The sequence below is a fragment of the Symphalangus syndactylus genome, chromosome 6 (assembly GCF_028878055.3).
Source record: "Symphalangus syndactylus isolate Jambi chromosome 6, NHGRI_mSymSyn1-v2.1_pri, whole genome shotgun sequence".
NCBI lineage: Eukaryota > Metazoa > Chordata > Mammalia > Primates > Hylobatidae > Symphalangus > Symphalangus syndactylus.
In genome coordinates this window covers 151862385-151934473 of record NC_072428.2, presented here as the reverse complement: position 1 = coordinate 151934473, position 72089 = coordinate 151862385, and positions in this window count along the sequence as shown.

Sequence of the window (72089 nt, the reverse complement as noted above, 5' to 3'; positions counted from 1 at the left end):
CTCAATCAAAAGTATGGTTTAACTCTGTTAGCTGAATGCTCAGATTAGAAAGAAGTTTCACAGAATGCTTCTGTGTAGTTTATATTTGAATATATTCCTTTTTCCACTACTACTCTCTTAGCGCTCCAAATGTCCAGTTGCATTTTCTACAGAAAGATTGTTCAGATCTGCTGAATCAAAAGTATATTTTAACTCTGTTAGCTGAATGCACAGATCAGAAAGAAGTTTCACAGAATGATTCTGTGTAGTTTATATTTGGAGACATTCCTTTTTCCACTATTACCCTCTTAGCGCTCCGAATCTCCACTTGCATTTTCTACAGAAAGAGTGTTTCAGAACGGCTCAATCAAAACTAAGGTTCAACTTTTTAGGTGAACAAACAGAACAGAAAGAAGTTTCACACAACTCTTCTGTGTAGTTTTTATTTGTAGACATTCTTTCTCCCAATATAGGCCTCTTAGCGCTCAGAATGTCCAATTGCAGTTTCTACAGAAAGAGTGTTTCAGAACGGCTCAATCAAAAGTAAGGTTCAACTCTGTTAGTTGAATGCACAGAACAGAAAGAAATTTCATACAATGCTTCTGTGTAGTTTATATTTGAACATATTCTTTTTTCCACTATTACCCACTTAGCCCTACGAATGTCCAGTTGCATTTTCTACAGACAGAGTGTTTCAAAACTGCTCAATCAAAAGTATGGTTTAACTCTGTTAGCTGAATGCTCAGATCAGAAAGAAGTTTCACCGAATGATTCTGTGTAGTTTATATTTGAAGACATTCCTTTTTCCACTATTACCCTCTTAGCGCTCCGAATCTCCACTTGCATTTTCTACAAAAAGAGTGTTTCATAACTGCTCAATCAAAAATATGTTTTATCTCTGTTAACTGAATTTACAGATCAGAAATAAGTTTCACAGAATGCATCTGTGTAGTTTTTATTTGAAGATATTCTTTTTCCCAATGTAGGCCTCTTAGCGCTTAGCATGTCCAATTGCAGTTTCTACAGAAAGAGTGTTTCAGAACGGCTCAATCAAATGTAGGGTTCAACTCTGTTAGTTGAATGCACAGAACAGAAAGAATTTTCACAGAATGCTACTGTGTAGTTTATATTTGAATATATTCCTTTTTCCACTATTACCCTCTTAGCGCTCCGAATGTCCACTTGCATTTTCTACAGAAAGAGTGTTCAGAACTGCGCAATCCAAAGTATGGTTTAACTCTGTTAGCTTAATGAACATATCAGAAATAAGTTTCACACAATGCTTCTGTGTAGTTTTTATTTGAAGATATTATTTTTTCCCAATAGAGGCCTCTTAGCGCTCAGAATGTCCAATTGCAGTTTCTACAGAAAGAGTGTTACAGAAAGGCTCAATCAAAAGTAAGGTTCAACTCTGTTAGTTGAATGCACAGAACAGAAAGAAGTTTCATACAATGCTTCTGTGTAGTTTATATTTGAACATATTCTTTTTTCCACTATTACCCACTTAGCGCTACGAATGTCCAGTTGCATTTTCTACAGACAGAGTGTTTCAAAACTGCTCAATCAAAAGTATGGTTTAACTCTGTTAGCTGAATGCTCAGATCAGAAAGAAGTTTCACAGAATGCTTCTGTGTAGTTTATATTTGAATATATTCCTTTTTCCACTAATACTCTCTTAGCGCTCCAAATGTCCAGTTGCATTTTCTACAGAAAGAGTGTTCAGATCTGCTCAATCAAAAGTATGGTTTAACTCTGTTAGCTGAATGCACAGATCAGAAAGAAGTTTCACAGAATGATTCTGTGTTTTTTATATTTGAAGACATTCCTTTTTCCACTATTACCCTCTTAGCGCTCCGAATCTCCACTTGCATTTTCTACAGAAAGAGTGTTTCAGAACGGCTCAATCAAAACTAAGGTTCAACTCTTTTAGTTGAACAAACAGAACATTAAGAAGTTTCACACAATTCTTCTGTGTAGTTTGTATTTGTAGACATTCTTTTCCCCAATATAGTCCTCTTAGCGCTCAGAATGTCCAATTGCAGTTTCTACAGAAAGAGTGTTTCAGAAAGGCTCAATCAAAAGTAAGGTTCAACTCTGTTAGTTGAATGCACAGAACAGAAAGAAGTTTCATACAGTGCTTCTGTGTAGTTCATATTTGAACATATTCTTTTTTCCACTATTACCCACTTAGCGCTACGAATGTCCAGTTGCATTTTCTACAGACAGAGTGTTTCAAAACTGCTCAATCAAAAGTATGGTTTAACTCTGTTAGCTGAATGCTCAGATCAGAAAGAAGATTCACAGAATGCTTCTGTGTAGTTTATATTTGAATATATTACTTTTTCCACTACTACACTCTTAGCGCTCCAAATGTCCAGTTGCATTTTCTACAGAAAGAGTGTTCAGATCTGCTGAATCAAAAGTATATTTTAAATCTGTTAGCTGAATGCACAGATCAGAAAGAAGTTTCACAGAATGATTTTGTGTAGTTTATATTTGGAGACATTCCTTTTTCCACTATTACCCTCTTAGCGCTCTGAATCTCCTCTTGCATTTTCTACAGAAAGAATGTTTCAGAACGGCTCAATCAAAACTAAGGTTCAACTCTTTTAGTTGAACAAACAGAACAGAAAGAAGTTTCACACAATTCTTCTGTGTAGTTTTTATTTGTAGACATTCTTTCTCCCAATATAGGCCTCTTAGCGCTCAGAATGTCCAATTGCAGTTTCTACAGAAAGAGTGTTTCAGAACGGCTCAATCAAAAGTAAGGTTCAACTCTGTTAGTTGAATGCACAGAACAGAAAGAAGTTTCATACAATGCTTCTGTGTTGTTTATATTTGAACATATTCTTTTTTCCACTATTACCCACTTAGCGCTACGAATGTCCAGGTGCATTTTCTACAGACAGAGTGTTTCAAAACTGCTCAATCAAAAGTATGGTTTAACTCTGTTAGCTGAATGCTCAGATCAGAAAGAAGTTTCACAGAATGCTTCTGTGTAGTTTATATTTGAATATATTCCTTTTTCCACTACTACGCTCTTAGCGCTCCAAATGTCCAGTTGCATTTTCTACAGAAAGAGTGTTCAGATCTGCTCAATCAAAAGTATGGTTTAACTCTGTTAGCTGAATGCACAGATCAGAAAGACGTTTCACCGAATGATTCTGTGTGGTTTATATTTGAAGACATTCCTTTTTCCACTATTACCCTCTTAGCGCTCCGAATCTCCACTTGCATTTTCTACAAAAAGAGTGTTTCATAACTGCTCAATCAAAAATATGTTTTATCTCTGTTAACTGAATTTAAGGATCAGAAATAAGTTTCACAGAATGCATCTGTGTAGTTTTTATTTGAAGATATTCTTTTTCCCAATGTAGGCCTCTTAGCGCTTAGCATGTACAATTGCAGTTCCTACAGAAAGAGTGTTTGAGAACGGCTCAATCAAAAGTAAGGTTCAACTCTGTTAGTTGAATGCACAGAACAGAAAGAATTTTCACAGAATGCTACTGTGTAGTTTATATTTGAATATATTCCTTTTTCCACTATTACCCTCTTAGCGCTCCGAATGTCCACTTGCATTTTCTACAGAAAGAGTGTTCAGAACTGCGCAATCCAAAGTATGGTTTAACTCTGTTAGCTTAATGAACATATCAGAAATAAGTTTCACACAATGCTTCTGTGTAGTTTTTATTTGAAGATATTATTTTTCCCAATAGAGGCCTCTTAGCGCTCAGAATGTCCAATTGCAGTTTCTACAGAAAGAGTGTTTCAGAAAGGCTCAATCAAAAGTAAGGTTCAACTCTGTTAGTTGAATGCACAGAACAGAAAGAAGTTTCATACAATGCTTCTGTGTTGTTTATATTTGAACATATTCTTTTTTCCACTATTACCCACTTAGCGCTACGAATGTCCAGTTGCATTTTCTACAGACAGAGTGTTTCAAAACTGCTCAATCAAAAGTATGGTTTAACTCTGTTAGCTGAATGCTCAGATCAGAAAGAAGTTTCACAGAATGCTTCTGTGTAGTTTATATTTGAATATATTCCTTTTTCCACTACTACTCTCTTAGCGCTCCTAATGTCCAGTTGCATTTTCTACAGAAAGAGTGTTCAGATCTGCTCAATCAAAAGTACGGTTTAACTCTGTTAGCTGAATGTACAGATCAGAAAGAAGTTTCACAGAATGATTCTGTGTTTTTTATATTTGAAGACATTCCTTTTTCTACTATTACCCTCTTAGCGCTCCGAATCTCCACTTGCATTTTCTACAGAAAGAATGTTTCAGAACGGCTCAATCAAAACTAAGGTTCAACTCTTTTAGTTGAACAAACAGAACAGAAAGAAGTTTCACACAATTCTTCTGTGTAGTTTTTATTTGTAGACATTCTTTCTCCCAATATAGGCCTCTTAGCGCTCAGAATGTCCAATTGCAGTTTCTTCAGAAAGAGTGTTTCAGAACGGCTCAATCAAAAGTAAGGTTCAACTCTGTTAGTTGAATGCACAGAACAGAAAGAAGTTTCATACAATGCTTCTGTGTAGTTTATATTTGAACATATTCTTTTTTCCACTATTACCCACTTAGCGCTACGAATGTCCAGTTGCATTTTCTACAGACAGAGTGTTTCAAAACTGCTCAATCAAAAGTATGGTTTAACTCTGTTAGCTGTATGCTCAGATCAGAAAGAAGTTTCACAGAATGCTTCTGTGTAGTTTATATTTGAATATATTCCTTTTTCCACTACTACGCTCTTAGCGCTCCAAATGTCCAGTTGCATTTTCTACAGAAAGAGTGTTCAGATCTGCTCAATCAAAAGTATGGTTTAACTCTGTTAGCTGAATGTACAGATCAGAAAGAAGTTTCACCGAATGATTCTGTGTAGTTTATATTTGAAGACATTCCTTTTTCCACTATTACCCTCTTAGCGCTCCGAATCTCCACTTGCATTTTCTACAGAAAGAGTGTTTCAGAACGGCTCAATCAAAACTAAGGTTCAACTCTTTTAGTTGAACAAACAGAACAGAAAGAAGTTTCACACAATTCTTCTGTGTAGTTTTTATTTGTAGACATTCTTTTTCCCAATATAGGCCTCTTAGCGCTCAGAATGCCCAATTGCAGTTTCTACAGAAAGAGTGTTTCAGAACGGCTCAATCAAATGTAAGGTTCAACTCTGTTAGTTGAATGCACAGAACAGAAAGAAGTTTCATACAGTGCTTCTGTGTAGTTCATATTTGAACATATTCTTTTTTCCACTATTACCCACTTAGCGCTACGAATGTCCAGTTGCATTTTCTACAGACAGAGTGTTTCAAAACTGCTCAATCAAAAGCATGGTTTAACTCTTTTAGCTGAATGCTCAGATCAGAAAGAAGTTTCACAGAATGCTTCTGTGTAGTTTATATTTGAATATATTCCTTTTTCCACAACTAATCTCTTAGCGCTCCAAATGTCCAGTTGCATTTTCTACAGAAAGAGTGTTCAGATCTGCTGAATCAAAAGTATGGTTTAACTCTGTTAGCTGAATGCACAGATCAGAAAGAAGTTTCACAGAATGATTCTGTGTAGTTTATATTTGGAGACATTCCTTTTTCCACTATTACCCTCTTAGCGCTCCGAATCTCCACTTGCATTTTCTACAGAAAGAATGTTTCAGAACGGCTCAATCAAAACTAAGGTTCAACTCTTTTAGTTGAACAAACAGAACAGAAAGAAGTTTCACACAATTCTTCTGTGTAGTTTTTATTTGTAGACATTCTTTTTCCCAATATAGGCCTCTTAGCGCTCAGAATATCCAATTGCAGTTTCTACAGAAAGAGTGTTTCAGAACGGCTCAATCAAAAGTAAGGTTCAACTCTGTTAGTTGAATGCACAGAACAGAAAGAAATTTCATACAATGCTTCTGTGTAGTTTATATTTGAACATATTCTTTTTTCCACTATTACCCACTTAGCCCTACGAATGTCCAGTTGCATTTTATACAGACAGAGTGTTTCAAACTGCTCAATCAAAAGTATGGTTTAACTCTGTTAGCTGAATGCTCAGATCAGAAAGAAGTTTCACAGAATGCTTCTGTGTAGTTTATATTTGAATATATTCCTTTTTCCACTACTACGCTCTTAGCGCTCCAAATGTCCAGTTGCATTTTCTACAGAAAGAGTGTTCAGATCTGCTCAATCAAAAGTATGGTTTAACTCTGTTAGCTGAATGCACAGATCAGAAAGAAGATTCACCGAATGAATCTGTGTAGTTTATATTTGAAGACATTCCTTTTTCCACTATTACCCTCTTAGCGCTCCGAATCTCCACTTGCATTTTCTACAAAAAGATTGTTTCATAACTGCTCAATCAAAAATATGTTTTATCTCTGTTAACTGAATTTACAGATCAGAAATAAGTTTCACAGAATGCATCTGTGTAGTTTTTATTTGAAGATATTCTTTTTCCCAATGTAGGCCTCTTAGCGCTTAGCATGTGCAATTGCAGTTTCTACAGAAAGAGTGTTTCAGAACGGCTCAATCAAAAGTAGGGTTCAACTCTGTTAGTTGAATGCACAGAACAGAAAGAATTTTCACAGAATGCTACTGTGTAGTTTATATTTGAATATATTCTTTTTGCACTATTACCCTCTTAGCGCTCCGAATGTCCACTTGCATTTTCTACAGAAAGAGTGTTCAGAACTGCGCAATCCAAAGTATGGTTTAACTCTGTTAGCTTAATGAACATATCAGAAATATGTTTCACACAATGCTTCTGTGTAGTTTTTATTTGAAGATATTTTTTTTCCCAATAGAGGCCTCTTAGCGCTCAGAATGTCCAATTGCAGTTTCTACAGAAAGAGTGTTACAGAAAGGCTCAATCAAATGTAAGGTTCAACTCTGTTAGTTGAATGCACAGAACAGAAAGAAGTTTCATACAATGCTTCTGTGTAGTTTATATTTGAACATATTCTTTTTTCCACTATTACCCACTTAGCGCTACGAATGTCCAGTTGCATTTTCTACAGACAGAGTGTTTCAAAACTGCTCAATCAAAAGTATGGTTTAATTCTGTTAGCTGAATGCTCAGATCAGAAAGAAGTTTCACAGAATGCTTCTGTGTAGTTTATATTTGAATATATTCCTTTTTCCACTACTACTGTCTTAGCGCTCCAAATGTCCAGTTGCATTTTCTACAGAAAGAGTGTTCAGATCTGCTCAATCAAAAGTATGGTTTAACTCTGTTAGCTGAATGCACAGATCAGAAAGAAGTTTCACAGAATGATTCTGTGTTTTTTATATTTGAAGACATTCCTTTTTCCACTATTACCCTCTTAGCGCTCCGAATCTCCACTTGCATTTTCTACAGAAAGAGTGTTTCAGAACGGCTCAATCAAAACTAAGGTTCAACTCTTTTAGTTGAACAAACAGAACAGAAAGAAGTTTCACACAATTCTTCTGTGTAGTTTTTATTTGTAGACATTCTTTTTCCCAATATAGTCCTCTTAGCGCTCAGAATGTCCAATTGCAGTTTCTACAGAAAGAGTGTTTCAGAAAGGCTCAATCAAAAGTAAGGTTCAACTCTGTTAGTTGAATGCACAGAACAGAAAGAAGTTTCATACAGTGCTTCTGTGTAGTTCATATTTGAACATATTCTTTTTTCCACTATTACCCACTTAGCGCTACGAATGTCCAGTTGCATTTTCTACAGACAGAGTGTTTCAAAACTGCTCAATCAAAAGTATGGTTTAACTCTGTTAGCTGAATGCTCAGATCAGAAAGAAGTTTCACAGAATGCTTCTGTGTAGTTTATATTTGAATATATTCCTTTTTCCACTACTACTCTCTTAGCGCTCCAAATGTCCAGTTGCATTTTCTACAGAAAGAGTGTTCAGATCTGCTGAATCAAAAGTATATTTTAAATCTGTTAGCTGAATGCACAGATCAGAAAGAAGTTTCACAGAATGATTCTGTGTAGTTTATATTTGGAGACATTCCTTTTTCCACTATTACCCTCTTAGCGCTCCGAATCTCCACTTGCATTTTCTACAGAAAGAGTGTTTCAGAACGGCTCAATCAAAACTAAGGTTCAACTCTTTTAGTTGAACAAACAGAACAGAAAGATGTTTCACACAATTCTTCTGTGTAGTTTTTATTTGTAGACATTCTTTCTCCCAATATAGGCCTCTTAGCGCTCAGAATGTCCAATTGCAGTTTTTACAGAAAGAGTGTTTCAGAACGGCTCAATCAAAAGTAAGGTTCAACTCTGTTAGTTGAATGCACAGAACAGAAAGAAGTTTCATACAATGCTTCTGTGTAGTTTATATTTGAACATATTCTTTTTTCCACTATTACCCACTTAGCGCTACGAATGTCCAGTTGCATTTTCTACAGACAGAGTGTTTCAAAACTGCTCAATCAAAAGTATGGTTTAACTCTGTTAGCTGAATGCTCAGATCAGAAAGAAGTTTCACAGAATGTTTCTGTGTAGTTTATATTTGAATATATTCCTTTTTCCACTACTACGCTCTTAGCGCTCCAAATGTCCAGTTGCATTTTCAACAGAAAGAGTGTTCAGATCTGCTCAATCAAAAGTATGGTTTAACCCTGTTAGCTGAATGCACAGTTCAGAAAGAAGTTTCACCGAATGATTCTGTGTAGTTTATATTTGAAGACATTCCTTTTTCCACTATTAACCACTTAGCGCTAAGAATCTCCACTTGCATTTTCTACAAAAAGAGTGTTTCATAACTGCTCAATCAAAAATATGTTTTATCTCTGTTAACTGAATTTACAGATCAGAAATAAGTTTCACAGAATGCATCTGTGTAGTTTTTATTTGAAGATATTCTTTTTCCCAATGTAGGCCTCTTAGCGCTTAGCATGTCCAATTGCAGTTTCTACAGAAAGAGTGTTTCAGAACGGCTCAATCAAAAGTAGGGTTCAACTCTGTTAGTTGAATGCACAGAACAGAAAGAATTTTCACAGAATGCTACTGTGTAGTTTATATTTGAATATATTCCTTTTTCCACTATTACCCTCTTAGCGCTCAGAATGTCCACTTGCATTTTCTACAGAAAGAGTGTTCAGAACTGCGCAATCAAAAGTATGTTTTAACTCTGTTAGCTTAATGAACATATCAGAAATAAGTTTCACACAATGCTTCTGTGTAGTTTTTATTTGAAGATATTATTTTTCCCAATAGAGGCCTCTTAGCGCTCAGAATGTCCAATTGCAGTTTCTACAGAAAGAGTGTTTCAGAAAGGCTCAATCAAAAGTAAGGTTCAACTCTGTTAGTTGAATGCACAGAACAGAAAGAAGTTTCATACAATGCTTCTGTGTAGCTTATATTTGAACATATTCTTTTTTCCACTATTACCCACTTAGCACTACGAATGTCCAGTTGCATTTTCTACAGACAGAGTGTTTCAAAACTGCTCAATCAAAGTATGGTTTAATTCTGTTAGCTGAATGCTCAGATCAGAAAGAAGTTTCACAGAATGCTTCTGTGTAGTTTATATTTGAATATATTCCTTTTTCCACTACTACTCTCTTAGCGCTCCAAATGTCCAGTTGCATTTTCTACAGAAAGAGTGTTCAGATCTGCTCAATCAAAAGTGTGGTTTAACACTGTTAGCTGAATGCACAGATCAGAAAGAAGTTTCACAGAATGATTCTGTGTAGTTTATATTTGGAGACATTCCATTTTCCACTATTACCCTCTTAGCGCTCCGAATCTCCACTTGCATTTTCTACAGAAAGAGTGTTTCAGAACGGCTCAATCAAAACTAAGGTTCAACTCTTTTAGTTGAACAAACAGAACAGAAAGAAGTTTCACACAATTCTTCTGTGTAGTTTTTATTTGTAGACATTCATTTTCCCAATATAGGCCTCTTAGCGCTCAGAATGTCCAATTGCAGTTTCTACAGAAAGAGTGTTTCAGAAGGGCTCAATCAAAAGTAAGGTTCAACTCTGTTAGTTGAATGCACAGAACAGCAAGAAGTTTCACAGAATGCTTCTGTGTAGTTTATATTTGAACATATTCTTTTTTCCACTATTACCCACTTAGCGCTACGAATGTCCAGTTGCATTTTCTACAGACAGAGTGTTTCAAAATTGCTCAATCAAAACTATGGTTTAACTCTGTTAGCTGAATGCTCAGATCAGAAAGAAGTTTCACAGAATGCTTCTGTGTAGTTTATATTTGAATATATTCCTTTTTCCACTACTACGCTCTTAGCGCTCCAAATGTCCAGTTGCATTTTCTACAGAAAGAGTGTTCAGATCTGCTCAATCAAAAGTATGGTTTAACTCTGTTAGCTGAATGTACAGATCAGAAAGAAGTTTCACCGAATGATTCTATGTAGTTTATATTTGAAGACATTCCTTTTTCCACTATTACCCTCTTAGCGCTCCGAATCTCCGCTTGCATTTTCTACAAAAAGAGTGTTTCATAACTGCTCAATCAAAAATATGTTTTATCTCTGTTAACTGAATTTACAGATCAGAAATAAGTTTCACAGAATGCATCTGTGTAGTTTTTATTTGAAGATATTCTTTTTCCCAATGTAGGCCTCTTAGCGCTTAGCATGTCCAATTGCAGTTTCTACAGAAAGAGTGTTTCAGAACATCTCAATCAAAAGTAAGGTTCAACACTGTTAGCTGAATGCACAGAACAGTAAGAGTTTTCACAGAATGCTACTGTGTAGTTTATATTTGAATATATTCCTTTTTCCACTATTACCCTCTTAGCGCTCCGAATGTCCACTTGCATTTTCTACAGAAAGAGTGTTCAGAACTGCGCAATCAAAAGTATGGTTTAACTCTGTTAGCTTAATGAACATATCAGAAATAAGTTTCACACAATGCTTCTGTGTAGTTTTTATTTGAAGATATTATTTTTCCCAATAGAGGCCTCTTAGCGCTCAGAATGTCCAATTGCAGTTTCTACAGAAAGAGTGTTTCAGAAAGGCTGAATCAAAAGTAAGGTTCAACTCTGTTAGTTGAATGCACAGAACAGAAAGAAGTTTCATACAATGCTTCTGTGTAGTTTATATTTGAACATATTCTTTTTTCCACTATTACCCACTTAGCGCTACGAATGTCCAGTTGCATTTTCTACAGACAGAGTGTTTCAAAACTGGTCAATCAAAAGTATGGTTTAACTCTATTAGCTGAATGCTCAGATCAGAAAGAAGTTTCACAGAATGCTTCTGTGTAGTTTTTATTTGAATATATTCCTTTTTCCACTACTACTCTCTTAGCGCTCCAAATGTCCAGTTACATTTTCTACATAAAGAGTGTTCAGATCTGCTCAATCAAAAGTATGGTTTAACTCTGTTACCTGAATGCACAGATCAGAAAGAAGTTTCACAGAATGATTCTGTGTAGTTTATATTTGGAGACATTCCTTTTTCCACTATTACCCTCTTAGCGCTCCGAATCTCCACTTGCATTTTCTACAGAAAGAGTGTTTCAGAACGGCTCAATCAAAACTAAGGTTCAACTCTTTTAGTTGAACAAACAGAACAGAAAGAAGTTTCACACAATTCTTCTGTGTAGTTTTTATTTGTAGACATTCTTTTTCCCAATATAGGCCTCTTAGCGCTCAGAATGTCCAATTGCAGTTTCTACAGAAAGAGTGTTTCAGAACGGCTCAATCAAAAGTAAGGTTCAACTCTGTTAGTTGAAAGCACTGAACAGCAAGAAGTTTCACAGAATGCTTCTGTGTTGTTTATATTTGAACATATTCTTTTTTCCACTATTACCCACTTAGCGCTACGAATGTCCAGGTGCATTTTCTACAGACAGAGTGTTTCAAAACTGCTCAATCAAAAGTATGGTTTAACTCTGTTAGCTGAATGCTCAGATCAGAAAGAAGTTTCACAGAATGCTTCTGTGTAGTTTATATTTGAATATATTCCTTTTTCCACTACTACGCTCTTAGCGCTCCAAATGTCCAGTTGCATTTTCTACAGAAAGAGTGTTCAGATCTGCTCAATCAAAAGTATGGTTTAACTCTGTTAGCTGAATGCACAGATCAGAAAGACGTTTCACCGAATGATTCTGTGTGGTTTATATTTGAAGACATTCCTTTTTCCACTATTACCCTCTTAGCGCTCCGAATCTCCACTTGCATTTTCTACAAAAAGAGTGTTTCATAACTGCTCAATCAAAAATATGTTTTATCTCTGTTAACTGAATTTAAGGATCAGAAATAAGTTTCACAGAATGCATCTGTGTAGTTTTTATTTGAAGATATTCTTTTTCCCAATGTAGGCCTCTTAGCGCTTAGCATGTACAATTGCAGTTCCTACAGAAAGAGTGTTTGAGAACGGCTCAATCAAAAGTAAGGTTCAACTCTGTTAGTTGAATGCACAGAACAGAAAGAATTTTCACAGAATGCTACTGTGTAGTTTATATTTGAATATATTCCTTTTTCCACTATTACCCTCTTAGCGCTCCGAATGTCCACTTGCATTTTCTACAGAAAGAGTGTTCAGAACTGCGCAATCCAAAGTATGGTTTAACTCTGTTAGCTTAATGAACATATCAGAAATAAGTTTCACACAATGCTTCTGTGTAGTTTTTATTTGAAGATATTATTTTTCCCAATAGAGGCCTCTTAGCGCTCAGAATGTCCAATTGCAGTTTCTACAGAAAGAGTGTTTCAGAAAGGCTCAATCAAAAGTAAGGTTCAACTCTGTTAGTTGAATGCACAGAACAGAAAGAAGTTTCATACAATGCTTCTGTGTTGTTTATATTTGAACATATTCTTTTTTCCACTATTACCCACTTAGCGCTACGAATGTCCAGTTGCATTTTCTACAGACAGAGTGTTTCAAAACTGCTCAATCAAAAGTATGGTTTAACTCTGTTAGCTGAATGCTCAGATCAGAAAGAAGTTTCACAGAATGCTTCTGTGTAGTTTATATTTGAATATATTCCTTTTTCCACTACTACTCTCTTAGCGCTCCAAATGTCCAGTTGCATTTTCTACAGAAAGAGTGTTCAGATCTGCTCAATCAAAAGTACGGTTTAACTCTGTTAGCTGAATGTACAGATCAGAAAGAAGTTTCACAGAATGATTCTGTGTTTTTTATATTTGAAGACATTCCTTTTTCTACTATTACCCTCTTAGCGCTCCGAATCTCCACTTGCATTTTCTACAGAAAGAATGTTTCAGAACAGCTCAATCAAAACTAAGGTTCAACTCTTTTAGTTGAACAAACAGAACAGAAAGAAGTTTCACACAATTCTTCTGTGTAGTTTTTATTTGTAGACATTCTTTCTCCCAATATAGGCCTCTTAGCGCTCAGAATGTCCAATTGCAGTTTCTTCAGAAAGAGTGTTTCAGAACGGCTCAATCAAAAGTAAGGTTCAACTCTGTTAGTTGAATGCACAGAACAGAAAGAAGTTTCATACAATGCTTCTGTGTAGTTTATATTTGAACATATTCTTTTTTCCACTATTACCCACTTAGCGCTACGAATGTCCAGTTGCATTTTCTACAGACAGAGTGTTTCAAAACTGCTCAATCAAAAGTATGGTTTAACTCTGTTAGCTGTATGCTCAGATCAGAAAGAAGTTTCACAGAATGCTTCTGTGTAGTTTATATTTGAATATATTCCTTTTTCCACTACTACGCTCTTAGCGCTCCAAATGTCCAGTTGCATTTTCTACAGAAAGAGTGTTCAGATCTGCTCAATCAAAAGTATGGTTTAACTCTGTTAGCTGAATGTACAGATCAGAAAGAAGTTTCACCGAATGATTCTGTGTAGTTTATATTTGAAGACATTCCTTTTTCCACTATTACCCTCTTAGCGCTCCGAATCTCCACTTGCATTTTCTACAGAAAGAGTGTTTCAGAACGGCTCAATCAAAACTAAGGTTCAACTCTTTTAGTTGAACAAACAGAACAGAAAGAAGTTTCACACAATTCTTCTGTGTAGTTTTTATTTGTAGACATTCTTTTTCCCAATATAGGCCTCTTAGCGCTCAGAATGCCCAATTGCAGTTTCTACAGAAAGAGTGTTTCAGAACGGCTCAATCAAATGTAAGGTTCAACTCTGTTAGTTGAATGCACAGAACAGAAAGAAGTTTCATACAGTGCTTCTGTGTAGTTCATATTTGAACATATTCTTTTTTCCACTATTACCCACTTAGCGCTACGAATGTCCAGTTGCATTTTCTACAGACAGAGTGTTTCAAAACTGCTCAATCAAAAGCATGGTTTAACTCTTTTAGCTGAATGCTCAGATCAGAAAGAAGTTTCACAGAATGCTTCTGTGTAGTTTATATTTGAATATATTCCTTTTTCCACAACTAATCTCTTAGCGCTCCAAATGTCCAGTTGCATTTTCTACAGAAAGAGTGTTCAGATCTGCTGAATCAAAAGTATGGTTTAACTCTGTTAGCTGAATGCACAGATCAGAAAGAAGTTTCACAGAATGATTCTGTGTAGTTTATATTTGGAGACATTCCTTTTTCCACTATTACCCTCTTAGCGCTCCGAATCTCCACTTGCATTTTCTACAGAAAGAATGTTTCAGAACGGCTCAATCAAAACTAAGGTTCAACTCTTTTAGTTGAACAAACAGAACAGAAAGAAGTTTCACACAATTCTTCTGTGTAGTTTTTATTTGTAGACATTCTTTTTCCCAATATAGGCCTCTTAGCGCTCAGAATATCCAATTGCAGTTTCTACAGAAAGAGTGTTTCAGAACGGCTCAATCAAAAGTAAGGTTCAACTCTGTTAGTTGAATGCACAGAACAGAAAGAAATTTCATACAATGCTTCTGTGTAGTTTATATTTGAACATATTCTTTTTTCCACTATTACCCACTTAGCCCTACGAATGTCCAGTTGCATTTTATACAGACAGAGTGTTTCAAAACTGCTCAATCAAAAGTATGGTTTAACTCTGTTAGCTGAATGCTCAGATCAGAAAGAAGTTTCACAGAATGCTTCTGTGTAGTTTATATTTGAATATATTACTTTTTCCACTACTACGCTCTTAGCGCTCCAAATGTCCAGTTGCATTTTCAACAGAAAGAGTGTTCAGATCTGCTCAATCAAAAGTATGGTTTAACTCTGTTAGCTGAATGCACAGATCAGAAAGAAGATTCACCGAATGATTCTGTGTAGTTTATATTTGAAGACATTCCTTTTTCCACTATTACCCTCTTAGCGCTCCGAATCTCCACTTGCATTTTCTACAAAAAGATTGTTTCATAACTGCTCAATCAAAAATATGTTTTATCTCTGTTAACTGAATTTACAGATCAGAAATAAGTTTCACAGAATGCATCTGTGTAGTTTTTATTTGAAGATATTCTTTTTCCCAATGTAGGCCTCTTAGCGCTTAGCATGTGCAATTGCAGTTTCTACAGAAAGAGTGTTTCAGAACGGCTCAATCAAAAGTAAGGTTCAACACTGTTAGTTGAATGCACAGAACAGTAAGAGTTTTCACACAATGCTACTGTGTAGTTTATATTTGAATATATTCCTTTTTCCACTATTACCCTCTTAGCGCTCCGAATGTCCACTTGCATTTTCTACAGAAAGAGTGTTCACAACTGCGCAATCAAAAGTATGGTTTAACTCTGTTAGCTTAATGAACATATCAGAAATAAGTTTCACACAATGCTTCTGTGTAGTTTTTATTTGAAGATATTATTTTTCCCAATAGAGGCCTCTTAGCGCTCAGAATGTCCAATTGCAGTTTCTACAGAAAGAGTGTTTCAGAAAGGCTCAATCAAAAGTAAGGTTCAACTCTGTTAGTTGAATGCACAGAACAGAAAGAAGTTTCATACAATGCTTCTGTGTAGTTTATATTTGAACATATTCTTTTCTCCACTATTACCCACTTAGCGCTACGAATGTCCAGTTGCATTTTCTACAGACAGAGTGTTTCAAAACTGCTCAATCAAAAGTATGGTTTAACTCTGTTAGCTGAATGCTCAGATCAGAAAGAAGTTTCACAGAATGCTTCTGTGTAGTTTATATTTGAATATATTCCTTTTTCCACTACTACTCTCTTAGCGCTCCAAATGTCCAGTTGCATTTTCTACAGAAAGAGTGTTCAGATCTGCTGAATCAAAAGTATGGTTTAACTCTGTTAGCTGAATGCACAGATCAGAAAGAAGTTTCACAGAATAATTCTGTGTAGTTTATATTTGGATACATTCCTTTTTCCACTATTACCCTCTTAGCGCTCCGAATCTCCACTTGCATTTTCTACATAAAGAGTGTTTAAGAACGGCTCAATCAAAACTAAGGTTCAACTCTTTTAGTTGAACAAACAGAACAGAAAGAAGTTTCACACAATTCTTCTGTGTAGTTTTTATTTGTAGACATTCTTTTTCCCAATATAGGCCTGTTAGCGCTCAGAATGTCCAATTGCAGTTTCTACAGAAAGAGTGTTTCAGAACGGCTCAATCAAAAGTAAGGTTCAACTCTGTTAGTTGAATGCACAGAACAGCAAGAAGTTTCACAGAATGCTTCTGTGTAGTTTATATTTGAACATATTCTTTTTTCCACTATTACCCACTTAGCGCTACGAATGTCCAGTTGCATTTTCTACAGACAGAGTGTTTCAAAATTGCTCAATCAAAAGTATGGTTTAACTCTGTTAGCTGAATGCTCAGACCAGAAAGAAGTTTCACAGAATGCTTCTGTGTAGTTTATATTTGAATATATTCCTTTTTCCACTACTACGCTCTTAGCGCTCCAAATGTCCAGTTGCATTTTCTACAGAAAGAGTGTTCAGATCTGCTCAATCAAAATTATGGTTTAACTCTGTTAGCTGAATGCACAGATCAGAAAGAAGTTTCACCGAATGATTCTATGTAGTTTATATTTGAAGACATTCCTTTTTCCACTATTACCCTCTTAGCGCTCCGAATCTCCACTTGCATTTTCTACAAAAAGAGTGTTTCATAACTGCTCAATCAAAAATATGTTTTATCTCTGTTAACTGAATTTACAGATCAGAAATAAGTTTCACAGAATGCATCTGTGTAGTTTTTATTTGAAGATATTCTTTTTCCCAATGTAGGCCTCTTAGCGCTTAGCATGTCCAATTGCAGTTTCTACAGAAAGAGTGTTTCAGAACGGCTCAATCAAAAGTAAGGTTCAACACTGTTAGCTGAATGCACAGAACAGTAAGAGTTTTCACAGAATGCTACTGTGTAGTTTATATTTGAATATATTCCTTTTTCCACTATTACCCTCTTAGCGCTCTGAATGTCCACTTGCATTTTCTACAGAAAGAGTGTTCAGAACTGCGCAATCAAAAGTATGGTTTAACTCTGTTAGCTTAATGAACATATCAGAAATAAGTTTCACACAATGCTTCTGTGTAGTTTTTATTTGAAGATATTATTTTTCCCAATAGAGGCCTCTTAGCGCTCAGAATGTCCAATTGCAGTTTCTACAGAAAGAGTGTTTCAGAAAGGCTCAATCAAAAGTAAGGTTCAACTCTGTTAGTTGAATGCACAGAACAGAAAGAAGTTTCATACAATGTTTCTGTGTAGTTTACATTTGAACATATTCTTTTCTCCACTATTACCCACTTAGCGCTACGAATGTCCAGTTGCATTTTCTACAGACAGAGTGTTTCAAAATTGCTCAATCAAAAGTATGGTTTAACTCTATTAGCTGAATGCTCAGATCAGAAAGAAGTTTCACAGAATGCTTCTGTGTAGTTTTTATTTGAATATATTCCTTTTTCCACTACTACTCTCTTAGCGCTCCAAATGTCCAGTTGCATTTTCTACAGAAAGAGTGTTCAGATCTGCTCAATCAAAAGTATGGTTTAACTCTGTTAGCTGAATGCACAGATCAGAAAGAAGTTTCACAGAATGATTCTGTGTAGTTTATATTTGGAGACATTCCTTTTTCCACTATTACCCTCTTAGCGCTCCGAATCTCCACTTGCATTTTCTACAGAAAGAGTGTTTCAGAACGGTTCAATCAAAACTAAGGTTCAACTCTTTTAGTTGAACAAACAGAACAGAAAGAAGTTTCACACAATTCTTCTGTGTAGTTTTTATTTGTAGACATTCTTTTTCCCAATATAGGCCTCTTAGCGCTCAGAATGTCCAATTGCAGTTTCTACAGAAAGAGTGTTTCAGAACGGCTCAATCAAAAGTAAGGTTCAACTCTGTTAGTTGAATGCACAGAACAGCAAGAAGTTTCACAGAATGCTTCTGTGTAGTTTATATTTGAACATATTCTTTTTTCCACTATTACCCACTTAGCGCTACGAATGTCCAGTTGCATTTTCTACAGACAGAGTGTTTCAAAACTGCTCAATCAAAAGTATGGTTTAACTCTGTTAGCTGAATGCTCAGATCAGAAAGAAGTTTCACAGAATGCTTCTGTGTAGTTTATATTTGAATATATTCCTTTTTCCAGTACTACGCTCTTAGTGCTCCAAATGTCCAGTTGCATTTTCTACAGAAAGAGTGTTCAGATCTGCTCAATCAAAAGTATGGTTTAACTCTGTTAGCTGAATGCACAGATCAGAAAGAAGTTTCACAGAATGATTCTGTGTAGTTTATATTTGGAGACATTCCTTTTTCCACTATTACCCTCTTAGCGCTCCGAATCTCCACTTGCATTTTCTACAAAAAGAGTGTTTCATAACTGCTCAATAAAAAATATGTTTTATCTCTGTTAACTGAATTTACAGATCAGAAATAAGTTTCACAGAATGCATCTGTGTAGTTTTTATTTGAAGATATTCTTTTTCCCAATGTAGGCCTCTTAGCGCTTAGCATGTCCATTTGCAGTTTCTACAGAAAGAGTGTTTCAGAACGGCTCAATCAAAAGTAAGGTTCAACACTGTTAGTTGAATGCACAGAACAGTAAGAGTTTTCACACAATGCTACTGTGTAGTTTATATTTGAATATATTCCTTTTTCCACTATTACCCTCTTAGCGCTCCGAATGTCCACTTGCATTTTCTACAGAAAGAGTGTTCAGAACTGCGCAATCAAAAGTATGGTTTAACTCTGTTAGCTTAATGAACATATCAGAAATAAGTTTCACACAATGCTTCTGTGTAGTTTTTATTTGAAGATATTATTTTTCCCAATAGAGGCCTCTTAGCGCTCAGAATGTCCAATTGCAGTTTCTACAGAAAGAGTGTTTCAGAAAGGCTCAATCAAAAGTAAGGTTCAACTCTGTTAGTTGAATGCACAGAACAGAAAGAAGTTTCATACAATGCTTCTGTGTAGTTTATATTTGAACATATTCTTTTCTCCACTATTACCCACTTAGCGCTACGAATGTCCAGTTGCATTTTCTACAGACAGAGTGTTTCAATACTGCTCAATCAAAAGTATGGTTTAACTCTGTTAGCTGAATGCTCAGATCAGAAAGAAGTTTCACAGAATGCTTCTGTGTAGTTTATATTTGAATATATTCCTTTTTCCACTACTACTCTCTTAGCGCTCCAAATGTCCAGTTGCATTTTCTACAGAAAGAGTGTTCAGATCTGCTGAATCAAAAGTATGGTTTAACTCTGTTAGCTGAATGCACAGATCAGAAAGAAGTTTCACAGAATGATTCTGTGTAGTTTATATTTGGATACATTCCTTTTTCCACTATTACCCTCTTAGCGCTCCGAATCTCCACTTGCATTTTCTACATAAAGAGTGTTTAAGAACGGCTCAATCAAAACTAAGGTTCAACTCTTTTAGTTGAACAAACAGAACAGAAAGAAGTTTCACACAATTCTTCTGTGTAGTTTTTATTTGTAGACATTCTTTTTCCCAATATAGGCCTCTTAGCGCTCAGAATGTCCAATTGCAGTTTCTACAGAAAGAGTGTTTCAGAACGGCTCAATCAAAAGTAAGGTTCAACTCTGTTAGTTGAATGCACAGAACAGCAAGAAGTTTCACAGAATGCTTCTGTGTAGTTTATATTTGAACATATTCTTTTTTCCACCATTACCCACTTAGCGCTACGAATGTCCAGTTGCATTTTCTACAGACAGAGTGTTTCAAAACTGCTCAATCAAAAGTATGGTTTAACTCTGTTAGCTGAATGCTCAGATCAGAAAGAAGTTTCACAGAATGCTTCTGTGTAGTTTATATTTGAATATATTCCTTTTTCCAGTACTACGCTCTTAGCGCTCCAAATGTCCAGTTGCATTTTCTACAGAAAGAGTGTTCAGATCTGCTCAATCAAAAGTATGGTTTAACTCTGTTAGCTGAATGCACAGATCAGAAAGAAGTTTCACAGAATGATTCTGTGTAGTTTATATTTGGAGACATTCCTTTTTCCACTATTACCCTCTTAGCGCTCCGAATCTCCACTTGCATTTTCTACAAAAAGAGTGTTTCATAACTGCTCAATAAAAAATATGTTTTATCTCTGTTAACTGAATTTACAGATCAGAAATATGTTTCACAGAATGCATCTGTGTAGTTTTTATTTGAAGATATTCTTTTTCCCAATGTAGGCCTCTTAGCGCTTAGCATGTCCATTTGCAGTTTCTACAGAAAGAGTGTTTCAGAACGGCTCAATCAAAAGTAGGTTCAACACTGTTAGTTGAATGCACAGAACAGTAAGAGTTTTCACACAATGCTACTGTGTAGTTTATATTTGAATATATTCCTTTTTCCACTATTACCCTCTTAGCGCTCCGAATGTCCACTTGCATTTTCTACAGAAAGAGTGTTCAGAACTGCGCAATCAAAAGTATGGTTTAACTCTGTTAGCTTAATGAACATATCAGAAATAAGTTTCACACAATGCTTCTGTGTAGTTTTTATTTGAAGATATTATTTTTCCCAATAGAGGCCTCTTAGCGCTCAGAATGTCCAATTGCAGTTTCTACAGAAAGAGTGTTTCAGAACGGCTCAATCAAAAGTAAGGTTCAACTCTGTTAGTTGAATGCACAGAACAGCAAGAAGTTTCACAGAATGCTTCTGTGTAGTTTATATTTGAACATATTCTTTTTTCCACTATTACCCACTTAGCGCTACGAATGTCCAGTTGCATTTTCTACAGACAGAGTGTTTCAAAATTGCTCAATCAAAAGTATGGTTTAACTCTGTTAGCTGAATGCTCAGATCAGAAAGAAGTTTCACAGAATGCTTCTGTGTAGTTTATATTTGAATATATTCCTTTTTCCACTACTACGCTCTTAGCGCTCCAAATGTCCAGTTGCATTTTCTACAGAAAGAGTGTTCAGATCTGCTCAATCAAAAGTATGGTTTAACTCTGTTAGCTGAATGCACAGATCAGAAAGAAGTTTCACCGAATGATTCTATGTAGTTTATATTTGAAGACATTCCTTTTTCCACTATTACCCTCTTAGCGCTCCGAATCTCCACTTGCATTTTCTACAAAAAGAGTGTTTCATAACTGCTCAATCAAAAATATGTTTTATCTCTGTTAACTGAATTTACAGATCAGAAATAAGTTTCACAGAATGCATCTGTGTAGTTTTTATTTGAAGATATTCTTTTTCCCAATGTAGGCCTCTTAGCGCTTAGCATGTCCAATTGCAGTTTCTACAGAAAGAGTGTTTCAGAACGGCTCAATCAAAAGTAAGGTTCAACACTGTTAGCTGAATGCACAGAACAGTAAGAGTTTTCACAGAATGCTACTGTGTAGTTTATATTTGAATATATTCCTTTTTCCACTATTACCCTCTTAGCGCTCTGAATGTCCACTTGCATTTTCTACAGAAAGAGTGTTCATAACTGCGCAATCAAAAGTATGGTTTAACTCTGTTAGCTTAATGAACATATCAGAAATAAGTTTCACACAATGCTTCTGTGTAGTTTTTATTTGAAGATATTATTTTTCCCAATAGACGCCTCTTAGCGCTCAGAATGTCCAATTGCAGTTTCTACAGAAAGAGTGTTTCAGAAAGGCTCAATCAAAAGTAAGGTTCAACTCTGTTAGTTGAATGCACAGAACAGAAAGAAGTTTCATACAATGCTTCTGTGTAGTTTATATTTGAACATATTCTTTTCTCCACTATTACCCACTTAGCGCTACGAATGTCCAGTTGCATTTTCTACAGACAGAGTGTTTCAAAACTGCTCAATCAAAAGTATGGTTTAACTCTATTAGCTGAATGCTCAGATCAGAAAGAAGTTTCACAGAATGCTTCTGTGTAGTTTTTATTTGAATATATTCCTTTTTCCACTACTACTCTCTTAGCGCTCCAAATGTCCAGTTGCATTTTCTACAGAAAGAGTGTTCAGATCTGCTCAATCAAAAGTATGGTTTAACTCTGTTAGCTGAATGCACAGATCAGAAAGAAGTTTCACAGAATGATTCTGTGTAGTTTATATTTGGAGACATTCCTTTTTCCACTATTACCCTCTTAGCGCTCCGAATCTCCACTTGCATTTTCTACAGAAAGAGTGTTTCAGAACGGTTCAATCAAAACTAAGGTTCAACTCTTTTAGTTGAACAAACAGAACAGAAAGAAGTTTCACACAATTCTTCTGTGTAGTTTTTATTTGTAGACATTCTTTTTCCCAATATAGGCCTCTTAGCGCTCAGAATGTCCAATTGCAGTTTCTACAGAAAGAGTGTTTCAGAACGGCTCAATCAAAAGTAAGGTTCAACTCTGTTAGTTGAATGCACAGAACAGCAAGAAGTTTCACAGAATGCTTCTGTGTAGTTTATATTTGAACATATTCTTTTTTCCACTATTACCCACTTAGCGCTACGAATGTCCAGTTGCATTTTCTACAGACAGAGTGTTTCAAAATTGCTCAATCAAAAGTATGGTTTAACTCTGTTAGCTGAATGCTCAGATCAGAAAGAAGTTTCACAGAATGCTTCTGTGTAGTTTATATTTGAATATATTCCTTTTTCCACTACTACGCTCTTAGCGCTCCAAATGTCCAGTTGCATTTTCTACAGAAAGAGTGTTCAGATCTGCTCAATCAAAAGTATGGTTTAACTCTGTTAGCTGAATGCACAGATCAGAAAGAAGTTTCACCGAATGATTCTATGTAGTTTATATTTGAAGACATTCCTTTTTCCACTATTACCCTCTTAGCGCTCCGAATCTCCACTTGCATTTTCTACAAAAAGAGTGTTTCATAACTGCTCAATCAAAAATATGTTTTATCTCTGTTAACTGAATTTACAGATCAGAAATAAGTTTCACAGAATGCATCTGTGTAGTTTTTATTTGAAGATATTCTTTTTCCCAATGTAGGCCTCTTAGCGCTTAGCATGTCCAATTGCAGTTTCTACAGAAAGAGTGTTTCAGAACGGCTCAATCAAAAGTAAGGTTCAACACTGTTAGCTGAATGCACAGAACAGTAAGAGTTTTCACAGAATGCTACTGTGTAGTTTATATTTGAATATATTCCTTTTTCCACTATTACCCTCTTAGCGCTCTGAATGTCCACTTGCATTTTCTACAGAAAGAGTGTTCATAACTGCGCAATCAAAAGTATGGTTTAACTCTGTTAGCTTAATGAACATATCAGAAATAAGTTTCACACAATGCTTCTGTGTAGTTTTTATTTGAAGATATTATTTTTCCCAATAGACGCCTCTTAGCGCTCAGAATGTCCAATTGCAGTTTCTACAGAAAGAGTGTTTCAGAAAGGCTCAATCAAAAGTAAGGTTCAACTCTGTTAGTTGAATGCACAGAACAGAAAGAAGTTTCATACAATGCTTCTGTGTAGTTTATATTTGAACATATTCTTTTCTCCACTATTACCCACTTAGCGCTACGAATGTCCAGTTGCATTTTCTACAGACAGAGTGTTTCAAAACTGCTCAATCAAAAGTATGGTTTAACTCTATTAGCTGAATGCTCAGATCAGAAAGAAGTTTCACAGAATGCTTCTGTGTAGTTTTTATTTGAATATATTCCTTTTTCCACTACTACTCTCTTAGCGCTCCAAATGTCCAGTTGCATTTTCTACAGAAAGAGTGTTCAGATCTGCTCAATCAAAAGTATGGTTTAACTCTGTTAGCTGAATGCACAGATCAGAAAGAAGTTTCACAGAATGATTCTGTGTAGTTTATATTTGGAGACATTCCTTTTTCCACTATTACCCTCTTAGCGCTCCGAATCTCCACTTGCATTTTCTACAGAAAGAGTGTTTCAGAACGGTTCAATCAAAACTAAGGTTCAACTCTTTTAGTTGAACAAACAGAACAGAAAGAAGTTTCACACAATTCTTCTGTGTAGTTTTTATTTGTAGACATTCTTTTTCCCAATATAGGCCTCTTAGCGCTCAGAATGTCCAATTGCAGTTTCTACAGAAAGAGTGTTTCAGAACGGCTCAATCAAAAGTAAGGTTCAACTCTGTTAGTTGAATGCACAGAACAGCAAGAAGTTTCACAGAATGCTTCTGTGTAGTTTATATTTGAACATATCCTTTTTTCCACTATTACCCACTTAGCGCTACGAATGTCCAGTTGCATTTTCTACAGACAGAGTGTTTCAAAACTGCTCAATCAAAAGTATGGTTTAACTCTGTTAGCTGAATGCTCAGATCAGAAAGAAGTTTCACAGAATGCTTCTGTGTAGTTTATATTTGAATATATTCCTTTTTCCAGTACTACGCTCTTAGCGCTCCAAATGTCCAGTTGCATTTTCTACAGAAAGAGTGTTCAGATCTGCTCAATCAAAAGTATGGTTTAACTCTGTTAGCTGAATGCACAGATCAGAAAGAAGTTTCACCGAATGATTCTGTGTAGTTTATATTTGAAGACATTCCTTTTTCCACTATTAACCTCTTAGCGCTCCGAATCTCCACTTGCATTTTCTACAAAAAGAGTGTTTCATAACTGCTCAATCAAAAATATGTTTTATCTCTGTTAACTGAATTTACAGATCAGAAATAAGTTTCACAGAATGCATCTGTGTAGTTTTTATTTGAAGATATTCTTTTTCCCAATGTAGGCCTCTTAGCGCTTAGCATGTCCAATTGCAGTTTCTACAGAAAGAGTGTTTCAGAACGGCTCAATCAAAAGTAAGGTTCAACTCTGTTATCTGAATGCACAGAACAGTAAGAGTTTTCACAGAATGCTACTGTGTAGTTTATATTTGAATATATTCCTTTTTCCACTATTACCCTCTTAGCGCTCCGAATGTCCACTTGCATTTTCTACAGAAAGTGTGTTCAGAACTGCGCAATCAAAAGTATGGTTTAACTCTGTTAGCTTAATGAACATATCAGAAATAAGTTTCACACAATGCTTCTGTGTAGTTTTTATTTGAAGATAATATTTTTCCCAATAGAGGCCTCTTAGTGCTCAGAATGTCTAATTGCAGTTTCTACAGAAAGAGTGTTTCAGAACGGCTCAATCAAAAGTAAGGTTCAACTCTGTTAGTTGAATGCACAGAACAGAAAGAAGTTTCATACAATGCTTCTGTGTAGTTTATATTTGAACATATTCTTTTCTCCACTATTACCCACTTAGCGCAACGAATGTCCAGTTGCATTTTCTACAGACAGAGTGTTTCAAAACTGCTCAATCCAAATTATGGTTTAACTCTATTTGCTGAATGCTCAGATCAGAAAGAAGTTTCACAGAATGCTTCTGTGTAGTTTATATTTGAATATATTCCTTTTTCCACTACTACTCTCTTAGCGCTCCAAATGTCCAGTTGCATTTTCTACAGAAAGAGTGTTCAGATCTCCTCAATCAAAAGTATGGTTTAACTCTGTTAGCTGAATGCACAGATCAGAAAGAAGTTTCACAGAATGATTCTGTGTAGTTTATATTTGGAGACATTCCTTTTTCCACTATTACCCTCTTAGCGCTCCGAATCTCCACTTGCATTTTCTACAGAAAGAGTGTTTCAGAACGGCTCAATCAAAACTAAGGTTCAACTCTTTTAGTTGAACAAACAGAACAGAAAGAAGTTTCACACAATTCTTCTGTGTAGTTTTTATTTGTAGACATTCTTTTTCGCAATATTGGCCTCATAGCGCTCAGAATGTCCAATTTCAGTTTCTACAGAAAGAGTGTTTCAGAACGGTTCAATCAAAAGTAAGGTTCAACTCTGTTAGTTGAATGCACAGAACAGCAAGAAGTTTCACAGAATGCTTCTGTGTAGTTTATATTTGAACATATTCTTTTTTCCACTATTACCCACTTAGCGCTACGAATGTCCAGTTGCATTTCCTACAGACAGAGTGTTTCAAAATTGCTCAATCAAAAGTATGTTTTAACTCTGTTAGCTGAATGCTCAGATCAGAAAGAAATTTCACAGAATGCTTCTGTGTAGTTTATATTTGAATATATTCCTTTTTCCACTACTAGGCTCTTAGCGCTCCAAATGTCCAGTTCCATTTTCTACAGAAAGAGTGTTCAGATCTGCTCAATCAAAAGTATGGTTTAACACTGTTAGCTGAATGCACAGATCAGAAAGAACTTTCACCGAATGATTCTGTGTAGTTTATATTTGAAGACATTGCTTTTTCCACTATTACCCTCTTAGCGCTCCGAATCTCCACTTGCATTTTCTACAGAAAGAGTGTTTCAGAACGGCTCAATCAAAACTAAGGTTCAACTCTTTTAGTTGAACAAACAGAACAGAAAGAAGTTTCACACAATTCTTCTGTGTAGTTTTTATTTGTAGACATTCTTTTTCCCAATATAGGCCTCTTAGCGCTCAGAATGTCCAATTGCAGTTTCTACAGAAAGAGTGTTTCAGAACGGCTCAATCAAAAGTAAGGTTCAACTCTGTTAGTTGAATGCACAGAACAGCAAGAAGTTTCACAGAATGCTTCTGTGTAGTTTATATTTGAACATATTCTTTTTTCCACTATTACCCACTTAGCGCTACGAATGTCCAGTTGCATTTTCTACAGACAGAGTGTTTCAAAACTGCTCAATCAAAAGTATGGTTTAACTCTGTTAGCTGAATGCTCAGATCAGAAAGAAGTTTCACAGAATGCTTCTGTGTAGTTTATATTTGAATATATTCCTTTTTCCACTACTACGCTCTTAGCGCTCCAAATGTCCAGTTGCATTTTATACAGAAAGAGTGTTCAGATCTGCTCAATCAAAAGTATGGTTTAACTCTGTTAGCTGAATGCACAGATCAGAAAGAAGTTTCACCGAATGATTCTGTGTAGTTTATATTTGAAGACATTCCTTTTTCCACTATTACCCTCTTAGCGCTCCGAATCTCCACTTGCATTTTCTACAAAAAGAGTGTTTCATAACTGCTCAATCAAAAATATGTTTTATCTCTGTTAACTGAATTTACAGATCAGAAATAAGTTTCACAGAATGAATCTGTGTAGTTTTTATTTGAAGATATTCTTTTTCCCAATGTAGGCCTCTTAGCGCTTAGCATGTCCAATTGCAGTTTCTACAGAAAGAGTGTTTCAGAACGGCTCAATCAAAAGTAAGGTTCAACTCTGTTATCTGAATGCACAGAACAGTAAGAGTTTTCACAGAATGCTACTGTGTAGTTTATATTTGAATATATTCCTTTTTCCACTATTACCCTCTTAGCGCTCCGAATGTCCACTTGCATTTTCTACAGAAAGAGTGTTCAGAACTGCGCAATCAAAAGTATGGTTTAACTCTGTTAGCTTAATGAACATATCAGAAATAAGTTTCACACAATGTTTCTGTGTAGTTTTTATTTGAAGATATTATTTTTCCCAATAGAGTCCTCTTAGCGCTCAGAATGTCCAATTGCAGTTTCTACAGAAAGAGTGTTTCAGAACGGCTCAATCAAAAGTAAGGTTCAACTCTGTTAGTTGAATGCACAGAACAGAAAGAAGTTTCATACAATGCTTCTGTGTAGTTTATATTTGAACATATTTTTTCTCCACTATTACCCACTTAGCGCTACGAATGTCCAGTTGCATTTTCTACAGACAGAGTGTTTCAAAACTGCTCAATCAAAAGTATGGTTTAACTCTATTAGCTGAATGCTCAGATCAGAAAGAAGTTTCACAGAATGCTTCTGTGTAGTTTTTATTTGAATATATTCCTTTTTCCACTACTACTCTCTTAGCGCTCCAAATGTCCAGTTGCATTTTCTACAGAAAGAGTGTTCAGATCTGCTCAATCAAAAGTATGGTTTAACTCTGTTAGCTGAATGCACAGATCAGATAGAAGTTTCACAGAATGCTTCTGTGTAGTTTATATTTGAACATATTCTTTTCTCCACTATTACCCACTTAGCGCAACGAATGTCCAGTTGCATTTTCTACAGACAGAGTGTTTCAAAACTGCTCAATCCAAATTATGGTTTAACTCTATTTGCTGAATGCTCAGATCAGAAAGAAGTTTCACAGAATGCTTCTGTGTAGTTTATATTTGAATATATTCCTTTTTCCACTACTACTCTCTTAGCGCTCCAAATGTCCAGTTGCATTTTCTACAGAAAGAGTGTTCAGATCTCCTCAATCAAAAGTATGGTTTAACTCTGTTAGCTGAATGCACAGATCAGAAAGAAGTTTCACAGAATGATTCTGTGTAGTTTATATTTGGAGACATTCCTTTTTCCACTATTACCCTCTTAGCGCTCCGAATCTCCACTTGCATTTTCTACAGAAAGAGTGTTTCAGAACGGCTCAATCAAAACTAAGGTTCAACTCTTTTAGTTGAACAAACAGAACAGAAAGAAGTTTCACACAATTCTTCTGTGTAGTTTTTATTTGTAGACATTCTTTTTCGCAATATTGGCCTCATAGCGCTCAGAATGTCCAATTTCAGTTTCTACAGAAAGAGTGTTTCAGAACGGTTCAATCAAAAGTAAGGTTCAACTCTGTTAGTTGAATGCACAGAACAGCAAGAAGTTTCACAGAATGCTTCTGTGTAGTTTATATTTGAACATATTCTTTTTTCCACTATTACCCACTTAGCGCTACGAATGTCCAGTTGCATTTCCTACAGACAGAGTGTTTCAAAATTGCTCAATCAAAAGTATGTTTTAACTCTGTTAGCTGAATGCTCAGATCAGAAAGAAATTTCACAGAATGCTTCTGTGTAGTTTATATTTGAATATATTCCTTTTTCCACTACTAGGCTCTTAGCGCTCCAAATGTCCAGTTCCATTTTCTACAGAAAGAGTGTTCAGATCTGCTCAATCAAAAGTATGGTTTAACACTGTTAGCTGAATGCACAGATCAGAAAGAACTTTCACCGAATGATTCTGTGTAGTTTATATTTGAAGACATTGCTTTTTCCACTATTACCCTCTTAGCGCTCCGAATCTCCACTTGCATTTTCTACAGAAAGAGTGTTTCAGAACGGCTCAATCAAAACTAAGGTTCAACTCTTTTAGTTGAACAAACAGAACAGAAAGAAGTTTCACACAATTCTTCTGTGTAGTTTTTATTTGTAGACATTCTTTTTCCCAATATAGGCCTCTTAGCGCTCAGAATGTCCAATTGCAGTTTCTACAGAAAGAGTGTTTCAGAACGGCTCAATCAAAAGTAAGGTTCAACTCTGTTAGTTGAATGCACAGAACAGCAAGAAGTTTCACAGAATGCTTCTGTGTAGTTTATATTTGAACATATTCTTTTTTCCACTATTACCCACTTAGCGCTACGAATGTCCAGTTGCATTTTCTACAGACAGAGTGTTTCAAAACTGCTCAATCAAAAGTATGGTTTAACTCTGTTAGCTGAATGCTCAGATCAGAAAGAAGTTTCACAGAATGCTTCTGTGTAGTTTATATTTGAATATATTCCTTTTTCCACTACTACGCTCTTAGCGCTCCAAATGTCCAGTTGCATTTTATACAGAAAGAGTGTTCAGATCTGCTCAATCAAAAGTATGGTTTAACTCTGTTAGCTGAATGCACAGATCAGAAAGAAGTTTCACCGAATGATTCTGTGTAGTTTATATTTGAAGACATTCCTTTTTCCACTATTACCCTCTTAGCGCTCCGAATCTCCACTTGCATTTTCTACAAAAAGAGTGTTTCATAACTGCTCAATCAAAAATATGTTTTATCTCTGTTAACTGAATTTACAGATCAGAAATAAGTTTCACAGAATGAATCTGTGTAGTTTTTATTTGAAGATATTCTTTTTCCCAATGTAGGCCTCTTAGCGCTTAGCATGTCCAATTGCAGTTTCTACAGAAAGAGTGTTTCAGAACGGCTCAATCAAAAGTAAGGTTCAACTCTGTTATCTGAATGCACAGAACAGTAAGAGTTTTCACAGAATGCTACTGTGTAGTTTATATTTGAATATATTCCTTTTTCCACTATTACCCTCTTAGCGCTCCGAATGTCCACTTGCATTTTCTACAGAAAGAGTGTTCAGAACTGCGCAATCAAAAGTATGGTTTAACTCTGTTAGCTTAATGAACATATCAGAAATAAGTTTCACACAATGTTTCTGTGTAGTTTTTATTTGAAGATATTATTTTTCCCAATAGAGTCCTCTTAGCGCTCAGAATGTCCAATTGCAGTTTCTACAGAAAGAGTGTTTCAGAACGGCTCAATCAAAAGTAAGGTTCAACTCTGTTAGTTGAATGCACAGAACAGAAAGAAGTTTCATACAATGCTTCTGTGTAGTTTATATTTGAACATATTTTTTCTCCACTATTACCCACTTAGCGCTACGAATGTCCAGTTGCATTTTCTACAGACAGAGTGTTTCAAAACTGCTCAATCAAAAGTATGGTTTAACTCTATTAGCTGAATGCTCAGATCAGAAAGAAGTTTCACAGAATGCTTCTGTGTAGTTTTTATTTGAATATATTCCTTTTTCCACTACTACTCTCTTAGCGCTCCAAATGTCCAGTTGCATTTTCTACAGAAAGAGTGTTCAGATCTGCTCAATCAAAAGTATGGTTTAACTCTGTTAGCTGAATGCACAGATCAGATAGAAGTTTCACAGAATGATTCTGTGTAGTTTATATTTGGAGACATTCCTTTTTCCACTATTACCCTCTTAGCGCTCCGAGTCTCCACTTGCATTTTCTACAGAAAGAGTGTTTCAGAACGGTTCAATCAAAACTAAGTTTCAACTCTTTTAGTTGAACAAACAGAACAGAAAGAAGTTTCACACAATTCTTCTGTGTAGTTTTTATTTGTAGACATTCTTTTTCCCAATATAGGCCTCTTAGCGCTCAGAATGTCCAATTGCAGTTTCTACAGAAAGAGTGTTTCAGAACGGCTCAATCAAAAGTAAGGTTCAACTCTGTTAGTTGAATGCACAGAACAGCAAGAAGTTTCACAGAATGCTTCTGTGTAGTTTATATTTGAACATATTTTTTTTCCACTATTACCCACTTAGCGCTACGAATGTCCAGTTGCATTTTCTACAGACAGAGTGTTTCAAAACTGCTCAATCAAAAGTATGGTTTAACTCTGTTAGCTGAATGCTCAGATCAGAAAGAAGTTTCACAGAATGCTTTTGTGTAGTTTATATTTGAATATATTCCTTTTTCCACTACTACGCTCTTAGCGCTCCAAATGTCCAGTTGCATTTTCTACAGAAAGAGTGTTCAGATCTGCTCAATCAAAAGTATGGTTTAACTCTGTTAGCTGAATGCACAGATCAGAAAGAAGTTTCACCGAATGATTCTGTGTAGTTTATATTTGAAGACATTCCTTTTTCCACTATTACCCTCTTAGCGCTCCGAATCTCCACTTGCATTTTCTACAAAAAGAGTGTTTCATAACTGCTCAATCAAAAATATGTTTTATCTCTGTTAACTGAATTTACAGATCAGAAATAAGTTTCACAGAATGCATCTGTGTAGTTTTTATTTGAAGATATTCTTTTTCCCAGTGTAGGCCTCTTAGCGCTTAGCATGTCCAATTGCAGTTTCTACAGAAAGAGTGTTTCAGAACGGCTCAATCAAAAGTAAGGTTCAACCCTGTTATCTGAATGCACAGAACAGTAAGAGTTTTCACAGAATGCTACTGTGTAGTTTATATTTGAATATATTCCTTTTTCCACTATTACCCTCTTAGCGCTCCGAATGTCCACTTGCATTTTCTACAGAAAGAGTGTTCAGAACTGCGCAATCAAAAGTATGGTTTAACTCTGTTAGCTTAATGAACATATCAGAAATAAGTTTCACACAATGCTTCTGTGTAGTTTTTATTTGAAGATATTATTTTTCCCAATAGAGGCCTCTTAGTGCTCAGAATGTCCAATTGCAGTTTCTACAGAAAGAGTGTTTCAGAACGGCTCAATCAAAAGTAAGGTTCAACTCTGTTAGTTGAATGCACAGAACAGAAAGAAGTTTCATACAATGCTTCTGTGTAGTTTATATTTGAACATATTCTTTTCTCCACTATTACCCACTTAGCGCAACGAATGTCCAGTTGCATTTTCTACAGACAGAGTGTTTCAAAACTGCTCAATGAAAATTATGGTTTAACTCTATTTGCTGAATGCTCAGATCAGAAAGAAGTTTCACAGAATGCTTCTGTGTAGTTTATATTTGAATATATTACTTTTTCCACTACTACTCTCTTAGCGCTCCAAATGTCCAGTTGCATTTTCTACAGAAAGAGTGTTCAGATCTCCTCAATCAAAAGTATGGTTTAACTCTGTTAGCTGAATGCACAGATCAGAAAGAAGTTTCACAGAATGATTCTGTGTAGTTTATATTTGGAGACATTCCTTTTTCCACTATTACCCTCTTAGCGCTCCGAATCTCCACTTGCATTTTCTACAGAAAGAGTGTTTCAGAACGGCTCAATCAAAACTAAGGTTCAACTCTTTTAGTTGAACAAACAGAACAGAAAGAAGTTTCACACAATTCTTCTGTGTAGTTTTTATTTGTAGACATTCTTTTTCGCAATATTGGCCTCATAGCGCTCAGAATGTCCAATTGCAGTTCCTACAGAAAGAGTGTTTCAGAACGGCTCAATCAAAAGTAAGGTTCAACTCTGTTAGTTGAATGCACAGAACAGCAAGAAGTTTCACAGAATGCTTCTGTGTAGTTTATATTTGAACATATTCTTTTTTCCACTATTACCCACTTAGCGCTACGAATGTCCAGTTGCATTTTCTACAGACAGAGTGTTTCAAAATTGCTCAATCAAAAGTATGGTTTAACTCTGTTAGCTGAATGCTCAGATCAGAAAGAAGTTTCACAGAATGCTTCTGTGTAGTTTATATTTGAATATATTCCTTTTTCCACTACTAGGCTCTTAGCGCTCCAAATGTCCAGTTGCATTTTCTACAGAAAGAGTGTTCAGATCTGCTCAATCAAAAGTATGGTTTAACACTGTTAGCTGAATGCACAGATCAGAAAGAACTTTCACCGAATGATTCTGTGTAGTTTATATTTGAAGACATTCCTTTTTCCACTATTACCCTCTTAGCGCTCCGAATCTCCACTTGCATTTTCTACAGAAAGAGTGTTTCAGCACGGCTCAATCAAAACTAAGGTTCAACTCTTTTAGTTGAACAAACAGAACAGAAAGAAGTTTCACACAATTCTTCTGTGTAGTTTTTATTTGTAGACATTCTTTTTCCCAATATAGGCCTCTTAGCGCTCAGAATGTCCAATTGCAGTTTCTACAGAAAGAGTGTTTCAGAACGGCTCAATCAAAAGTAAGGTTCAACTCTGTTAGTTGAATGCACAGAACAGCAAGAAGTTTCACAGAATGCTTCTGTGTAGTTTATATTTGAACATATTCTTTTTTCCACTATTACCCACTTAGCGCTACGAATGTCCAGTTGCATTTTCTACAGACAGAGTGTTTCAAAACTGCTCAATCAAAAGTATGGTTTAACTCTGTTAGCTGAATGCTCAGATCAGAAAGAAGTTTCACAGAATGCTTCTGTGTAGTTTATATTTGAATATATTCCTTTTTCCACTACTACGCTCTTAGCGCTCCAAATGTCCAGTTGCATTTTCTACAGAAAGAGTGTTCAGATCTGCTCAATCAAAAGTATGGTTTAACTCTGTTAGCTGAATGCAAAGATCAGAAAGAAGTTTCACCGAATGATTCTGTGTAGTTTATATTTGAAGACATTCCTTTTTCCACTATTACCCTCTTAGCGCTCCGAATCTCCACTTGCATTTTCTACAAAAAGAGTGTTTCATAACTGCTCAATCAAAAATATGTTTTATCTCTGTTAACTGAATTTACAGATCAGAAATAAGTTTCACAGAATGCATCTGTGTAGTTTTTATTTGAAGATATTCTTTTTCCCAATGTAGGCCTCTTAGCGCTTAGCATGTCCAATTGCAGTTTCTACAGAAAGAGTGTTTCAGAACGGCTCAATCAAAAGTAAGGTTCAATTCTGTTATCTGAATGCACAGAACAGTAAGAGTTTTCACAGAATGCTACTGTGTAGTTTATATTTGAATATATTCCTTTTTCCACTATTACCCTCTTAGCGCTCCGAATGTCCACTTGCATTTTCTACAGAAAGAGTGTTCAGAACTGCGCAATCAAAAGTATGGTTTAACTCTGTTAGCTTAATGAACATATCAGAAATAAGTTTCACACAATGCTTCTGTGTAGTTTTTATTTGAAGATATTATTTTTCCCAATAGAGGCCTCTTAGCGCTCAGAATGTCCAATTGCAGTTTCTACAGAAAGAGTGTTTCAGAACGGCTCAATCAAAAGTAAGGTTCAACTCTGTTAGTTGAATGCACAGAACAGAAAGAAGTTTCATACAATGCTTCTGTGTAGTTTATATTTGAACATATTCTTTTCTCCACTATTACCCACTTAGCGCAACGAATGTCCAGTTGCATTTTCTACAGACAGAGTGTTTCAAAACTGCTCAATCAAAATTATGGTTTAACTCTATTTGCTGAATGCTCAGATCAGAAAGAAGTTTCACAGAATGCTTCTGTGTAGTTTATATTTGAATATATTCCTTTTTCCACTACTACTCTCTTAGCGCTCCAAATGTCCAGTTGCATTTTCTACAGAAAGAGTGTTCAGATCTGCTCAATCAAAAGTATGGTTTAACTCTGTTAGCTGAATGCACAGATCAGAAAGAAGTTTCACAGAATGATTCTGTGTAGTTTATATTTGGAGACATTACTTTTTCCACTATTACCCTCTTAGCGCTCCGAATCTCCACTTGCATTTTCTACAGAAAGAGTGTTTCAGAACGGCTCAATCAAAACTAAGGTTCAACTCTTTTAGTTGAACAAACAGAACAGAAAGAAGTTTCACACAATTCTTCTCTGTAGTTTTTATTTGTAGACATTCTTTTTCCCAATATAGGCCTCTTAGCGCTCAGAATGTCCAATTGCAGTTTCTACAGAAAGAGTGTTTCAGAACGGCTCAATCAAAAGTAAGGTTCAACTCTGTTAGTTGAATGCACAGAACAGCAAGAAGTTTCACAGAATGCTTCTGTGTAGTTTATATTTGAACATATTCTTTTTTCCACTATTACCCACTTAGCGCTACGAATGTCCAGTTGCATTTTCTACAGACAGAGTGTTTCAAAATTGCTCAATCAAAAGTATGGTTTAACTCTGTTAGCTGAATGCTCAGATCAGAAAGAAGTTTCACAGAATGCTTCTGTGTAGTTTATATTTGAATATATTCCTTTTTCCACTACTAGGCTCTTAGCGCTCCAAATGTCCAGTTGCATTTTCTACAGAAAGAGTGTTCAGATCTGCTCAATCAAAAGTATGGTTTAACACTGTTTGCTGAATGCACAGATCAGAAAGAAGTTTCACCGAATGATTCTGTGTAGTTTATATTTGAAGACATTCCTTTTTCCACTATTACCCACTTAGCGCTCCGAATCTCCACTTGCATTTTCTACAAAAAGAGTGTTTCATAACTGCTCAATCAAAAATATGTTTTATCTCTATTAACTGAATTTACAGATCAGAAATAAGTTTCACAGAATGCATCTGTGTAGTTTTTATTTGAAGATATTCTTTTTCCCAATGTAGGCCTCTTAGCGCTTAGCATGTCCAATTGCAGTTTCTACAGAAAGAGTGTTTCAGAACGGCTCAATCAAAAGTAAGGTTCAACTCTGTTAGCTGAATGCACAGAAGAGTAAGGGTTTTCACAGAATGCTACTGTGTAGTTGATATTTGAATATATTCCTTTTTCCACTATTACCCTCTTAGCGCTCCGAATGTCCACTTGCATTTTCTACAGAAAGAGTGTTCAGAACTGCGCAATCAAAAGTATGGTTTAACTCTGTTAGCTTAATGAACATATCAGAAATAAGTTTCACACAATGCTTCTGTGTAGTTTTTATTTGAAGATATTATTTTTCCCAATAGAGGCCTCTTAGCGCTCAGAATGTCCAATTGCAGTTTCTACAGAAAGAGTGTTTCAGAAAGGCTCAATCAAAAGTAAGGTTCAACTCTGTTAGTTGAATGCACAGAACAGAAAGAAGTTTCATACAATGCTTCTGTGTAGTTTATATTTGAACATATTCTTTTCTCCACTATTACCCACTTAGCGCAACGAATGTCCAGTTGCATTTTCTACAGACAGAGTGTTTCAAAACTGCTCAATCAAAATTATGGTTTAACTCTATTTGCTGAATGCTCAGATCAGAAAGAAGTTTCACAGAATGCTTCTGTGTAGTTTATATTTGAATATATTCCTTTTTCCACTACTACTCTCTTAGCGCTCGAAATGTCCAGTTGCATTTTCTACAGAAAGAGTGTTCAGATCTCCTCAATCAAAAGTATGGTTTAACTTTGTTAGCTGAATGCACAGATCAGAAAGAAGTTTCACAGAATGATTCTGTGTAGTTTATATTTGGAGACATTCCTTTTTCCACTATTACCCTCTTAGCGCTCCGAATCTCCACTTGCATTTTCTACAGAAAGAGTGTTTCAGAACGGCTCAATCAAAACTAAGGTTCAACTCTTTTAGTTGAACAAACAGAACAGAAAGAAGTTTCACACAATTCTTCTGTGTAGTTTTTATTTGTAGACATTCTTTTTCGCAACATTGGCCTCATAGCGCTCAGAATGTCCAATTGCAGTTTCTACAGAAAGAGTGTTTCAGAACGGCTCAATCAAAAGTAAGGTTCAACTCTGTTAGTTGAATGCACAGAACAGCAAGAAGTTTCACAGAATGCTTCTGTGTAGTTTATATTTGAACATATTCTTTTTTCCACTATTACCCACTTAGCGCTACGAATGTCCAGTTGCATTTTCTACAGACAGAGTGTTTCAAAATTGCTCAATCAAAAGTATGGTTTAACTCTGTTAGCTGAATGCTCAGATCAGAAAGAAGTTTCACAGAATGCTTCTGTGTAGTTTATATTTGAACATATTCCTTTTTCCACTACTAGGCTCTTAGCGCTCCAAATGTCCAGTTGCATTTTCTACAGAAAGATTGTTCAGATCTGCTCAATCAAAAGTATGGTTTAACACTGTTAGCTGAATGCACAGATCAGAAAGAAGTTTCACCGAATGATTCTGTGTAGTTTATATTTGAAGACATTCCTTTTTCCACTATTGCCCACTTAGCGCTCCGAATCTCCACTTGCATTTTCTACAAAAAGAGTGTTTCATAACTGCTCAATCAAAAATATGTTTTATCTCTGTTAACTGAATTTACAGATCAGAAATAAGTTTCACAGAATGCATCTGTGTAGTTTTTATTTGAAGATATTCTTTTTCCCAATGTAGGCCTCTTAGCGCTTAGCATGTCCAATTGCAGTTTCTACAGAAAGAGTGTTTCAGAACGGCTCAATCAAAAGTAAGGTTCAACTCTGTTAGCTGAATGCACAGAACAGTAAGGGTTTTCACAGAATGCTACTGTGTAGTTTATATTTGAATATATTCCTTTTTCCACTATTACCCTCTTAGCGCTCCGAATGACCACTTGCATTTTCTACAGAAAGAGTGTTCAGAACTGCGCAATCAAAAGTATGGTTTAACTCTGTTAGCTTAATGAACATATCAGAAATAAGTTTCACACAATGCTTCTGTGTAGTTTTTATTTGAAGATATTATTTTTCCCAATAGAGGCCTCTTAGCGCTCAGAATGTCCAATTGCAGTTTCTACAGAAAGAGTGTTTCAGAAAGGCTCAATCAAAAGTAAGGTTCAACTCTGTTAGTTGAATGCACAGAACAGAAAGAAGTTTCATACAATGCTTCTGTGTAGTTTATATTTGAACCTATTCTTTTCTCCACTATTACCCACTTAGCGCTACGAATGTCCAGTTGCATTTTCTACAGACAGAGTGTTTCAAAACTGCTCAATAATTGTATGGTTTAACTCTGTTAGCTGAATCCCCAGATCAGAAGGAAGTTTCACAGAATGCTTCTGTGTAGTTTATATTTGAATATATTCCTTTTTCCACTATTACCCTCTTAGCGCTCCGAATGTCCACTTGCATTTTCTACAGAAAGAGTGTTCAGAACTGCGCAATCAAAAGTATGGTTTAACTCTGTTAGCTTAATGAACATATCAGAAATAAGTTTCACACAATGCTTCTGTGTAGTTTTTATTTGAAGATATTATTTTTCCCAATAGAGGCCTCTTAGTGCTCAGAATGTCCAATTGCAGTTTCTACAGAAAGAGTGTTTCAGAACGGCTCAATCAAAAGTAAGGTTCAACTCTGTTAGTTGAATGCACAGAACAGCAAGAAGTTTCACAGAATGCTTCTGTGTAGTTTATATTTGAACATATTCTTTTTTCCACTATTACCCACTTAGCACTACGAATGTCCAGTTGCATTTTCTACAGACAGAGTGTTTCAAAATTGCTCAATCAAAAGTATGGTTTAACTCTGTTAGCTGAATGCTCAGATCAGAAAGAAGTTTCACAGAATGCTTCTGTGTAGTTTATATTTGAATATATTCCTTTTTCCACTACTAGGCTCTTAGCGCTCCAAATGTCCAGTTGCATTTTCTACAGAAAGAGTGTTCAGATCTGCTCAATCAAAAGTATGGTTTAACACTGTTAGCTGAATGCACAGATCAGAAAGAACTTTCACCGAATGATTCTGTGTAGTTTATATTTGAAGACATTCCTTTTTCCACTATTACCCTCTTAGCGCTCCGAATCTCCACTTGCATTTTCTACAGAAAGAGTGTTTCAGAACGGCTCAATCAAAACTAAGGTTCAACTCTTTTAGTTGAACAAACAGAACAGAAAGAAGTTTCACACAATTCTTCTGTGTAGTTTTTATTTGTAGACATTCTTTTTCCCAATATAGGCCTCTTAGCGCTCAGAATGTCCAATTGCAGTTTCTACAGAAAGAGTGTTTCAGAACGGCTCAATCAAAAGTAAGGTTCAACTCTGTTAGTTGAATGCACAGAACAGCAAGAAGTTTCACAGAATGCTTCTGTGTAGTTTATATTTGAATATATTCTTTTTTCCACTATTACCCACTTAGCGCTACGAATGTCCAGTTGCATTTTCTACAGACAGAGTGTTTCAAAACTGCTCAATCAAAAGTATGGTTTAACTCTGTTAGCTGAATGCTCAGATCAGAAAGAAGTTTCACAGAATGCTTCTGTGTAGTTTATATTTGAATACATTCCTTTTTCCACTACTACGCTCTTAGCGCTCCAAATGTCCAGTTGCATTTTCTACAGAAAGAGTGTTCAGATCTGCTCAATCAAAAGTATGGTTTAACTCTGTTAGCTGAATGCACAGATCAGAAAGAAGTTTCACCGAATGATTCTGTGTAGTTTATATTTGAAGACATTCCTTTTTCCACTATTACCCTCTTAGCGCTCCGAATCTCCACTTGCATTTTCTACAAAAAGAGTGTTTCATAACTGCTCAATCAAAAATATGTTTTATCTCTGTTAACTGAATTTACAGATCAGAAATAAGTTTCACAGAATGCATCTGTGTAGTTTTTATTTGAAGATATTCTTTTTCCCAATGTAGGCCTCTTAGCGCTTAGCATGTCCAATTGCAGTTTCTACAGAAAGAGTGTTTCAGAACGGCTCAATCAAAAGTAAGGTTCAACTCTGTTATCTGAATGCACAGAACAGTAAGAGTTTTCACAGAATGCTACTGTGTAGTTTATATTTGAATATATTCCTTTTTCCACTATTACCCTCTTAGCGCTCCGAATGTCCACTTGCATTTTCTACAGAAAGAGTGTTCAGAACTGCGCAATCAAAAGTATGGTTTAACACTGTTAGCTTAATGAACATATCAGAAATAAGTTTCACACAATGCTTCTGTGTAGTTTTTATTTGAAGATATTTTTTTTCCCAATAGAGGCCTCTTAGCGCTCAGAATGTCCAATTGCAGTTTCTACAGAAAGAGTGTTTCAGAACGGCTCAATCAAAAGTAAGGTTCAACTCTGTTAGTTGAATGCACAGAACAGAAAGAAGTTTCATACAATGCTTCTGTGTAGTTTATATTTGAACATATTCTTTTCTCCACTATTACCCACTTAGCGCAACGAATGTCCAGTTGCATTTTCTACAGACAGAGTGTTTCAAAACTTCTCAATCAAAATTATGGTTTAACTCTATTTGCTGAATGCTCAGATCAGAAAGAAGTTTCACAGAATGCTTCTGTGTAGTTTATATTTGAATATATTCCTTTTTCCACTACTAGGCTCTTAGCGCTCCAAATGTCCAGTTGCATTTTCTACAGAAAGAGTGTTCAGATCTGCTCAATCAAAAGTATGGTTTAACTCTGTTAGCTGAATGCACAGATCAGAAAGAAGTTTCACAGAATGATTCTGTGTAGTTTATATTTGGAGACATTACTTTTTCCACTATTACCCTCTTAGCGCTCTGAATCTCCACTTGCATTTTCTACAGAAAGAGTGTTTCAGAACGGCTCAATCAAAACTAAGGTTCAACTCTTTTAGTTGAACAAACAGAACAGAAAGAAGTTTCACACAATTCTTCTGTGTAGTTTTTATTTGTAGACATTCTTTTTCCCAATATAGGCCTCTTAGCGCTCAGAATGTCCAATTGCAGTTTCTACAGAAAGAGTGTTTCAGAACGGCTCAATCAAAAGTAAGGTTCAACTCTGTTAGTTGAATGCACAGAACAGCAAGAAGTTTCACAGAATGCTTCTGTGTAGTTTATATTTGAACATATTCTTTTTTCCACTATTACCCACTTAGCGCTACGAATGTCCAGTTGCATTTTCTACAGACAGAGTGTTTCAAAACTGCTCAATCAAAAGTATGGTTTAACTCTGTTAGCTGAATGCTCAGATCAGAAAGAAGTTTCACAGAATGCTTCTGTGTAGTTTATATTTGAATATATTCCTTTTTCCACTACTACGCTCTTAGCGCTCCAAATGTCCAGTTGCATTTTCTACAGAAAGAGTGTTCAGATCTGCTCAATCAAAAGTATGGTTTAACTCTGTTAGCTGAATGCACAGATCAGAAAGAAGTTTCACCGAATGATTCTGTGTAGTTTATATTTGAAGACATTCCTTTTTCCACTATTACCCTCTTAGCGCTCCGAATCTCCACTTGCATTTTCTACAAAAAGAGTGTTTCATAACTGCTCAATCAAAAATATGTTTTATCTCTGTTAACTGAATTTACAGATCAGAAATAAGTTTCACAGAATGCATCTGTGTAGTTTTTATTTGAAGATATTCTTTTTCCCAATGTAGGCCTCTTAGCGCTTAGCATGTCCAATTGCAGTTTCTACAGAAAGAGTGTTTCAGAACGGCTCAATCAAAAGTAAGGTTCAACTCTGTTATCTGAATGCACAGAACAGTAAGAGTTTTCACAGAATGCTACTGTGTAGTTTATATTTGAATATATTCCTTTTTCCACTATTACCCTCTTAGCGCTCCGAATGTCCACTTGCATTTTCTACAGAAAGAGTGTTCAGAACTGCGCAATCAAAAGTATGGTTTAACTCTGTTAGCTTAATGAACATATCAGAAATAAGTTTCACACAATGCTTCTGTGTAGTTTTTATTTGAAGATATTATTTTTACCAATAGAGTCCTCTTAGCGCTCAGAATGTCCAATTGCAGTTTCTACAGAAAGAGTGTTTCAGAACGGCTCAATCAAAGTAAGATTCAACTCTGTTAGTTGAATGCACAGAACAGAAAGAAGTTTCATACAATGCTTCTGTGTAGTTTATATTTGAACATATTCTTTTCTCCACTATTACCCACTTAGCGCAACGAATGTCCAGTTGCATTTTCTACAGACAGAGTGTTTCAAAACTGCTCAATCAAAATTATGGTTTAACTCTATTTGCTGAATGCTCAGATCAGAAAGAAGTTTCACAGAATGCTTCTGTGTAGTTTATACTTGAATATATTCCATTTTCCACTACTACTCTCTTAGCGCTCGAAATGTCCAGTTGCATTTTCTACAGAAAGAGTGTTCAGATCTCCTCAATCAAAAGTATGGTTTAACTCTGTTAGCTGAATGCACAGATCAGAAAGAAGTTTCACAGAATGATTCTGTGTAGTTTATATTTGGAGACATTCCTTTTTCCACTATTACCCTCTTAGCGCTCCGAATCTCCACTTGCATTTTCTACAGAAAGATTGTTTCAGAACGGCTCAATCAAAACTAAGGTTCAACTCTTTTAGTTGAACAAACAGAACAGAAAGAAGTTTCACACAATTCTTCTGTGTAGTTTTTATTTGTAGACATTCTTTTTCGCAACATTGGCCTCATAGCGCTCAGAATGTCCAATTGCAGTTTCTACAGAAAGAGTGTTTCAGAACGGCTCAATCAAAAGTAAGGTTCAACTCTGTTAGTTGAATGCACAGAACAGCAAGAAGTTTCACAGAATGCTTCTGTGTAGTTTATATTTGAACATATTCTTTTTTCCACTATTACCCACTTAGCGCTACGAATGTCCAGTTGCATTTTCTACAGACAGAGTGTTTCAAAATTGCTCAATCAAAAGTATGGTTTAACTCTGTTAGCTGAATGCTCAGATCAGAAAGAAGTTTCACAGAATGCTTCTGTGTAGTTTATATTTGAATATATTCCTTTTTCCACTACTAGGCTCTTAGCGCTCCAAATGTCCAGTTGCATTTTCTACAGAAAGAGTGTTCAGATCTGCTCAATCAAAAGTATGGTTTAACACTGTTAGCTGAATGCACAGATCAGAAAGAAGTTTCACCGAATGATTCTGTGTAGTTTATATTTGAAGACATTCCTTTTTCCACTATTACCCACTTAGCGCTCCGAATCTCCACTTGCATTTTCTACAAAAAGAGTGTTTCATAACTGCTCAATCAAAAATATGTTTTATCTCTGTTAACTGAATTTACAGATCAGAAATAAGTTTCACAGAATGCATCTGTGTAGTTTTTATTTGAAGATATTCTTTTTCCCAATGTAGGCCTCTTAGCGCTTAGCATGTCCAATTGCAGTTTCTACAGAAAGAGTGTTTCAGAACGGCTCAATCAAAAGTAAGGTTCAACTCTGTTAGCTGAATGCACAGAACAGTAAGGGTTTTCACAGAATGCTACTGTGTAGTTTATATTTGAATATATTCCTTTTTCCACTATTACCCTCTTAGCGCTCCGAATGTCCACTTGCATTTTCTACAGAAAGAGTGTTCAGAACTGCGCAATCAAAAGTATGGTTTAACTCTGTTAACTTAATGAACATATCAGAAATAAGTTTCACACAATGCTTCTGTGTAGTTTTTATTTGAAGATATTATTTTTCCCAATAGAGTCCTCTTAGCGCTCAGAATGTCCAATTGCAGTTTCTACAGAAAGAGTGTTTCAGAAAGGCTCAATCAAAAGTAAGGTTCAACTCTGTTAGTTGAATGCACAGAACAGAAAGGAGTTTCATACAATGCTTCTGTGTAGTTTATATTTGAACATATTCTTTTTTCCACTATTACCCACTTAGCGCTACGAATGTCCAGTTGCATTTTCTACAGACAGAGTGTTTCAAAACTGCTCAATCAAAAGTATGGTTTAACTCTGTTAGCTGAATGCTCAGATGTGAAAGGAGTTTCACAGAATGCTTCTGTGTAGTTTATATTTGAATATATTCCTTTTTCCACTACTACGCTCTTAGGGCTCCAAATGTCCAGTTGCATTTTCTACAGAAAGAGTGTTCAGATCTGCTCAATCAAAAGTATGGTTTAACTCTGTTTGCTGAATGCACAGATCAGAAAGAAGTTTCACCGAATGATTCTGTGTAGTTTATATTTGAAGACATTCCTTTTTCCAATATTACCCTCTTAGCGCTCCGAATCTCCACTTGCATTTTCTACAAAAAGAGTGTTTCATAACTGCTCAATCAAAAATATGTTTTATCTCTGTTAACTGAATTTACAGATCAGAAATAAGTTTCACAGAATGCATCTGTGTAGTTTTTATTTGAAGATATTCTTTTACCGAATTTAGGCCTCTTAGCGCTTAGCATGTCCAATTGCAGTTTCTACAGAAAGAGTGTTTCAGAACGGCTCAATCAAAAGTAAGGTTCAACCCTGTTAGCTGAATGCACAGAACAGTAAGAGTTTTCACAGAATGCTACTGTGTAGTTTATATTTGAATATATTCCTTTTTCCACTATTACCCTCTTAGCGCTCCGAATGTCCACTTGAATTTTCTACAGAAAGAGTGTTCAGAACTGCGCAATCAAAAGTATGGTTTAACTCTGTTAGCTTAATGAACATATCAGAAATAAGTTTCACACAATGCTTCTGTGTAGTTTTTATTTGAAGATATTATTTTTCCCAATAGAGGCCTCTTAGCGCTCAGAATGTCCAATTGCAGTTTCTACAGAAAGAGTGTTTCAGAAAGGCTCAATCAAATGTAAGGTTCAACTCTGTTAGTTGAATGCACAGAACAGAAAGAAGTTTCATACAATGCTTCTGTGTAGTTTATATTTGAACATATTCTTTTCTCCAATATTACCCACTTAGCGCTATGAATGTCCAGTTGCATTTTCTACAGACAGAGTGTTTCAAAACTGCTCAATCAAAATAATGGTTTAACTCAGTTAGCTGAATGCTCAGATCAGAAAGAAGTTTCACAGAATGCTTCTGTGTAGTTTATATTTGAATATATTCCTTTTTCCACTACTACTCTCTTAGCGCTCCAAATGTCCAGTTGCATTTTCTACAGAAAGAGTGTTCAGATCTGCTCAATCAAAAGTATGGTTTAACTCTGTTAGCTGAATGCACAGATCAGAAAGAAGTTTCACAGAATGATTCTGTGTAGTTTATATTTGGAGACATTCCATTTCCACTATTACCCTCTTAGCGCTCCGAATCTCCACTTGCATTTTCTACAGAAAGAGTGTTTCAGAACGGCTCAATCAAAACTAAGGTTCAACTCTTTTAGTTGAACAAACAGAACAGAAAGAAGTTTCACACAATTCTTCTGTGTAGTTTTTATTTGTAGACATTCTTTTTCCCAATATAGGCCTCTTAGCGCTCAGAATGTCCAATTGCAGTTTCTACAGAAAGAGTGTTTCAGAACGGCTCAATCAAAAGTAAGGCTCAACTCTGTTAGTTGAATGCACAGAACAGAAAGAAGTTTCATACCATGCTTCTGTGTAGTTCATATTTGAACATATTCTTTTTTCCACTATTACCCACTTAGCGCTACGAATGTCCAGTTGCATTTTCTACTGACAGAGTGTTTCAAAACTGCTCAATCAAAAGTATGGTTTAACTCTGTTAGCTGAATGCTCAGATCAGAAAGAAATTTCACAGAATGCTTCTGTGTAGTTTATATTTGAATATATTCCATTTTCCACTACTACGCTCTTAGCGCTCCAAATGTCCAGTTGCATTTTCTACAGAAAGAGTGTTCAGATCTGCTCAATCAAAAGTATGGTTTAACTCTGTTAGCTGAATGCACAGATCAGAAAGAAGTTTCACCGAATGATTCTGTGTAGTTTATATTTGAAGACATTCCTTTTTCCACTATTACCCACTTAGCGCTCCGAATCTCCACTTGCATTTTCTACAAAAAGAGTGTTTCATAACTGCTCAATCAAAAATATGTTTTATCTCTGTTAACTGAATTTACAGATCAGAAATAAGTTTCACAGAATGCATCTGTGTAGTTTTTATTTGAAGATATTCTCTTTCCCAATGTAGGCCTCTTAGCGCTTAGCATGTCCAATTGCAGTTTCTACAGAAAGAGTGTTTCAGAACGGCTCAATCAAAAGTAAGGTTCAACTCTGTTAGTTGAATGCACACAACAGAAAGAATTTTCACAGAATGCTACTGTGTAGTTTATATTTGAATATATTCCTTTTTCCACTATTACCCTCTTAGCGCTCCGAATGTCCACTTGCATTTTCTACAGAAAGAGTGTTCAGAACTGCGCAATCCAAAGAATGGTTTAACTCTGTTACCTTAATGAACATATCAGAAATAAGTTTCACACAATGCTTCTGTGTAGTTTTTATTTGAAGGTATTATTTTTCCCAATAGAGGCCTCTTAGCGCTCAGAATGTCCAATTGCAGTTTCTACAGAAAGAGTGTTTCAGAAAGGCTCAATCTAAAGTAAGGTTCAACTCTGTTAGTTGAATGCACAGAACAGAAAGAAGTTTCATACAATGCTTCTTTGTAGTTTATATTTGAACATATTCTTTTTTCCACTATTACCCACTTAGCGCTACGAATGTCCAGTTGCATTTTCTACAGACAGAGTGTTTCAAAACTGCTCAATCAAAAGTATGGTTTAACTCTGTTAGCTGAATGCTCAGATCAGAAAGAAGTTTCACAGAATGCTTCTGTGTAGTTTATATTTGAATATATTCCTTTTTCCACTAGTACTCTCTTAGCGCTCCAAATGTCCAGTTGCATTTTCTACAGAAAGAGTGTTCAAATCTGCTCAATCAAAAGTATGGTTTAACTCTGTTAGCTGAATGCACAGATCAGAAAGAAGTTTCACAGAATGATTCTGTGTAGTTTATATTTGGAGACATTCCTTTTTCCACTATTACCCTCTTAGCGCTCCAAATCACCACTTGCATTTTCTACAGAAAGAGTGTTTCAGAACGGCTCAATCAAAACTAAGGTTCAACTCTTTTAGTTGAACAAACAGAACAGAAAGAAGTTTCACACAATTCTTCTGTGTAGTTTTAATTTGTAGACATTCTTTTTCCCAATATAGGCCTCTTAGCGCTCAGAATGTCCAATTGCAGTTTCTACAGAAAGAGTGTTTCAGAACGGCTCAATCAAAAGTAAGGTTCAACTCTGTTAGTTGAATGCACAGAACAGAAAGAAGTTTCATAGCATGCTTCTGTGTAGTTCATATTTGAACATATTCTTTTTTCCACTATTACCCACTTAGCGCTACGAATGTCCAGTTGCATTTTCTACTGACAGAGTGTTTCAAAACTGCTCAATCAAAAGTATGGTTTAACTCTGTTAGCTGAATGCTCAGATCAGAAAGAAGTTTCACAGAATGCTTCTGTGTAGTTTATATTTGAATATATTCCATTTTCAACTACTACGCTCTTAGCGCTCCAAATGTCCAGTTGCATTTTCTACAGAAAGAGTGTTCAGATCTGCTCAATCAAAAGTATGGTTTAACTCTGTTAGCTGAATGCACAGATCAGAAAGAAGTTTCACCGAATGATTCTGTGTAGTTTATATTTGAAGACATTCCTTTTTCCACTATTACCCTCTTAGCGCTCCGAATCTCCACTTGCATTTTCTACAAAAAGAGTGTTTCATAACTGCTCAATCAAAAATATGTTTTATCTCTGTTAACTGAATTTACAGATCAGAAATAAGTTTCACAGAATGCATCTGTGTAGTTTTTATTTGAAGATATTCTCTTTCCCAATGTAGGCCTCTTAGCGCTTAGCATGTCCAATTGCAGTTTCTACAGAAAGAGTGTTTCAGAACGGCTCAATCAAAAGTAAGGTTCAACTCTGTTAGTTGAATGCACAGAACAGAAAGAATTTTCACAGAATGCTACTGTGTAGTTTATATTTGAATATATTCCTTTTTCCACTACTACTCTCTTAGCGCTCCAAATGTCCAGTTGCATTTTCTACAGAAAGAGTGTTCAGATCTGCTCAATCAAAAGTATGGTTTAACTCTGTTAGCTGAATGCACAGATCAGAAAGAAGTTTCACAGAATGATTCTGTGTAGTTTATATTTGGAGACATTCCATTTCCACTATTACCCTCTTAGCGCTCCGAATCTCCACTTGCATTTTCTACAGAAAGAGTGTTTCAGAACGGCTCAATCAAAACTAAGGTTCAACTCTTTTAGTTGAACAAACAGAACAGAAAGAAGTTTCACACAATTCTTCTGTGTAGTTTTTATTTGTAGACATTCTTTTTCCCAATATAGGCCTCTTAGCGCTCAGAATGTCCAATTGCAGTTTCTACAGAAAGAGTGTTTCAGAACGGCTCAATCAAAAGTAAGGCTCAACTCTGTTAGTTGAATGCACAGAACAGAAAGAAGTTTCATACCATGCTTCTGTGTAGTTCATATTTGAACATATTCTTTTTTCCACTATTACCCACTTAGCGCTACGAATGTCCAGTTGCATTTTCTACAGACAGAGTGTTTCAAAACTGCTCAATCAAAAGTATGGTTTAACTCTGTTAGCTGAATGCTCAGATCAGAAAGAAATTTCACAGAATGCTTCTGTGTAGTTTATATTTGAATATATTCCATTTTCCACTACTACGCTCTTAGCGCTCCAAATGTCCAGTTGCATTTTCTACAGAAAGAGTGTTCAGATCTGCTCAATCAAAAGTATGGTTTAACTCTGTTAGCTGAATGCACAGATCAGAAAGAAGTTTCACCGAATGATTCTGTGTAGTTTATATTTGAAGACATTCCTTTTTCCACTATTACCCACTTAGCGCTCCGAATCTCCACTTGCATTTTCTACAAAAAGAGTGTTTCATAACTGCTCAATCAAAAATATGTTTTATCTCTGTTAACTGAATTTACAGATCAGAAATAAGTTTCACAGAATGCATCTGTGTAGTTTTTATTTGAAGATATTCTCTTTCCCAATGTAGGCCTCTTAGCGCTTAGCATGTCCAATTGCAGTTTCTACAGAAAGAGTGTTTCAGAACGGCTCAATCAAAAGTAAGGTTCAACTCTGTTAGTTGAATGCACACAACAGAAAGAATTTTCACAGAATGCTACTGTGTAGTTTATATTTGAATATATTCCTTTTTCCACTATTACCCTCTTAGCGCTCCGAATGTCCACTTGCATTTTCTACAGAAAGAGTGTTCAGAACTGCGCAATCCAAAGAATGGTTTAACTCTGTTACCTTAATGAACATATCAGAAATAAGTTTCACACAATGCTTCTGTGTAGTTTTTATTTGAAGGTATTATTTTTCCCAATAGAGGCCTCTTAGCGCTCAGAATGTCCAATTGCAGTTTCTACAGAAAGAGTGTTTCAGAAAGGCTCAATCTAAAGTAAGGTTCAACTCTGTTAGTTGAATGCACAGAACAGAAAGAAGTTTCATACAATGCTTCTTTGTAGTTTATATTTGAACATATTCTTTTTTCCACTATTACCCACTTAGCGCTACGAATGTCCAGTTGCATTTTCTACAGACAGAGTGTTTCAAAACTGCTCAATCAAAAGTATGGTTTAACTCTGTTAGCTGAATGCTCAGATCAGAAAGAAGTTTCACAGAATGCTTCTGTGTAGTTTATATTTGAATATATTCCTTTTTCCACTAGTACTCTCTTAGCGCTCCAAATGTCCAGTTGCATTTTCTACAGAAAGAGTGTTCAAATCTGCTCAATCAAAAGTATGGTTTAACTCTGTTAGCTGAATGCACAGATCAGAAAGAAGTTTCACAGAATGATTCTGTGTAGTTTATATTTGGAGACATTCCTTTTTCCACTATTACCCTCTTAGCGCTCCAAATCACCACTTGCATTTTCTACAGAAAGAGTGTTTCAGAACGGCTCAATCAAAACTAAGGTTCAACTCTTTTAGTTGAACAAACAGAACAGAAAGAAGTTTCACACAATTCTTCTGTGTAGTTTTAATTTGTAGACATTCTTTTTCCCAATATAGGCCTCTTAGCGCTCAGAATGTCCAATTGCAGTTTCTACAGAAAGAGTGTTTCAGAACGGCTCAATCAAAAGTAAGGTTCAACTCTGTTAGTTGAATGCACAGAACAGAAAGAAGTTTCATAGCATGCTTCTGTGTAGTTCATATTTGAACATATTCTTTTTTCCACTATTACCCACTTAGCGCTACGAATGTCCAGTTGCATTTTCTACTGACAGAGTGTTTCAAAACTGCTCAATCAAAAGTATGGTTTAACTCTGTTAGCTGAATGCTCAGATCAGAAAGAAGTTTCACAGAATGCTTCTGTGTAGTTTATATTTGAATATATTCCATTTTCAACTACTACGCTCTTAGCGCTCCAAATGTCCAGTTGCATTTTCTACAGAAAGAGTGTTCAGATCTGCTCAATCAAAAGTATGGTTTAACTCTGTTAGCTGAATGCACAGATCAGAAAGAAGTTTCACCGAATGATTCTGTGTAGTTTATATTTGAAGACATTCCTTTTTCCACTATTACCCTCTTAGCGCTCCGAATCTCCACTTGCATTTTCTACAAAAAGAGTGTTTCATAACTGCTCAATCAAAAATATGTTTTATCTCTGTTAACTGAATTTACAGATCAGAAATAAGTTTCACAGAATGCATCTGTGTAGTTTTTATTTGAAGATATTCTCTTTCCCAATGTAGGCCTCTTAGCGCTTAGCATGTCCAATTGCAGTTTCTACAGAAAGAGTGTTTCAGAACGGCTCAATCAAAAGTAAGGTTCAACTCTGTTAGTTGAATGCACAGAACAGAAAGAATTTTCACAGAATGCTACTGTGTAGTTTATATTTGAATATATTCCTTTTTCCACTATTACCCTCTTAGCGCTCCGAATGTCCACTTGCATTTTCTACAGAAAGAGTGTTCAGAACTGCGCAATCCAAAATATGGTTTAACTCTGTCAGCTTAATGAACATATCAGAAATAAGTTTCACACAATGCTTCTGTGTAGTTTTTATTTGAAGGTATTATTTTTCCCAATAGAGGCCTCTTAGCGCTCAGAATGTCCAATTGCAGTTTCTACAGAAAGAGTGTTTCAGAAAGGCTCAATCTAAAGTAAGGTTCAACTCTGTTAGTTGAATGCACAGAACAGAAAGAAGTTTCATACAATGCTTCTTTGTAGTTTATATTTGAACATATTCTTTTTTCCACTATTACCCACTTAGCGCTACGAATGTCCAGTTGCATTTTCTACAGACAGAGTGTTTCAAAACTGCTCAATCAAAAGTATGGTTTAACTCTGTTAGCTGAATGCTCAGATCAGAAAGAAGTTTCACAGAATGCTTCTGTGTAGTTTATATTTGAATATATTCCTTTTTCCACTACTACTCTCTTAGCGCTCCAAATATCCAGTTGCATTTTCTACAGAAAGAGTGTTCAAATCTGCTCAATCAAAAGTATGGTTTAACTCTGTTAGCTGAATGCACAGATCAGAAAGAAGTTTCACAGAATGATTCTGTGTAGTTTATATTTGGAGACATTCCTTTTTCCACTATTACCCCCTTAGCGCTCCGAATCTCCACTTGCATTTTCTACAGAAAGAGTGTTTCAGAACGGCTCAATCAAAACTAAGGTTCAACTCTTTTAGTTGAACAAACAGAACAGAAAGAAGTTTCACACAATTCTTCTGTGTAGTTTTAATTTGTAGACATTATTTTTCCCAATATAGGCCTCTTAGCGCTCAGAATGTCCAATTGCAGTTTCTACAGAAAGAGTGTTTCAGAACGGCTCAATCAAAAGTAAGGTTCAACTCTGTTAGTTGAATGCACAGAACAGAAAGAAGTTTCATACCATGCTTCTGTGTAGTTCATATTTGAACATATTCTTTTTTCCACTATTACCCACTTAGCGCTATGAATGTCCAGTTGCATTTTCTACTGACAGAGTGTTTCAAAACTGCTCAATCAAAAGTATGGTTTAACTCTGTTAGCTGAATGCTCAGATCAGAAAGAAGTTTCACAGAATGCTTCTGTGTAGTTTATATTTGAATATATTCCATTTTCCACTACTACGCTCTTAGCGCTCCAAATGTCCAGTTGCATTTTCTACAGAAAGAGTGTTCAGATCTGCTCAATCAAAAGTATGTTTTAACTCTGTTAGCTGAATGCACAGATCAGAAAGAAGTTTCACCGAATGATTCTGTGTAGTTTATATTTGAAGACATTCCTTTTTCCACTATTACCCCCTTAGCGCTCCGAATCTCCACTTGCATTTTCTACAAAAAGAGTGTTTCATAACTGCTCAATCAAAAATATGTTTTATCTCTGTTAACTGAATTTACAGATCAGAAATAAGTTTCACAGAATGCATCTGTGTAGTTTTTATTTGAAGATATTCTCTTTCCCAATGTAGGCCTCTTAGCGCTTAGCGTGTCCAATTGCAGTTTCTACAGAAAGAGTGTTTCAGAACGGCTCAATCAAAAGTAAGGTTCAACTCTGTTAGTTGAATGCACAGAACAGAAAGAATTTTCACAGAATGCTACTGTGTAGTTTATATTTGAATATATTCCTTTTTCCACTATTACCCTCTTAGCGCTCCGAATGTCCACTTGCATTTTCTACAGAAAGAGTGTTCAGAACTGCGCAATCCAAAGTATGGTTTAACTCTGTCAGCTTAATGAACATATCAGAAATAAGTTTCACACAATGCTTCTGTGTAGTTTTTATTTGAAGATATTATTTTTCCCAATAGAGGCCTCTTAGCGCTCAAAATGTCCAATTGCAGTTTCTACAGAAAAAGTGGTTCAGAAAGGCTCAATGAAAAGTAAGGTTCAACTCTGTTAGTTGAATGCACAGAACAGAAAGAAGTTTCATAGAATGCTTCTGTGTAGTTTATATTTGAACATATTCTTTTTTCTACTATGACCCACTTTGCGCTACGAATGTCCAGTTGCATTTTCTACAGACAGAGTGTGTCAAAACTGCTCAATCAAAAGTATGGTTTAACTCTGTTAGCTGAATGCTCAGATCAGAAAGAAGTTTCACAGAATGCTTCTGTGTAGTTTATATTTGAATATATTCCTTTTTCCACTACTACTCTCTTAGAGCTCCAAATGTCCAGTTGCATTTTCTACAGAAAGAGTGTTCAGATCTGCTCAATCAAAAGTATGGTTTAACTCTGTTAGCTGAATGCACAGATCAGAAAGAAGTTTCACAGAATGATTCTGTGTAGTTCACATTTGGAGACATTCCTTTTTCCACTATTACCCCCTTAGCGCTCCGAATCTCCACTTGCATTTTGTACAGAAAGAGTGTTTCAGAACGGCTCAATCAAAACTAAGGTTCAAATCTTTTAGTTGAACAAACAGAACAGAAAGAATTTTCACACAATTCTTCTGTGTAGTTTTTATTTGTAGACCTTCTTTTTCCCAATATAGGCCTCTTAGCGCTCAGAATGTCCAATTGCAGTTTCTACAGAAAGAGTGTTTCAGAACGGCTCAATCAAAACTAAGGTTCAACTCTGTTAGTTGAATGCACAGAACAGAAAGAAGTTTCATACAATGCTTCTGTGTAGTTTATATTTGAACATATTCTTTTTTCCACTATTACCCACTTAGCGCTACGAATGTCCAGTTACATTTTCTACAGACAGAGTGTTTCAAAACTGCTCAATCAAAAGTATGGTTTAACTCTGTTAGCTGAATGCTCAGATCAGAAAGAAGTTTCACAGAATGCTTCTGTGTAGTTTATATTTGAATATATTCCTTTTTCCACTACTACGCTCTTAGCGCTCCAAATGTCCAGTTGCATTTTCTACAGAAAGAGTGTTCAGATCTGCTCAATCAAAAGTATGGTTTAACTCTGTTAGCTGAATGCACAGATCAGAAAGAAGTTTCACCGAATGATTCCTTGTAGTTTATATTTGAAGACATTCCTTTTTCCACTATGACCCTCTTAGCGCTCCGAATCTCCACTTGCATTTTCTACAAAAAGAGTGTTTCATAACTGCTCAATCAAAAATATGTTTTATCTCTCTTAACTGAATTTACAGATCAGAAATAAGTTTCACAGAATGCATCTGTGTAGTTTTTATTTGAAGATATTCTTTTTCCCAATGTAGGCCTCTTAGCGCTTAGCATGTCCAATTGCAGTTTCTACAGAAAGAGTGTTTCAGAACGGCTCAATCAAAAGTAAGGTTCAACTCTGTTAGTTGAATGCACAGAACAGAAAGAATTTTCACAGAATGCTACTGTGTAGTTTATATTTGAATATATTCCTTTTTCCACTATTACCCTCTTAGCGCTCCGAATGTCCACTTGCATTTTCTACAGAAAGAGTGTTCAGAACTGCGCAATCAAAAGTATGGTTTAACTCTGTCAGCTTAATGAGCATATCAGAAATAAGTTTCACACAATGCTTCTGTGTAGTTTTTATTTGAAGGTATTTTTTTTCCCAATAGAGGCCTCTTAGCGCTCAGAATGTCCAATTGCAGTTTCTACAGAAAGAGTGTTTCAGAAAGGCTCAATCTAAAGTAAGGTTCAACTCTGTTAGTTGAATGCACAGAACAGAAAGAAGTTTCATACAATGCTTCTTTGTAGTTTATATTTGAACATATTCTTTTTTCCACTATTACCCACTTAGCGCTACGAATGTCCAGTTGCATTTTCTACAGACAGAGTGTTTCAAAACTGCTCAATCAAAAGTATGGTTTAACTCTGTTAGCTGAATGCTCAGATCAGAAAGAAGTTTCACAGAATGCTTCTGTGTAGTTTATATTTGTATATATTCCTTTTTCCACTACTACTCTCTTAGCGCTCCAAATGTCCAGTTGCATTTTCTACAGAAAGAGTGTTCAAATCTGCTCAATCAAAAGTATGGTTTAACTCTGTTAGCTGAATGCACAGATCAGAAAGAAGTTTCACAGAATGATTCTGTGTAGTTTATATTTGGAGACATTCCTTTTTCCACTATTACCCCCTTAGCGCTCCGAATCTCCACTTGCATTTTCTACAGAATGAGTGTTTCAGAACGGCTCAATCAAAACTAAGGTTCAACTCTTTTAGTTGAACAAACAGAACAGAAAGAAGTTTCACACAATTCTTCTGTGTAGTTTTAATTTGTAGACATTCTTTTTCCCAATATAGGCCTCTTAGCGCTCAGAATGTCCAATTGCAGTTTCTACAGAAAGAGTGTTTCAGAACGGCTCAATCAAAAGTAAGGTTCAACTCTGTTAGTTGAATGCACAGAACAGAAAGAAGTTTCATACCATGCTTCTGTGTAGTTCATATTTGAACATATTCTTTTTTCCACTATTACCCACTTAGCGCTATGAATGTCCAGTTGCATTTTCTACTGACAGAGTGTTTCAAAACTGCTCAATCAAAAGTATGGTTTAACTCTGTTAGCTGAATGCTCAGATCAGAAAGAAGTTTCACAGAATGCTTCTGTGTAGTTTATATTTGAATATATTCCATTTTCCACTACTACGCTCTTAGCGCTCCAAATGTCCAGTTGCATTTTCTACAGAAAGAGTGTTCAGATCTGCTCAATCAAAAGTATGGTTTAACTCTGTTAGCTGAATGCACAGATCAGAAAGAAGTTTCCCCGAATGATTCTGTGTAGTTTATATTTGAAGACATTCCTTTTTCCACTATTACCCCCTTAGCGCTCCGAATCTCCACTTGCATTTTCTACAAAAAGAGTGTTTCATAACTGCTCAATCAAAAATATGTTTTATCTCTGTTAACTGAATTTACAGATCAGAAATAAGTTTCACAGAATGCATCTGTGTAGTTTTTATTTGAAGATATTCTCTTTCCCAATGTAGGCCTCTTAGCGCTTAGCGTGTCCAATTGCAGTTTCTACAGAAAGAGTGTTTCAGAACGGCTCAATCAAAAGTAAGGTTCAACTCTGTTAGTTGAATGCACAGAACAGAAAGAATTTTCACAGAATGCTACTGTGTAGTTTATATTTGAATATATTCCTTTTTCCACTATTACCCTCTTAGCGTTCCGAATGTCCACTTGCATTTTCTACAGAAAGAGTGTTCAGAACTGCGCAATCCAAAGTATGGTTTAACTCTGTCAGCTTAATGAACATATCAGAAATAAGTTTCACACAATGCTTCTGTGTAGTTTTTATTTGAAGATATTATTTTTCCCAATAGAGGCCTCTTAGCGCTCAAAATGTCCAATTGCAGTTTCTACAGAAAAAGTGGTTCAGAAAGGCTCAATGAAAAGTAAGGTTCAACTCTGTTAGTTGAATGCACAGAACAGAAAGAAGTTTCATACAATGCTTCTGTGTAGTTTATATTTGAACATATTCTTTTTTCTACTATGACCCACTTAGCGCTACGAATGTCCAGTTGCATTTTCTACAGACAGAGTGTGTCAAAACTGCTCAATCAAAAGTATGGTTTAACTCTGTTAGCTGAATGCTCAGATCAGAAAGAAGTTTCACAGAATGCTTCTGTGTAGTTTATATTTGAATATATTCCTTTTTCCACTACTACTCTCTTAGAGCTCCAAATGTCCAGTTGCATTTTCTACAGAAAGAGTGTTCAGATCTGCTCAATCAAAAGTATGGTTTAACTCTGTTAGCTGAATGCACAGATCAGAAAGAAGTTTCACAGAATGATTCTGTGTAGTTCATATTTGGAGACATTCCTTTTTCCACTATTACCCCCTTAGCGCTCCGAATCTCCACTTGCATTTTGTACAGAAAGAGTGTTTCAGAACGGCTCAATCAAAACTAAGGTTCAAATCTTTTAGTTGAACAAACAGAACAGAAAGAAGTTTCACACAATTCTTCTGTGTAGTTTTTATTTGTAGACATTCTTTTTCCCAATATAGGCCTCTTAGCGCTCAGAATGTCCAATTGCAGTTTCTACAGAAAGAGTGTTTCAGAACGGCTCAATCAAAAGTAAGGTTCAACTCTGTTAGTTGAATGCACAGAACAGAAAGAAGTTTCATACCATGCTTCTGTGTAGTTCATATTTGAACATATTCTTTTTTCCACTATTACCCACTTAGCGCTATGAATGTCCAGTTGCATTTTCTACTGACAGAGTGTTTCAAAACTGCTCAATCAAAAGTATGGTTTAACTCTGTTAGCTGAATGCTCAGATCAGAAAGAAGTTTCACAGAATGCTTCTGTGTAGTTTATATTTGAATATATTCCATTTTCCACTACTACGCTCTTAGCGCTCCAAATGTCCAGTTGCATTTTCTACAGAAAGAGTGTTCAGATCTGCTCAATCAAAAGTATGGTTTAACTCTGTTAGCTGAATGCACAGATCAGAAAGAAGTTTCCCCGAATGATTCTGTGTAGTTTATATTTGAAGACATTCCTTTTTCCACTATTACCCCCTTAGCGCTCCGAATCTCCACTTGCATTTTCTACAAAAAGAGTGTTTCATAACTGCTCAATCAAAAATATGTTTTATCTCTGTTAACTGAATTTACAGATCAGAAATAAGTTTCACAGAATGCATCTGTGTAGTTTTTATTTGAAGATATTCTCTTTCCCAATGTAGGCCTCTTAGCGCTTAGCGTGTCCAATTGCAGTTTCTACAGAAAGAGTGTTTCAGAACGGCTCAATCAAAAGTAAGGTTCAACTCTGTTAGTTGAATGCACAGAACAGAAAGAATTTTCACAGAATGCTACTGTGTAGTTTATATTTGAATATATTCCTTTTTCCACTATTACCCTCTTAGCGCTCCGAATGTCCACTTGCATTTTCTACAGAAAGAGTGTTCAGAACTGCGCAATCCAAAGTATGGTTTAACTCTGTCAGCTTAATGAACATATCAGAAATAAGTTTCACACAATGCTTCTGTGTAGTTTTTATTTGAAGATATTATTTTTCCCAATAGAGGCCTCTTAGCGCTCAAAATGTCCAATTGCAGTTTCTACAGAAAAAGTGGTTCAGAAAGGCTCAATGAAAAGTAAGGTTCAACTCTGTTAGTTGAATGCACAGAACAGAAAGAAGTTTCATACAATGCTTCTGTGTAGTTTATATTTGAACATATTCTTTTTTCTACTATGACCCACTTAGCGCTACGAATGTCCAGTTGCATTTTCTACAGACAGAGTGTGTCAAAACTGCTCAATCAAAAGTATGGTTTAACTCTGTTAGCTGAATGCTCAGATCAGAAAGAAGTTTCACAGAATGCTTCTGTGTAGTTTATATTTGAATATATTCCTTTTTCCACTACTACTCTCTTAGAGCTCCAAATGTCCAGTTGCATTTTCTACAGAAAGAGTGTTCAGATCTGCTCAATCAAAAGTATGGTTTAACTCTGTTAGCTGAATGCACAGATCAGAAAGAAGTTTCACAGAATGATTCTGTGTAGTTCATATTTGGAGACATTCCTTTTTCCACTATTACCCCCTTAGCGCTCCGAATCTCCACTTGCATTTTGTACAGAAAGAGTGTTTCAGAACGGCTCAATCAAAACTAAGGTTCAAATCTTTTAGTTGAACAAACAGAACAGAAAGAAGTTTCACACAATTCTTCTGTGTAGTTTTTATTTGTAGACATTCTTTTTCCCAATATAGGCCTCTTAGCGCTCAGAATGTCCAATTGCAGTTTCTACAGAAAGAGTGTTTCAGAACGGCTCAATCAAAACTAAGGTTCAACTCTGTTAGTTGAATGCACAGAACAGAAAGTAGTTTCATACAATGCTTCTGTGTAGTTTATATTTGAACATATTCTTTTTTCCACTATTACCCACTTAGCGCTACGAATGTCCAGTTACATTTTCTACAGACAGAGTGTTTCAAAACTGCTCAATCAAAAGTATGGTTTAACTCTGTTAGCTGAATGCTCAGATCAGAAAGAAGTTTCACAGAATGCTTCTGTGTAGTTTATATTTGAATATATTCCTTTTTCCACTACTACGCTCTTAGCGCTCCAAATGTCCAGTTGCATTTTCTACAGAAAGAGTGTTCAGATCTGCTCAATCAAAAGTATGGTTTAAATCTGTTAGCTGAATGCACAGATCAGAAAGAAGTTTCACCGAATTATTCCGTGTAGTTTATATTTGAAGACATTCCTTTTTCCACTATTAGCCTCTTAGCGCTCCGAATCTCCACTTGCATTTTCTTCAAAAAGAGTGTTTCATAACTGCTCAATCAAAAATATGTTTTATCTCTGTTAACTGAATTTACAGATCAGAAATAAGTTTCACAGAATGCATCTGTGTAGTTTTTATTTGAAGATATTCTTTTTTCCAATGTAGGCCTCTTAGCGCTTAGCATGTCCAATTGCAGTTTCTACAGAAAGAGTGTTTCAGAACGGCTCCATCAAAGGTAAGGTTCAACTCTGTTAGTTGAATGCACCGAACAGAAAGAATTTTCACAGAATGCTACTGTTTAGTTTATATTTGAATATATTCCTTTTTCCACTATTACCCTCTTAGCACTCCGAATGTCCACTTGCATTTTCTACAGAAAGAGTGTTCAGAACTGCGCAATCAAAAGTATGGTTTAACTCTGTTAGCTTAATGAACATATCAGAAATAAGTTTCACACAATGCTTCAGTGTAGTTTTTATTTGAAGATATTATTTTTCCCAATATAGGCCTCTTAGCGCTCAGAATGTCCAATTGCAGTTTCTACAGGAAGAGTGTTTCAGAAAGGCTCAATCAAAAGTAAGGTTCAACTCTGTTAGTTGAATGCACAGAACAGAAAGAAGTTTCATACAACGCTTCTGTGTAGTTTATATTTGAACATATTCTTTTTTGCACTATTACCCACTTAGCGCTACGAATGTCCAGTTGCATTTTCTACAGACAGAGTGTTTCAAAACTGCTCAATCAAAAGTATGGTTTAACTCTGTTAGATGAATGCTCAGATCAGAAAGAAGTTTCACAGAATGCTTCTGTGTAGTTTATATTTGAATATATTCCTTTTTCCACTACTACCCTCTTAGCGCTCCAAATGTCCAGTTGCATTTTCTACAGAAAGAGTGTTCAGATCTGCTCAATCAAAAGTATGGTTTAACTCTGTTAGCTGAATGCACAGATCAGAAAGAAGTTTCACAGAATGATTCTGTGTAGTTTATATTTGGAGACATTCCTTTTTCCACTATTACCCTCTTAGCGCTCCGAATCTCCACTTCAATTTCTACAGAAAGAGTGTTTCAGAACGGCTCAATCAAAACTAAGGTTCAACTCTTTTAGTTGAACGAACAGAACAGAAAGAAGTTTCACACAATTCTTCTGTGTAGTTTTTATTTGTAGACATTCTTTTTCCCAATATAGGCCTCTTAGCGCTCAGAATGTCCAATTGCAGTTTCTACAGAAAGAGTGTTTCAGAACGGCTCAATCAAAAGTAAGGTTCAACTCTGTTAGTTGAATGCACAGAACAGAAAGAAGTTTCATACAATGCTTCTGTGTAGTTTATATTTGAACATATTCTTTTTTCCACTATTACCCACTTAGCGCTACGAATGTCCAGTTGCATTTTCTACAGACAGAGTGTTTCAAAACTGCTCAATCAAAAGTATGGTTTAACTCTGTTAGCTGAATGCTCAGATCAGAAAGAAGTTTCACAGAATGCTTCTGTGTAGTTTATATTTGAATATATTCCTTTTTCCACTACTACGCTTTTAGCGCTCCAAATGTCCAGTTGCATTTTCTACAGAAAGAGTGTTCAGATCTGCTCAATCAAAAGTATGCTTTAACTCTGTTAGCTGAATGCACAGATCAGAAAGAAGTTTCACCGAATGATTCTGTGTAGTTTATATTTGAAGACATTCCTTTTTCCACTATTAGCTTCTTAGCGCTCCGAATCTCCAATTGCATTTTCTACAAAAAGAGTGTTTCATTACTGCTCAATCAAAAATATGTTTTATCTCTGTTAACTGAATTTACAGATCAGAAATAAGTTTCACAGAATGCATCTGTGTAGTTTTTATTTGAAGATATACTTTTTCCCAATGTAGGCCTCCTAGCGCTTAGCATGTCCAATTGCAGTTTCTACAGAAAGAGTGTTTCAGAACGGCTCAATCAAAAGTAAGGTTCCACTCTGTTAGTTGAATGCACAGAACAGAAAGAATTTTCACAGAATGCTACTGTGCAGTTTATATTTGAATATATTCCTTTTTCCACTATTACCTTCTTAACGCTCCGAATGTCCACTTGCATTTTCTACAGAAAGAGTGTTCAGAACTGCGCAATCAAAAGTATGGTTTAACCCTGTTAGCTTAATGAACATATCAGAAATAAGTTTCACACAATGCTTCTGTGTAGTTTTTATTTGAAGATATTATTTTTCCCAATAGAGGCCTCTTAGCGCTCAGAATGTCCAATTGCAGTTTCTACAGAAAGAGTGTTTCAGAAAGTCTCAATCAAAAGTAAGGTTCAACTCTGTTAGTTGAATGCACAGAACAGAAAGAAGTTTCATACAATGCTTCTGTGTAGTTTATATTTGAACATATTCTTTTTTCCACTATTACCGACTTAGCGCTACGAATGTCCAGTTGCATTTTCTACAGACAGAGTGTTTCAAAACTGCTCAATCAAAAGTATGGTTTAACTCTGTTAGCTGAATGCACAGATCAGAAAGAAGTTTCACAAAATGATTCTGTGTAGTTTATATTTGAATATATTCCTTTTTCCACTATTACCCTCTTAGCGCTCCGAATGTCCACTTGCATTTTCTACAGAAAGAGTGTTCAGAACTGCGCAATCAAAAGTATGGTTTAACTCTGTTAGCTTAATGAACATATCAGAAATAAGTTTCACACAATGCTTCTGTGTAGTTTTTATTTGAAGATATTATTTTTCCCAATAGAGGCCTCTTAGCGATCAGAATGTCCAATTGCAGTTTCTACAGAAAGAGTGTTTCAGAAAGCCTCAATCAAAAGTAAGGTTCAACTCTGTTAGTTGAATGCACAGAACAGAAAGAAGTTTCACAGAATGATTCTGTGTAGTTTATATTTGGAGACATTCCTTTTTCCACTATTACCCTCTTAGCGCTCCGAATCTCCACTTCAATTTCTACAGAAAGAGTGTTTCAGAACGGCTCAATCAAAACTAAGGTTCAACTCTTTTAGTTGAACGAACAGAACAGAAAGAAGTTTCACACAATTCTTCTGTGTAGTTTTTATTTGTAGACATTCTTTTTCCCAATATAGGCCTCTTAGCGCTCAGAATGTCCAATTGCAGTTTCTACAGAAAGAGTGTTTCAGAACGGCTCAATCAAAAGTAAGGTTCAACTCTGTTAGTTGAATGCACAGAACAGAAAGAAGTTTCATACAATGCTTCTGTGTAGTTTATATTTGAACATATTCTTTTTTCCACTATTACCCACTTAGCGCTACGAATGTCCAGTTGCATTTTCTACAGACAGAGTGTTTCAAAACTGCTCAATCAAAAGTATGGTTTAACTCTGTTAGCTGAATGCTCAGATCAGAAAGAAGTTTCACAGAATGCTTCTGTGTAGTTTATATTTGAATATATTCCTTTTTCCACTACTACGCTTTTAGCGCTCCAAATGTCCAGTTGCATTTTCTACAGAAAGAGTGTTCAGATCTGCTCAATCAAAAGTATGGTTTAACTCTGTTAGCTGAATGCACAGATCAGAAAGAAGTTTCACCGAATGATTCTGTGTAGTTTATATTTGAAGACATTCCTTTTTCCACTATTAGCCTCTTAGCGCTCCGAATCTCCACTTGCATTTTCTACAAAAAGAGTGTTTCATAACTGCTCAATCAAAAATATGTTTTATCTCTGTTAACTGAATTTACAGATCAGAAATAAGTTTGACAGAATGCATCTGTGTAGTTTTTATTTGAAGATATTCTTTTTCCCAATGTAGGCCTCCTAGCGCTTAGCATGTCCAATTGCAGTTTCTACAGAAAGAGTGTTTCAGAACGGCTCAATCAAAAGTAAGGTTCCACTCTGTTAGTTGAATGCACAGAACAGAAAGAATTTTCACAGAATGCTACTGTGCAGTTTATATTTGAATATATTCCTTTTTCCACTATTACCCTCTTAACGCTCCGAATGTCCACTTGCATTTTCTACAGAAAGAGTGTTCAGAACTGCGCAATCAAAAGTATGGTTTAACCCTGTTAGCTTAATGAACATATCAGAAATAAGTTTCACACAATGCTTCTGTGTAGTTTTTATTTGAAGATATTATTTTTCCCAATAGAGGCCTCTTAGAGCTCAGAATGTCCAATTGCAGTTTCTACAGAAAGAGTGTTTCAGAAAGGCTCAATCAAAAGTAACGTTCAACTCTGTTAGTTGAATGCACAGAACAGAAAGAAGTTTCATACAATGCTTCTGTGTAGTTTATATTTGAACATATTCTCTTTTCCACTATTACCCACTTAGCGCTACGAATGTCCAGTTGCATTTTCTACAGACAGAGTGTTTCAAAACTGCTCAATCCAAAGTATGGTTTAACTCTGTTAGCGGAATGCTCAGATCAGAAAGAAGTTTCACAGAATGCTTCTGTGTAGTTTATATTTGAATATATTGTTTTTCCACTACTACGCTCTTAGCGCTCCAATTGTCCAGTTGCATTTTCTACAGAAAGAGTGTTCAGATCTGCTCAATCAAAAGTATGGTTTAACCCTGTTAGCTGAATGCACAGATCAGAAAGAAGTTTCACCGAATGATTCCGTGTAGTTTATATTTGAAGACATTCCTTTTTCCACTATTACCCTCTTAGCGCTCCGAATCTCCACTTGCATTTTCTACAAAAAGAGTGTTTCATAACTGCTCAATCAAAAATATGTTTTATCTCTGTTAACTGAATTTACAGATCAGAAATAAGTTTCACAGAATGCATCTGTGTAGTTTTTATTTGAAGATATTCTTTTTCCCAATGTAGGCCTCTTAGCGCTTAGCATGTCCAATTGCAGTTTCTACAGAAAGAGTGTTTCAGAACGGCTCAATCAAAAGTAAGGTTCAACTCTGTTAGTTGAATGCACAGAACAGAAAGAATTTTCACAGAATGCTACTGTGTAGTTTATATTTGAATATATTCCTTTTTCCACTATTACCCTCTTAGCGCTCCGAATGTCCACTTGCATTTTCTACAGAAAGAGTGTTCAGAACTGCGCAATCAAAAGTATGGTTTAACTCTGTTAGCTTAATGAACATATCAGAAATAAGTTTCACACAATGCTTCTGTGTAGTTTTTATTTGAAGATATTATTTTTCCCAATAGAGGCCTCTTAGCGCTCAGAATGTCCAATTGCAGTTTCTACAGAAAGAGTTTTTCAGAAAGGCTGAATCAAAAGTAAGGTTCAACTCTGTTAGTTGAATGCACAGAACAGAAAGAAGTTTCATACAATGCTTCTGTGTAGTTTATATTTGAACATATTCTTTTTTCCACTATTACCCACTTAGCGCTACGAATGTCCAGTTGCATTTTCTACAGACAGAGTGTTTCAAAACTGCTCAATCAAAAGTATGGTTTAACTCTATTAGCTGAATGCTCAGATCAGAAAGAAGTTTCACAGAATGCTTCTGTGTAGTTTTTATTTGAATATATTCCTTTTTCCACTACTACTCTCTTAGCGCTCCAAATGTCCAGTTGCATTTTCTACATAAAGAGTGTTCAGATCTGCTCAATCAAAAGTATGGTTTAACTCTGTTACCTGAATGCACAGATCAGAAAGAAGTTTCACAGAATGATTCTGTGTAGTTTATATTTGGAGACATTCCTTTTTCCACTATTACCCTCTTAGCGCTCCGAATCTCCACTTGCATTTTCTACAGAAAGAGTGTTTCAGAACGGCTCAATCAAAACTAAGGTTCAACTCTTTTAGTTGAACAAACAGAACAGAAAGAAGTTTCACACAATTCTTCTGTGTAGTTTTTATTTGTAGACATTCTTTTTCCCAATATAGGCCTCTTAGCGCTCAGAATGTCCAATTGCAGTTTCTACAGAAAGAGTGTTTCAGAACGGCTCAATCAAAAGTAAGGTTCAACTCTGTTAGTTGAAAGCACAGAACAGCAAGAAGTTTCACAGAATGCTTCTGTGTAGTTTATATTTGAACATATTCTTTTTTCCACTATTACCCACTTAGCGCTACGAATGTCCAGTTGCATTTTCTACAGACAGAGTGTTTCAAAAGTGCTCAATCAAAAGTATGGTTTAACTCTGTTAGCTGAATGCTCAGATCAGAAAGAAGTTTCACAGAATGCTTCTGTGTAGTTTATATTTGAATATATTCCTTTTTCCACTACTACTCTCTTAGCGCTCCAAATGTCCAGTTGCATTTTCTACAGAAAGAGTGTTCAGATCTGCTCAATCAAAAGTATGGTTTAACTCTATTAGCTGAATGCACAGATCTGAAAGAAGTTTCACAGAATGATTCTGTGTAGTTTATATTTGGAGACCTTCCTTTTTCCACTATTACCCTCTTAGCGCTCCGAATCTCCACTTGCATTTTCTACAGAAAGAGTGTTTCAGAACGGCTCAATCAAAACTAAGGTTCAAATCTTTTAGTTGAACAAACAGAACAGAAAGAAGTTTCACACAATTCTTCTGTGTAGTATTTATTTGTAGACATTCTTTTTCCCAATATAGGCCTCTTAGCGCTCAGAATGTCCAATTGCAGTTTCTACAGAAAGAGTGTTTCAGAACGGCTCAATCAAAAGTAAGGTTCAACTCTGTTAGTTGAATGCACAGAACAGAAAGTATTTTCACAGAATGCTACTGTGTAGTTTATATTTGAATATATTCCTTTTTCCACTATTACCCTCTTAGCGCTACGAATGTCCAGTTGCATTTTCTACAGACAGAGTGTTTCAAAACTGCTCAATCAAATGTTTGGTTTAACTCTGTTAGCTGAATGCTCAGATCAGAAAGAAGTTTCGCAGAATGCTTCTGTGTAGTTTATATTTGAATATATTACTTTTTCCACTACTACGCTCTTAGCGCTCCAAATGTCCAGTTGCATTTTCTACAGAAAGAGTGTTCAGATCTGCTCAATCAAAAGTATGTTTTAACTCTGTTAGCTGAATGCACAGATCAGAAAGAAGTTTCACCGAATGATTCCGTGTAGTTTCTATTTGAAGACATTCCTTTTTCCACTATTACCCTCTTAGCGCTCCGAATCTCCACTTGCATTTTCTACAAAAAGAGTGTTTCATAACTGCTCAATCAAAAATATGTTTTATCTCTGTTAACTGAATTTACAGATCAGAAAAAAGTTTCACAGAATGCATCTGTGTAGTTTTTATTTGAAGATATTCTTTTTCCCAATGTAGGCCTCTTAGCGCTTAGCATGTCCAATTGCAGTTTCTACAGAAAGAGTGTTTCAGAACGGCTCAATCAAAAGTAAGGTTCAACTCTGTTAGTTGAATGCACAGAACAGAAAGAATTTTCACAGAATGCTACTGTGTAGTTTATATTTGACTATATTCCTTTTTCCACTATTACCCTCTTAGCGCTCCGAATGTCCACTTGCATTTTCTACAGAAAGAGTGTTCAGAACTGCGCAATCAAAAGTATGGTTTAACTCTGTTAGCTTAATGAACATATCAGAAATAAGTTTCACACAATGCTTCTGTGTAGTTTTTATTTGAAGATATTATTTTTCCCAATAGAGGCCTCTTAGCGCTCAGAATGTCCAATTGCAGTTTCTACAGAAAGAGTGTTTCAGAAAGGCTCAATCAAAAGTAAGGTTCAACTCTGTTAGTTGAATGCACAGAACAGAAAGAAGTTTCATACAATGTTTCTGTGTAGTTTATATTTGAACATATTCTTTTTTCCACTATAACCCACTTGGCGCTACGTATGTCCAGTTGCATTTTCTACAGACAGAGTGTTTCAAAACTGCTCAATCAAAAGTATGGTTTAACTCTGTTAGCTGAATGCTCAGATCAGAAAGAAGTTTCACAGAATGCTTCTGTGTAGTTTATATTTGAATATATTCCTTTTTCCACTATTACCCTCTTAACGCTCCGAATGTCCACTTGCATTTTCTACAGAAAGAGTGTTCAGAACTGCGCAATCAAAAGTATGGTTTAACCCTGTTAGCTTAATGAACATATCAGAAATAAGTTTCACACAATGCTTCTGTGTAGTTTTTATTTGAAGATATTATTTTTCCCAATAGAGGCCTCTTAGCGCTCAGAATGTCCAATTGCAGTTTCTACAGAAAGAGTTTTTCAGAAAGGCTCAATCAAAAGTAAGGTTCAACTCTGTTAGTTGAATGCACAGAACAGAAAGAAGTTTCATACAATGCTTCTGTGTAGATTATATTTGAACATATTCTTTTTTCCACTATTACCGACATAGCGCTACGAATGTCCAGTTGCATTTTCTACAGACAGAGTGTTTCAAAACTGCTCAATCAAAAGTATGGTTTAACTCTGTTAGCTGAATGCTCAGATCAGAAAGAAGTTTCACAGAATGCTTCTGTGTAGTTTATATTTGAATATATTGTTTTTCCACTACTACGCTCTTAGCGCTCCAATTGTCCAGTTGCATTTTCTACAGAAAGAGTGTTCAGATCTGCTCAATCAAAAGTATGGTTTAACTCTGTTAGCTGAATGCACAGATCAGAAAGAAGTTTCACCGAATGATTCCGTGTAGTTTATATTTGAAGACATTCCTTTTTCCACTATTACCCTCTTAACGCTCCGAATCTCCACTTGCATTTTCTACAAAAAGAGTGTTTCATAACTGCTCAATCAAAAATATGTTTTATCTCTGTTAACTGAATTTACAGATCAGAAATAAGTTTCACAGAATGCATCTGTGTAGTTTTTATTTGAAGATATTCTTTTTCCCAATGTAGGCCTCTGAGCGCTTAGCATGTCCAATTGCAGCTTCTACAGAAAGAGTGTTTCAGAACGGCTCAATCAAAAGTAGGGTTCAACTCTGTTAGTTGAATGCACAGAACAGAAAGTATTTTCACAGAATGCTACTGTGTATTTTATATTTGAATATATTCCTTTTTCCACTATTACCCTCTTAGCGCTACGAATGTCCAGTTGCATTTTCTACAGACAGAGTGTTTCAAAACTGCTCAATCAAATGTATGGTTTAACTCTGTTAGCTGAATGCTCAGATCAGAAAGAAGTTTCACAGAATGCTTCTGTGTAGTTTATATTTGAATATATTACTTTTTCCACTGCTACGCTCTTAGCGCTCCAAATGTCCAGTTGCATTTTCTACAGAAAGAGTGTTCAGATCTGCTCAATCAAAAGTATGTTTTAACTCTGTTAGCTGAATGCACAGATCAGAAAGAAGTTTCACCGAATGATTCCGTGTAGTTTATATTTGAAGACATTCCTTTTTCCACTATTACCCTCTTAGCGCTCCGAATCTCCACTTGCATTTTCTACAAAAAGAGTGTTTCATAACTGCTCAATCAAAAATATGTTTTATCTCTGTTAACTGAATTTACAGATCAGAAAAATGTTTCACAGAATGCATCTGTGTAGTTTTTATTTGAAGATATTCTTTTTCCCAATGTAGGCCTCTTAGCGCTTAGCATGTCCAATTGCAGTTTCTACAGAAAGAGTGTTTCAGAACGGCTCAATCAAAAGTAAGGTTCAACTCTGTTAGTTGAATGCACAGAACAGAAAGAATTTTCACAGAATGCTACTGTGTAGTTTATATTTGAATATATTCCTTTTTCCACTATTACCCTCTTAGCGCTCCGAATGTCCACTTGCATTTTCTACAGAAAGAGTGTTCAGAACTGCGCATTCAAAAGTATGGTTTAACTCTGTTAGCTTAATGAACATATCAGAAATAAGTTTCACACAATGCTTCTGTGTAGTTTTTATTTGAAGATATTATTTTTCCCAATAGAGGCCTCTTAGCGCTCAGAATGTCCAATTGCAGTTTCTACAGAAAGAGTGTTTCAGAAAGGCTCAATCAAAAGTAAGGTTCAACTCTGTTAGTTGAATGCACAGAACAGAAAGAAGTTTCATACAATGTTTCTGTGTAGTTTATATTTGAATATATTCTTTTTTCCACTGTAACCCACTTGGCGCTACGAATGTCCAGTTGCATTTTCTACAGACAGAGTGTTTCAAAACTGCTCAATCAAAAGTATGGTTTAACTCTGTTAGCTGAATGCTCAGATCAGAAAGAAGTTTCACAGAATGCTTCTGTGTAGTTTATATTTGAATATATTCCTTTTTCCACTACTACGCTCTTAGCGCTCTAAATGTCCAGTTGCATTTTCTACAGAAAGAGTGTTCAGATCTGCTCAATCAAAAGTATTGTTTAACTCTGTTAGCTGAATGCACAGATAAGAAAGAAGTTTCACCGAATGATTCTGTGTAGTTTATATTTGAAGACATTCCTTTTTCCACTATTACCCTCTTAGCGCTCCGAATCTCCACTTGCATTTTCTACAAAAAGAGTGTTTCATAACTGCTCAATCAAAAATATGTTTTATATCTCTTAACTGAATTTACAGATCAGAAATAAGTTTCACAGAATGCATCTGTGTAGTTTTTATTTGTAGACATTCTTTTTCCCAATATAGGCCTCTTAGCGCTCAGAATGTCCAATTGCAGTTTCTACAGAAAGAGTGTTTCAGAACTGCTCAATCAAAAGTAAGGTTCAACTCTGTTAGTTGAATGCACAGAACAGAAAGAAATTTCATACAATGCTTCTGTGTAGTTTATATTTGAACCTATTCTTGTTTCCACTATTACCCACTTAGCGCTATGAATGTCCAGTTGCATTTTCTACAGACAGAGTGTTTCCAAACTGCTCAATCAAAAGTATGGTTTAACTCTGTTAGCTGAATGCTCAGATCAGAAAGAAGTTTCACAGAATGCTTCTGTGTAGTTTATATTTGAATATATTCCTTTTTCCACTACTACGCTCTTAGCGCTCCAAATGTCCAGTTGCATTTTCTACAGAAAGAGTGTTCAGATCTGCTCAATCAAAAGTATGGTTTAACTCTGTTAGCTGAATGCACAGATCTGAAAGAAGTTTCACCGAATGATTCTGTGTAGTTTATATTTGAAGACATTCCTTTTTCCACTATTAGCCTCTTAGCGCTCCGAATCTCCACTTGCATTTTCTACAAAAAGAGTGTTTCATAACTGCTCAATCAAAAATATGTTTTATCTCTGTTAACTGAATTTACAGATCAGAAATATGTTTCACAGAATGCATCTGTGTAGTTTTTATTTGAAGATATTCTTTTTCCCAATGTAGGCCTCCTAGCGCTTAGCATGTCCAATTGCAGTTTCTACAGAAAGAGTGTTTCAGAAAGGCTCAATCAAAAGTAAGGTTCCACTCTGTTAGTTGAATGCACAGAACAGAAAGAATTTTCACAGAATGCTACTGTGCAGTTTATATTTGAATATATTCCTTTTTCCACTATTACCCTCTTAACGCTCCGAATGTCCACTTGCATTTTCTACAGAAAGAGTGTTCAGAACTGCGCAATCAAAAGTATGGTTTAACCCTGTTAGCTTAATGAACATATCAGAAATAAGTTTCACACAATGCTTCTGTGTAGTTTTTATTTGAAGATATTATTTTTCCCAATAGAGGCCTCTTAGCGCTCAGAATGTCCAATTGCAGTTTCTACAGAAAGAGTGTTTCAGAAAGGCTCAATCAAAAGTAAGGTTCAACTCTGTTAGTTGAATGCACAGAACAGAAAGAAGTTTCATACAATGCTTCTGTGTAGTTTATATTTGAACATATTCTTTTTTCCACTATTACCGACTTAGCGCTACGAATGTCCAGTTGCATTTTCTACAGACAGAGTGTTTCAAAACTGCTCAATCAAAAGTATGGTTTAACTCTGTTAGCTGAATGCTCAGATCAGAAAGAAGTTTCACAGAATGCTTCTGTGTAGTTTATATTTGAATATATTGTTTTTCCACTACTACGCTCTTAGCGCTCCAATTGTCCAGTTGCATTTTCTACAGAAAGAGTGTTCAGATCTGCTCAATCAAAAGTATGGTTTAACTCTGTTAGCTGAATGCACAGATCAGAAAGAAGTTTCACCGAATGATTCCGTGTAGTTTATATTTGAAGACATTCCTTTTTCCACTATTACCCTCTTAGCGCTCCGAATCTCCACTTGCATTTTCTACAAAAAGAGTGTTTCATAACTGCTCAATCAAAAATATGTTTTATCTCTGTTAACTGAATTTACAGATCAGAAATAAGTTTCACAGAATGCATCTGTGTAGTTTTTATTTGAAGATATTCTTTTTCCCAATGTAGGCCTCTTAGCGCTTAGCATGTCCAATTGCAGTTTCTACAGAAAGAGTGTTTCAGAACGGCTCAATCAAAAGTAAGGTTCAACTCTGTTAGTTGAATGCACAGAACAGAAAGTATTTTCACAGAATGCTACTGTGTAGTTTATATTTGAATATATTCCTTTTTCCACTATTACCCTCTTAGCGCTCCGAATGTCCACTTGCATTTTCTACAGAAAGAGTGTTCAGAACTGCGCAATCAAAAGTATGGTTTAACTCTGTTAGCTTAATGAACATATCAGAAATAAGTTTCACACAATGCTTCTGTGTAGTTTTTATTTGAAGATATTATTTTTCCCAATAGAGGCCTCTTAGCGCTCAGAATGTCCAATTGCAGTTTCTACAGAAAGAGTGTTTCAGAAAGGCTCAATCAAAAGTAAGGTTCAACTCTGTTAGTTGAATGCACAGAACAGAAAGTAGTTTCATACAATGCTTCTGTGTAGTTTATATTTGAACATATTCTTTTTTCCACTATAACCCACTTGGCGCTACGAATGTCCAGTTGCATTTTCTACAGACAGAGTGTTTCAAAACTGCTCAATCAAAAGTATGGTTTAACTCTGTTAGCTGAATGCTCAGATCAGAAAGAAGTTTCACAGAATGCTTCTGTGTAGTTTATATTTGAATATATTCCTTTTTCCACTACTACACTCTTAGCGCTCCAAATGTCCAGTTGCATTTTCTACAGAAAGAGTGTTCAGATCTGCTCAATCAAAAGTATGGTTTAACTCTATTAGCTGAATGCACAGATCAGAAAGAAGTTTCACAGAATGATTCTGTGTAGTTTATATTTGGAGACCTTCCATTTTCCACTATTACCCTCTTAGCGCTCCGAATCTCCACTTGCATTTTCTACAGAAAGAGTGTTTCAGAACGGCTCAATCAAAACTAAGGTTCAAATCTTTTAGTTGAACAAACAGAACAGAAAGAAGTTTCACACAATTCTTCTGTGTAGTATTTATTTGTAGACATTCTTTTTCCCCATATAGGCCTCTTAGCGCTCAGAATGTCCAATTGCAGTTTCTACAGAAAGAGTGTTTCAGAACTGCTCAATCAAAAGTAAGGTTCAACTCTGTTAGTTGAATGCACAGAACAGAAAGAAGTTTCATACAATGC